Below are 72,089 nucleotides of genomic sequence, written 5' to 3'. Positions count from 1 at the left end.
TGAGAATTACCAAAACATAACATAGAGACAGGACATGAGCAAATGCTGTTGGAAAAATGGCATTGATCAACTTTGATGCAAGGTTTCCAAAAAACTTTAATTTGAAAAAAAAAATCTGTGAAGCTCAATAAAGGAAAGCAAAATGAAACAAGGCATTCCTACAAATTAAATGTCCAACAAGATCAGCTAGATAAATGAAGCTACATCATTTTATAGACTACCATGTAACCACTCAGAATAATGTCATAGAATATGCAGTGACCAGAAAGATGTTCACAGTCTATTCTTAAGAGGGGGAGAAAGCAGAGTATAAAGAGATACACACAAGCATCTGGTTTGTGTGTGTGGTTATGTATGTTTCTAGCTATATCTATTAATAAATTATTTTTACCTCCATATTTAGAGAGATCCTTCCCTAAAAGCTAACTGGCTATCCTTGGGTGTTAGGATGGGTTCACTGACGTGATCTTATTTAATTCTCACCACAACTCTATGAATTAGGTTCTGTTTTCTCCTCTTTTGCTGCTAAAGAAACCAAAGCTTAGAAGGGTTTAGAAACTTCCCCAATATCACGCAACACATAAGAGGCGGGGCTGAGCTCAGATCGTTTGACCATAAACCTACATTACGGTTCTGTTAAGGAAAATGCAGTAAGTTATCTGTGATGTTAAACTTATTCAGTATAGATAATAAGTACTATACCATTTGGGATCAGCCCCTTCTTGCCTTTTTGAACCTAAAATAACCACTCTTTAATGAAAAGACAGAGATTGCAACTGTTTCATTTTTTAATATCTTTAGTTAGGACAATTAAAAGTTGATAACCTAGAATGTCCCTGATGGCTCAGGAGATATGGGTTCGATCCCTGGGTCAGGAGGATCCCCTGGAGAAGGAAACGGCAACAGTCTCCAGTATTCTTGTCTGAAAAATCCCATGGACAGAGGAGCCTGGCAGGCTACAGTCCATGGGGTCACAAAGAGTTGAACATGATTAAGCACAAGCACACACAACCTGGGACTTTCCTGGTAGTTAACAAATCTGCTGCCAATGCAGGTGACATTGGTCTGGGAAATTTCCATATGCCACAGGGCAACTAAAAGCCCATGGGCTCTGGAGTCCGTGCTCTGCAACAAGAGAAGCCACGACAATGAGAAACCTGTACACTGCAACTAGAGAGTAGTTCCCACTCGCTCTCAGCAACTAGAGAAAGCCAGTGTGCAGCAATGAAGAACCAGCACAGCCAAAATTAAGTTGATTAAATTAAAAAGTTGATGTATGCTGTGCTAAGTTGCTTCAGTGGTGTCTGACTCTGTGACTCTATGGACTGTAGCCCATCAGGTTCCCCTGTCCATGGGGTTCTTCAGGCAAGAACACTGGAGTGGGTTGCCATGCCCTCCTCCAGGGGATCTTCCTGACCAGGGATTGAACCCACATCTCTTAAGTCTCCTGCATTGGCAGGTAGGCTGTTTACCGCTAGCACAACCTGGGAAGCCCCCAAAAGTTGATAACCTGATGTCAATTTTTCTCATTTTATTTTTAATTGTACTGGTACTGAAATTCAAGTTAGGGAGCCATGGGTGAATGCAGGGACAGCATCCATGAACCTCATGAAAATAAATGTAAAATGATGTCCGTGTGACTACATGCTTTTTTGCAGGGAGAGTCTCCATAGCTTCCTGGCTGATTCTCAGATGCACCCAGGTTGAAGAGATTAAGAGCCTCTCTGATTTTTTTTTTTGACCTTTCATAATCCAACACACACTTCTATCAGGGAATGGCACCCCATCCCCTCTCCCTTTTCTGAGACCATCCTGTATGAGTTATCTTCTCCCTTTCTCACCTTTATACCTTCCATCTCCCTCTCTCTTCTGGTGCCTTCTCATTATCCTACAACTATTTTCCAGTCTCCCTAATTCTTGAAAGAAATATCCCCTGAGATCCTACCTCTCCCCTAAACTATCATCATCTTGTCATACAGCCCAAAGACACTGAGGATCTACCCTAATTCAACCCCTGGAAACATAAAGATGAGTAAGACAGACAAGGTCTCTGTCCTCCCTTAAAGAACTTCACCTTTAGAAAAAGATATGAAAGAATTACCTTATCAGTTAAGAACATTTTGAACAATAATTGGAAACCCCACTAGGTGTGGCTTAAACTCCCCTCATATAACAGGAAATCCGAAGATAAGCATGGTTGGCATCAGTTGTCATCCAAGGCACAAGCTTTTTCTATTTCTCTGCTCTGGCATCCTTAGCACGTTGACTTTGCCACCATGCCTGTCATTCATAGTCACAAGACGGCCGCGGCAACTCCAGGATTCCACTTTCAAGGCAGAAAGAAGGAAACAATAGAACAACTGTGTCTATCTCTCCTGTGAGCAAAGCAAACACCTTCCCCCCAAACATACCAGACTTCCTTCTGTTTCATTGTGAGGAGGGAAACAGGAAAATAGGCCTCTGACATTCCTACATCTGCCTGGAAGCAGCAAGTTAAAGAGGCGGCTGAGCGTGGCTATGAATTAGCCTAGAAATGGAGTCATCCAAAACACATAATTGAACAAATAAATACAACAACTTAAAAAATAACAAGGGTTTGACTCTCCATTCCTTCAGTGTGGACTGTGTGTGTTGCCTTCCTTCCATTCCTGTCAAAATGAAGGGAAATGAGTAATTTTATAGAGAACTTGACAAACACTACATCAGCCAGGTGACCAAGGTCAACATCAACAGTCATAAATCAAACCAGACCTACCCTGGTGGCGCAATAGCTAAGATCCACCTGCCAATGGAGGAGACATGGGTTCAATTCCTGGTCCGGGATCCGTTGGAGCAAGTAAGCCCGTGCACCACAACTACTGAAGCCTGCGCGCCTAGAGCCCATGCTCTGCAACAAGAGACGCCACAGCAATAAGAAGTTCATGCCCTGCAACCACTCACTGCAACTGAAAGCCAGAGCAAAGCAACGAAGACCCAGGGCAGCCATAAAAAATTTTTTAAATGTTTTTTTAAGTGTTTGGGCATAAATCAAACTAGATCGTAAGTCATAATGTGACAAAGATGGCACTTACCTCTGTGGTCTTTCTCCCCCAAAATCCAGAACCCCAGAATAATCATGAGAAAGACTTCAGAGAGATCTCAATGGAGGAACATTCTACATAGTACCTGACATGTACTCCTCAAAACTGCCAAGGTCATCAAAAACATTATCGCAGCCAAGAAGAGAAAACTAAATGTACTGTGGTGTCCTGGATGCAATCCTGGAACAGAAAAAGGACATTAGGTTAAGATGTGTCGATACTGGTCCATTTATCATGACAAATGTTCTACACTACTGTAAGCTGTTAATAATACAGGAACTGGGGCCAGGAGTAGAGTGCATGGGAACTCTTCGTACTATCTTTGGAATTTTTCTGTAAATCTAAAGCTATCCTAAAAAATTAAGTCTTCTTTTAAAGCAATGAAGGCTATGAAGTAACTAAAATAGGGTAATGAGAAAGAGAAGGGTGGGGAGGGAAAGTTTAGAAGGATGGTCAGAGAAAGTCTCTGAGGAAGTGACATTTATTTCCAGACCCAAATGCTTCAAATAAGCCATGTGAAGAGCTGGGGGAAGAGCATTTCAGGCAAAAGGAATGACAAATTGAAAGCCTGAAGAAATTTAAGGAAGAAAGAAGACCTAAAGTAAGTGAAAGCGCGCATGATGAGGTTGGGTTTCCAGACAAGACTGAATGAAGTTCATAACCTCCTCAGGTCAAGTTTTGGATTCAACAGCATACAAATGTGAAATAATAATAACTGTATTGGTCTCCTATTGCAGCTACAACAAATTACCATAGAAGTCAAATCAGTGGTTTAAAACAACCCAGATATATTCTCTTGCAGTTCTATTGGTAAGAAATCAGACAGAACTTCACTGGGCTAAAGTCAGGGTAGACACAGGGCTATGTTCCCTCTGGAGGCTCCAGGGGCGAACGTGTCACCAATCCTTTTAGAGGTCGCCTGCATCCCCTGGCTTGTGGCCCCTTTCTTCATGTTCAATGCCAGCAATTCCAGCATGCCAACCTCTGTTTCCATTATCACATCTGACCCTGCCTCTCCTCTTTGACTTATATGAATCCTTGTGATAACATTAAGCCAAACCAGATAACCCAGGAAAATCTTCCCATTGCAAGATCTTTAATGGCTCAGATAGTAAAGAAATCACCTGCAGTGCAGGAGACCTGGTTTGTTCCTTGGATCAGGAATCCCCTGGAGAAAGGCATGGCTATCCACCCCAATATTCTTGCCTGGAGAATTCCATGAACAGAGGAATATGGTGGGCTACAGTCAATGGAGTTTCAAAGAGTCAGACACGACTGAGCAACTAACACTTTCACTTTTTTTCCACTAATCACGCCTACAAAGTTCCTTTTGTCAGGCAGTGCTCACATGTTCCAAGAAATCGGACAGAACATATTTGGCGGGCCATTGCTCAACAATAATAATAATTATTATTATTTAACATAATAATAATAATGACAATTGTTATTATAGTAATTAATAATAATGACAACGATAACAACAACACAACTCAACCCATAACATTGCTTTTACAGAGATTTTAGCTTAGGAAGGAGCTCTATGGTAAACATATCATCACACAATTAAATGTGAAAATACCATTTGTGGTAAGTGCTCTAAGGGTAACAAGAAGAATAACAAATTCAAATAAGAGAAGCTAAGCTAAAGTTGAAAGAGGTGGTTAGGAAACATTTCTGAGGAAGGGATAGATACACTGAGGGATGAAAATCCTCTAGGCTGGAGCATTCCCAGGCAGGGGAATGACAGATAGGGAGCCCCAAGCTGAGGAGAAACCTGATTAGAGACACATACAAGAGGCTTTCCAGATGGCGATAGTGGTAAAGAACTTGCCTGCCAGTGGAGACATAGGAGACATGGGTGTGATCCCTGGGTCGGGAAGATCCCCTGGAGGGGGACGTGACAACCCACTCCAGTATCCTTGCCTGGAGAATCCCATGGACAGAGGAGCCTGGTGGGCTACAGTTCTTAGAGTCGCAAAGAGTCAGATACAACTGAAGTGATTTAGCATGCACGCACATAAAAGACCCTCCACAAAGGCTGGCTGGAGAAAACCTGGGAATAGTCTCTCTGCGTCACTTCAGTAATCTGAATGGTGTCAAGTAGGAAATTCAGTGACTCCTCCGCGTCTGAAAGGAGGAAGGCCTGTCTTATCATCAGGTTCTCCTACTCTGTGAGCGAACGTTTTGTGTCCTCTTCTCCAGGACCCCCTTGAGTGAGTCAGATTTCATCTGTGCTCTTCTCCTTTCAGGATCTAGCTGAGGCTGCCGGGCGCCGGGTCTGACTGAGCAGATGTGATAGAGTCCATCTATCTATTTCCAGTTTGAAACATTTGAGAAAAACATGTCGTATTGATGAGATTTCTGGATTAGTGGAAATTGATGGGAGTGTAGGATTTCAGTCAGTGCCGTTGGAATCACTGGAAGTTTTCAGCACGACACTGTTTTGTGAGAAAACCTCTGAAAGTATGCTTTTATACTTTCCACACCCCTCCTCCACTGGTCTCCAAAACTCAGCTATCCTAAAGGGAGTTAAGACTTCCTGCAGCAGGAGACAAAGCACTGAGTGTTAGCCGCCCCGCCAGGTTCGGATTACCTCCGACAGCGACTGGGCCACAGCCTGTGGCCTGTATTTTCAGGGCTGCGTGGAGAGAAGGGGACGGCCGGTGACCCTGGAAAGGCTGTGCTGGGCCTGGGTGTGGTGGGAAGTCACCCTCCCTCTTCGGGGACAAAGCGTCCCACCCTAAGCCGGATGGTGGCATATCACAGCCCGGCCTCCCAATTTCACCCACCAGCCCCCCGTTTCCCATATCATCCGAGGTCACAGAGACCCAAGCCAACAGACGTGACTGCACAGCCCTGCAGGAAGTGAAAACTGTGAGAATAAGGTTGGGCCACCCCCCTACACAGCCCGGAGAAGCTGTCTGTGCACCCAGCCGGCCAGGGCTGCTTCCGGGCCGGCGTCCAGGTCTGCTCAGGAGACCCAGGTGGTGGTGTTGGAGTTGCCCCCCACCCAGCACCACCCTGCATCACACTTTCCAGGAAGGGGTGGGTGGGGACGGGTGGTAGGTGGGAACGCTGCGGCAATGAATGTTGGTGTTTTTTGAGCCAGGGCCAAAGCATTGTGTGTTTCAGGGGGTCTGGCCAACTGCCTCCACGAGGGAGACTTCCATGGCAAGACCGCCGCCCCAGCCTGGAGCAGATTTGTTTGAACTTTGCAGGGGTGGATGCGCTCAGGGGTGAGTTCCATCAAGAGAGCCAAACCTTTTTTTTCTCCTTCAATCTTCAAGCACATGAAGCACCAGGGCTGAATGGTGGTCTTGATGATATGGAAGGGTGCTATTACCAATCTTGTCAACTATTTGCAGGGGTTAGAAGTCGACAGCGATCTTTTTCTGTTTTACTGTCCTGGGGTCCAAATCTGAGCTGAGGCAAGCGGACTTTCAGAATAGCTGTCCAGCTTTCAGCAGGGGACCATCACCAAGCTGTGTTGAGTTCCTATCTACAAGAACTTCACACTGTGGCTAGACTTCCTCTTCCCATCACCTAGCCCTCATGGCTTAAGCTTAACACAGGAGAACAGAAGCAGGAGGAGAATGACAAAATCCAGCGGGCCCACCTTGAAGCAACTCCCCAGGAAGTTTTCCACCAGAAATGGGTGAGGCCAAGACAAAGCACTTCTTAATGGAGCCAGGTTGCTGCTTCAAAGTGGGTTGAGCTCCACCCTTTTCATGTTCCATCTGATCACAAACAACTTGTCTCCATTTGGAAGGTTTGATGCTGCTGGTGCAAATTATAAGGGCTACTATGGCCACCGGCAGGGTATTAACAAACAAAACTAGCCACTGGTCATTTGTTACAAATTTGAGTCTCATAGTACTTGAAGTCGCACAATCATTTTGGGAGCCTGAATGTTCAGAGGGGAGAAGACTAAAGTGGGGGAACACATGTCCTAGAGGAGACCATAGATTCTCCAAACTTGCAGCCTGGGTCATCTGTAATTCTAGAAATCGGATTTAGCAGATTTAGCACATAAAAATGCAGAACATCCCATTAAATTTGAAATTCAAATAAATAATGAACACTTCTTTTTTTAGTATAATTATAGACCAAATACAGCACTGGAGATACTTAGGCTTAAAAAGTATTTTTTCTTGATCTGAAATTCAAATTTGATGGGCACCTTGTATTAATATTTTCTCTGGCAACTTGAACCCAGGTACAGGATGCCTCCAGAAGCTTCTACTGAAGGCAGAAGTGGAAGGCAATCCTTCTGTGAAGTCTGCCTTCTTTATTTAATAGTTTAGCCTTTGAACTCTTCTAGGGGTTGGTTCTCAGACTCAAGAAATGTTTGTTTAAGGGATGAGTGATTTAGTATAGGAAACTCAAATGACCAATTATCACCAACTCAGTCAAAGGAACTCTTCACAAAAAAGAAATGTTGTTGTCCTATAATAATGAAATTACAGATGTTAAGAACAAACTTGTGGACACTGGGAGGAAGGGAAGGATGGGATGAATTGATAGAGTAGCATCAACATATACACTACAATGTGTAAGACAGCGAGCTAGTGGGAAGCTGCGGCAGAGCTCAGGGAACTCAGCTTGGTGCTCTGTAATGACCTGGAGGGTAGGGGTGGGGAGAGAGGGGTTCAAGAGGGAGGGGATATATGTATACATATAGTTGATTCATGGATGAGACAGCTGGACTATACAGAAGGCTGAGCACCTAGGAATTGATGCTTTTCAAATGTGGTGCTGGAGAAGACTCTGGAGAGTCCCTTGGACTGCAAGGAGATCCAACCAGTCCATCCTAAAGGAAATCAATCCTGAATATTCATTGGAAGGACTGACATTGAAGCTGAAGTTCCAATACTTTGGCCACCTGATGCAAAGAGCCGACTCATTAGAAAAGACCCTGATGCTGGGAAAGATTGAAGGCAGGAGGAAAAGGGGAAGACAGGATGAGATGGTTGGATGGCATCACTGGCTCAATGGACATGAGTTTGAGCAAGCTCCAGGAGATGGTGAAGGACAGGGAAGCCTGGCATGCTGCAATCCATAGGGTCAGATACAACTGAGCCACTGAACAAAAGTTGATTCATGTTGTACAGCCGAAACTAACACAACATTGTAAAGCAATTATCCTCCAATTAAAAAGTGAATTAAAAAAGGAAATAGGAAAAAAATTTAAACCTTCAAGTAACCTTATCTTGAGGGCAAACTGGTGCCTTAGTGATGCCCAGCCCAGCCCTTTCTACACCACAGGGAATGCATATGCAGGGCAGCCAACCGTGTTTTCTGTTTTCCTTATCCTATTAGCCTCTGCCTTGGAGCCTGAGAAAGGCAAGCCTCCCTTGCTCTCTCCGAAGTAGCTCCCCATTCTTTTATTTACAGTATTTCCCCTAAACCCATTTGCCTGAGAATCTGGGCCAATATTTGGTGGCAAAAGCAATTTAATTTGTTATTTAGGGCTAGCAAGGAAATGGCAACCCACTCCAGTGTTCTTGCCTGGAGAATCCCAGGGACGGGGGAGCCTGGTGGGTGGCCATCTATGGGGTCGCACAGAGTCAGACACGACTGAAGTGACTTAGCAGCAGCAGCAGCAGCATAAAACTAGCCCTTTTAAAGTGACATTTAGTTTACTCATGATACTCAGCAACCACCACATCGATCCAGTTCCAAAGCTATTTCATCACCCCAAAGAGAGCCCCAAACCGGTGAAACCACCCCAGCAACTTACTTTTGATCTCTTCAAAATGGTACAATTCCCTCGAGAGGCCAGGGTGAAGGAAGGAGGAAAAAGGCAGCAGGGACTCTCTGTGGAGTCCACACATGGGACCTGTTTACAAGTACGAGCCTCACAGCACCTTTCATTGGCTTATGAAATGGAAGGCTTCACAATTAAAAGGCTCCTGAGGGACAGGTATTAGGCCAAATGTGGCTCCAGGTGAAGGAAGAGGGTGCCTGCTAGGCCAGGGTTCACCAGAGAGGGGTCAGGAGCTGCCAGGCTGTGAATCAATGGGGAAGGGAGTCACTGGGCATGGAAGGATGTCTTGTGAAAGGTGCAAACCTGCTTCTTGGGAAGAAGAGGGAGCAAAGGGTTCCTAGGAAGGGGCCCAATTGGTCTTGAGCTTCCGGGTTCAGTGGGAGCAAGTGAATCACTCAGGGGAGGTGCTGGGCCTCCCCTCGGCCAATAAGTGCTTTGAGGTTTCCTGATTTACTGAGAGAGTTAGTTCCTTCTCAGAGGAACCCTTGACTCTCTCCTCTTGAGAGGGACTGATCCTCCTTATTGTTTAGAAAATCTGACGCAACTGCATTTTTTTTGGAGACAACTGCTCTTTCCTGCAGTGACTTGCAGCAGTTTTATTACCCAGCTGGGTCTTACTTCCTGTATTCTTTCGCTGTCAACAGGGGTCCCTCGCTCACTGCAAAACCAGAAGCTTCCCAGCTTTGAGCAGAGGTGGGAGGATTGGCCCCTTTGTTCAAGATACAGGGGTTAGGTAGTGAGCTCATGCCCTTTTTTGTAGAGGATGCAAGACAAGGAACAGCCAAGAAGAGGATCATCCTGAGACTGCTGGAACTGCCAGGGTGGCAAAGAGTGTAACAGTCACTCATTCAACACACACGCAGTGAGCGTGTGTTTGCCTGAGGTGCTGCACTAGAATGCAAGGGGTAACCGCCGAACTTTGGGTATGGTATCCTGCGTACCAGGCATGGTTCAGGTTGCTTCACTTTTACTAACTCATTGAAGTACCACCATCCTGCGACTGTTTCTGTTAAAACTGGCTTGCTGCAACATGGTTCCTCCTGGGGCCAGGCCTCGTCCACCACCCCAAATGAAGCTGAGTCCCCCTAAAACTGAGTTCTCAACTTCCCTGGTGGTTCAGTGATTAAGACTCCACACTTCCACCGCAGAGGACGTGGGTTTCATCCCTGGTAAGGAAATCAAGATCCTGCTGCCATGTGGAGCAGCCAAAAAACAAAACAAAACCAAGTTCTCTTGATGAGTTTACGATAAATCTCTCTATCCCAAACTGTATTTCCTTTCTTGTTCCGCCCCTGTTCCCCTCAAGATTGAGACGTATCAAAGAAAAGCGGGAGGTTTGAAACCCAACAGGGCCCTGCAGGCACTTCCTGGGTACAAAAGCTCCCCCGGTCTCCCCATTTCTTGTTGATAGAAAAGAAAGGGCTTTAGTCTTCTAGGCCTTCCCAAAGAGCAGGCTCAAGCAGCTAATGATTAGGACAATAGTCACAGGACTCCTAGTTCCCCTTGATGGGATACAGAAAGGCAATCTGATGCGTATCTTTGAGTCGTTCTGCAGAAACTAAGACCTTCACCCGGGTGGAGGAGGGTGACTACATGCTGACCACAAGCATGTGGACCCCAGACTGGTAGGAACCAGAAGGATGACGACCTAGATGCCCAAAAACAACACTCTATGACCTCATCACTCACCAGTCAAAAGAAGGCCCATGAGCTGACCGCTCATCCTGACAGTCTTTAAAAACGCTCGCCTGTATACACTAACATATGTAAAATGGATAGCCAGTGGGAATTTGCTGTATCACTCCGGATCTCAAACCAGGGCCCTGTGACAACCTAGAGGTGTGGGATGGGGTGGGAGGTGGGAGAAAGGCTCAAGGCGCAGGGGACATATGTATACCTATGGCTGATCCATGTTGATGTATGGCAGAAACCAACACAATACTGTAATTATCCTTCAATTAAATAAATTAAAAATAAACCCTTGCTGAAAATCATCAAGAAGTTTGGGTCTTTGAAGCATGAGCTTGGAGCCCTTCAAACACTCATTGTCAGAGTTTAGTTTTCTGTGTCTCCCGGTACATGAATCCCTGCTTGGTAATAAAACCATCAATGAGAATTCAAACCCCTTCCTTCACTCTCCTGCATAAACAGTAATCACAGAATGCAAAGAAGTTGTGGTCACGACAGCAGAGAAGTGGAGGAACACAAATACACTCACCCCTCTGTGCACAGAGCTCGTCCCATAGAAACCTCCACTCTCCAAACACCTCTTACTCCCAGGGTCCACAGAGTTGGAGCATCTGTCCACTCCCTCCAGCCTATGCTCTGGACATTTTGCTGAGACATCAGAGAAGACACAGCATTTAAATGGATATCCTGAACAAGTACATCTACTTTGGACATCAGGCAGATGAAAAGGTGAAAAACCCTAGTGCAAATCACAAGGTTGTGTTTCCAAGAATAGAACTGGCCCAGCCTGGAAGGTAACCCTTCACCCTGTGTTCGAGGGGGATGAAGGATCCCACAATGTAATTATACTCCTTTCTAATAAGGTAATTTGTTAACAGTTTGATTTTATGCTCATGAGATTTCTTTCATACTAACAAACCCGTTAATTAGAAAAGTCTTCATTGCATCCCGTGGTGAGAATCAGCAAACAGGCATTGTGCTTTAATTTTCCACATTGTGCTTAAATAGAATTGTGTTCTCTTTTACTTACAATCCATCTGAAATTCTGTCTCACTTTTAAATGCATTCTTGAATACCCAGTCCTCTCACCTTGTTTTGGGGTGTGTTTATGTCTGTGTGTAACAGAAGTCTTTCAAGGAAGGGTTAAGGAGTCGTGCTAATTAGCTTCTGCCCTCCCACCCCACCCCTCCCCCGGGGAGCAGGGGTGGCTCTTAGAATCATAGAGTTAGAAGGAGTGAGATAATGAGGGAGTCGATGTTGTAATATTGCTTCCCTGAAAAGCTTCAGGAAGGTGAGGGGACTAATTGGGCTGGTCTGGCAAAGAATTCAAGAGGAGTCTAAGAGGAGGAGTGGGAAGCTGGGAGGAAGTGAATGGAACTTCACCTCCGCACTTGCCCTTCAGAGATTGGTGCACAGATGGTAGAAAGCAGAAGTCCTAGCGAGAGAGCAGAGGCCTTTCTCTAAACTGTCTGCCCAGAGGGAAACAAAGGGATTTGCCATCACCTCCAGGGAAGAGTCCTAGCTCTCCTTTTAAGATCATTGGTGATGGACAGAGAGGCCTGGCGTGCTGCGATTCATGGGGTCGCAAAGAGTCTGGCACGACTGAGCGACTGAACTGAACTGAACCGAACTGAACTGAACTGAAGGAGTTGGTTAGTTGCTCAGTCATGTCCAACTCTTTTGCGACTCACGGACTGTAGCCCACTAGGTTCCTCTGTCCATGGAATTCTCCAGGCAAGAATAATGGAGTGGGATGCCATTCCCTTCTTCAGGGGATCTTCCTGACTCAGGGATCGAACCCAGGTCTCCTGCATTGCAAGCAGATTCTTTATCATCTGAGCCACCAGGGAAGCTTGCCCACCTTGAAAACCTGTTAGTATGAGCTTAGTGGCTTCAGGGAGTGTCCAGGCAGTACAACCAAAGGGCTGTGGGTGTGGCTTTAGGGGCAGCAAAGTAGGAGGAAATAATTGGTGTTAGATACCGGGTAGGCATCCCCTGATCTGGGGTGATCCAAATGCTGGTTATGCCACTTTCTAGATATGCAACCCTGGGCAAGATACTTTCAACCCTCTGAGTTTCATTTTTCTTATCTCTTAAGTGAAACTATTACTACTATCTACCTATCTACTTCTTGGGTTTATTTTGAGGAATGAGGTATATTCCTTAGCCAAGCACCAAACACACAATTGTCTCTAAATAAGTATTAGCTGTGTTACAACAAAAGAACCGTGGACTGGGAGTCAGAAGTTTTTCATTCAACGAACATTCGTTGAGCATATACTATGTGCCAAGCTCAGTTCTAGATATCGGGCATTCTGGAGAGCTAGATAATTAAGACATATACTCTGTCCTTAAAGGGGCAAGTTCAATATTTAGTGGAGTGGTGCTGGGGTGTGGGTGGTGAGTGGGAAGATGAATATAACCTAGGTACAGGTTCCGGTTTAGGTCTACAGTTTTCTTTTCAGCTTTTGGATCAATGCCTGGCACCATGCTTGAATGCAGGCTTAGTCGCTCAGTCATGTCCAACCCTTTGCAACCCTTTGGACTGTAGCCCACCGGGCTCCTCTGTCCATGGGACTTCTCTGGCAAGGATACTGGAGTGGGTTGCTATTTCCTTCTCCAGAGTGTCTTCCTGACCCAGGGACTGAACCCATGTCTCCGGCAGCTCCTGCTTTGCAAGCGGATTCTTTACCCTCTGAGCCGAAGGAAGCCCACACCTTATTGGGTATGACTTAAGGGGAAGCCCATACAGGGAAAGCCTGGCGTCATACTAGATGCACAACAAAATATTTGTTGAATGAATGTCTCTATACAGTGAGAATAAAAATTGTGATTCACAAAAATGTTTTGAACTACAAATTCAAATTAAATGTCAGTGAAGTCAGGGACATTGATAATCATTAGTCATTAACAAAACAGTTGATTTATATACAAATTAACACTCTCAAGGTTTCTTCAAGTGCTTGAAAGCCATTTGACTTCTTAAATAGATTGAAATCTTATTTACATTATTTTCCTAGTAAACTCTTCCCCCCGTGGACTGGAAAAGTAAACTCTGAACAAATTCATATCCAAATCATGGCAAATATAGGTAGGATCCAAATGAATTGGATTCCATTATGTAATTGTTCTGCAATTTCTTTCAAGTTATGTGAAATTTATTGAATTCATCTACAAAAATAGTCAGATTTGTTAGAACTTGTTTTGGCTGAAGAAGTGGAAACAGGGTAATAACAAGTGACAATATAACAAATTCTAGAAATTATTGGTGACAAAATTGAGTCTGTTCTTCCAATTTGCTTGTAATTATTTTATTCTGACTTTTACAATTTGTATTTTTTTAGAGCCTCAAGCTGTTTCCACTTAAGTTACCTCTAAATCTTCCAGTGTAGCTGTATTTAATATAAGTCAGGGGGCAATTGAAAGTTTGAGAGAAAACAGAGACCCAAATTAATGTCATACTATAGAGGAGAGCTGCAGGGACTGTTATCACATGCCTCATTTCTCTAAAACATTTAATTTAAATCTGGGAAAATATAAAAAAGCAAAGTGTTTGTTGAATGCCGGAGGCCAGAAGTGGAAAAAGCGAAGGTAAGCTACACAGAGAACTGAAGTTGGCAGGAAATTGCAAGATGAGATTTGGCTTGAAAATATAAGTTTATTTACCGAGAAGGAAACTATGAAAAGATCAAAGTACCCATTCCCCTTGCACATTCTCCCAGTTGATTCTGGGTATGATTTGTGAGATTAGGGTAACCACTACTATATTAAAACTAGAGGAACTTTACATTTTCCCCTTGTTGCTTTGCCTGAAATATGGGTCACTGCCCCCAGATGCACAGTGGTACTCAGTTTATAGCTTCTGCCAATTAGATGAGCTTTTGCATGGGTGGATAACTGCATTTCCTTTGTACCCTAGGCTTCACTGATATGTTTTTTCCATTAAGAAGATCTGTTGAAGTAAGGAGCATAAATCATGATCACTAAGAGCATTTTTACATATTCAAAACAAAGTAAAAGCTAGTACAAGAGTTAAGTTACACAAATAAGCAGGTCTAATGGAGTTTCTTCCTCATTAAGTCAACTGTTAACATCATCTGGTTTGGCCTCAGAGGATAAGTGAGGAATTCATTATAAGTCTCTGGGACAAAAGTCTTTTACGAAGAATTCTTCACTGATGGAGTTTATTATACATAATGGAAAATTTGGGGAGATCTGCCACCCAGAGCCCCATCTTTGTGGCCACAGCTTCTGTTGGGCAACTTCTTTGTGACCGTAGCTCTCACTGGTCCTCTGTGACACCTTGTCCTTCAGGCCTCATGATGGGATCAGCTCCCCTCTACTGTTAATCACTTAAAGCCTCCTCACTCTTTTTCGTGCCCTTAAACCTGTCCATACCTGCATAAGACATAATCTATTAAACTCTTGATACTTAAGCCCTATATGCATGCCTCTTGTTTCCAGCAGGGACTCTGACAACCACATTCCTTGTACTATTTCCTATTGATATTCTAAAAAATTCCCACTTACGTGTTCAGGTCAGTTGCTCAGTCGTATCCGACTCTTTGTGACCCCATGAACTGCAACACATGAGGCCTCCCTGTCCATCAACAACTCCCAGAGTCCACACAAACCCATGTCCATTGAGTCGGTGATGCCATCCAACCATCTCATCCTCTGTCATCCCCTTCTCCTCCTGCCCTCAATCTTTTCCAACATCAGGGTCTTTTCAAATGAGTCAGCTCTTCACATCAGGTGGCAAAAGTATTGGAGTTTCAGCTTCAACATCAGTCCTTCCAATGAACACCCAGGACTGATCTCCTTTAGGATGGACTGGTTGGATCTCCTCACAGTCCAAGGGACTCTCAAGAGTCTTCTCCAACACCACAGTTCAAAAGCATCAGTTCTTTGGCGGTCAGCTTTCTTTATAGTCCAACTCTCACATCCATACATGACTACTGGAAAAACCATAGCCTTGACTAGATGGACCTTTGTTGACAAAGTTATGTCTCTGCTTGTTCCTAGATCCAGTTTCAGTGTGTGTATACTGGAGGGAAGGTGGTTTCCCCACACCAACAAGCAAGTCTCCAGACAGCCGCTGAATGTCCTACCATTCAGCTCAATTCTGACACTACCTAAGCAGAAATAGGATCAGGTCCCACAGGTTAAGGCCTCAGTCCCACAAGACTGACCACCCAGCTTCAGATGCCAGTGACAAGCCCAGGTTATCCCCTGGGGTTCTGACCAACTGGCTACAAATCAGTGGTTCCCCATGACCCCATCCTTAGATTTGATTAATTTGCTAGGGCAGCTCACAGAACTCAGAGAAACAGTTTTCTTACTACTTCAAAGGTTTTTTGGTTTGTTTGGTTTTTGGCCACACCATACAGCATATAGGGTGTTAGTTCCCCAACCAGGTATCAAACCCATAGCTCCTTGGGTGGAAGCACAGATTCCTGACCACTGGAGAGCCAGGAAAGTCCCTACATCACAGGTTTATTATAAAAAGATATAACCCAGAAACAACCAGCAGGAAGAGATGCATAGATCCAGGCATGAGGAAAGGGGGCGGAGCTTCCATGCCCTCTACATGCCCCACCCCCCAGTCTCCCAAATGCCCACTAACCCAGAAACTCGCTAAATCTGGTCCTTTTGGATTTTATAGTCTTGATTGATTAGGCCACTGGTGACTGATTCACCCTCCAGCTCCTCCCTGCTCCCTGTAAGTAGGGATGGCACTGAAAGTTCCCATCCTCTGATCACAAGGTTGGTTCCACCGGCTCATCCGCAGGTACTTTCCAAAAGTCACTCATTCACATAACAAAAGACACCTTTATTGCCGCACTTCGGAAATGCATAGGATTTGAGGAGCTCTGAGCCAGGAACTGTGGAGGAAGACCAAATGTATATAAGAAATATATTTTGGTGATATGAGTGACCAAATAAACATTTTCCCTGTAAATTGCAATTATCACAACTGCAAAGTTGATAGTATTTATTATCTTACAGCTTTGGAGGTCAGAAGTCCAAAATGAGTTTGACTGAGTTAAAATCAAGGTGTCAGCAGGGCTTCATTCTTCTGGAGCATCTAAGAGAAGAATCCATTTCCTTGCCTTTTCCAGCTTCCAGAGACTGCCCACATTCCTTGTCTCATGCCCATTCCTCCCTTTTCTAAGCCAGCAGTGTAGCATACTCATATTTCTCTTCCTCTCGCTCTTGACTTCTGCTTCTGCTGTACATTGCCTTCTCTGACTCTATCTTGCTTCCCTCTTTCCCTTAAAACATTAGATCAGACATGAGTGGGTTCCTGCCCTGTCCTGGATAGGGTCATCTCCCCCCTCACCCATCCAGACACTGGTGATCAGAACACATCCAGAGACTCTCCCTCCTGTAGCCAAGGACCACCCACTAGGTGTCCAGCCACATCAAGACTGAGCAAGATAAAACCACCAGCACAGGTTGGTACAAAGGCACCAAGGCCTAAAAGGTAACTCAAAGTAACCTGGGGTTGGTTCATTGTGCCATAATTATAATACATTAGCATTGTGGTTTTGTACCCCCCCCCCCCATGGGTTTTGCTTGGGTGTTTATGGTGAGTGCCTGTGCACCAGGAGAAAAGCTATATAATCTAAAACTGTCAATCAGTTTGTCAGTCAAATGACTCAAGACACAGGGAGTGGCCACCACTCTACAAAACCCAGCCCTACCCCGCTGCGAGGCTGCTTCTGGTTTCCAGACAGCTCACGCTCATCCTTTCTCAGGAGTGTGCTTTAGCTCTGCTTAATGAAACTCTTGCTACTTAAAGATGCTCTGTGTCTCTCAATTGAATTCTTTCTCTTTGAAAAGACAAGAACCAAGGACTTGCTATTCTGCTGTTGACAGTAAGGCTTCCAGAGATTAGGTTGAGCCTGTCCAAATAAGCCAGGATAATCACCTCATCTCAAGATCCTTAATCTGCAAGTTAGCATATTCACAGTTCCAGGGATTAAGACATGGACATCACTGGAGCAGAAAGAATATTAATCTATGTACCACATCTTCCTTTAAGGCAAAGGGTCCCTCTGTTTTTCTTTCCTATACTGTATTCCCCTGTACTCTATTTTAGTGATACCTATCTCCCTCACAGCATTCCATTAAATTTTATTTGTCCTGTGTCTTACTTTATCTCAACTCTGGGAGACTAGAAAGTATGAGGAATTAACTAGTACCAAATGGCCCAAGGGGCTTCCCTGATGGCTCGGACAGTAAAGAATCTGCCTGCAATGCAGGAGACTTGGGTTCAATCCATGGGTCAGGAAGATTACCTAGAGAAGGAAGGGGATGGCTACCCACTCCAGTATTCTTGCCTAGAGAATCCCACAGAGAGAAGAGCCTGGTGGGCTACAGTTCACAGGAGCAAAATGAGTCGGATAGGACTTAATAGCTTTCTGTGTTGCTTGCACCTTGTGTTTACATTTTAACCCGATTGTTAATGCCTCAAAGAAGAGAATGATGATAATAGGGCTTTCAGATACTCAGTGAGGAGACTATACAGATGGTATTTTAGAGTCCACTTGACTGTCCTTCAAAGCTCAGCACAGGATGTTGTCTTCCTGGAGATTATGAACTTCTGCAGGAGTAAGACATTATTATCGAATTACTGGCTAGGAGTCTGGGCTCTGGATTCAAACCCTGCCTGAGTTTAAATCCTTTTCTTACCATTTATTATCTGTGTGATCTTGGGCATGTCATTTAAACTCTTCATGTTAGTTACAACACAGGCTATGCTGCTGAGACATCCCAAAATACATTGGTTCAAGCAAGATAGGTTGGTTCTTATTCACATAATAATGTGAAGGCAGATTTAGGGCAGGCATGCGCCTTTGTCCCATAGACTTATCCAGGGACCTAGTTTCCTTTTCTGTTCTTCACAGTCTTATTCTTACAGTCAAAGCTGGCTTACTACTGCCCCACCCTTGTCTAAGCCTGGGGATGGAGAAAGGAGGACACAGACAGCAAGAAGCTCCCTTTCAAGAGTGGGAACCCTGAACTGCAGATGTCATTTCTATTCACATCTAAGTGGCCAGAATTGAGTCAAATGAGACTATTCTTGGGGAGCCCTGGGCCCAGCCAAAATTCCTGGGTTCTATTATTTCAAGAAAGAGAAGCTGGAAATCAGAAGTCTCTGCCATGTTCTCTGCAGCTTAGTTTTCTCATCTACAAAATAAGAGCATGGTTTTAATGTGTAATCTAATACATGGAGAGGGTCTAGAACTGTCTGCAGCACATGGCATGTGTTCAGTAAATGCTAGTTTATATCATAATACTATATGCCTCCCTCCCAGCCCATGTTTGGTCCTAATGTCTGCTCCAAGGTAAGAGAAGGCCTTGAATGATCCAAGGATGTTGGAGGCTCATTCCATGGGGTAACAGTCTCTTGGATGTGGAAGGACTGGCTGGTTTAAAGGAACCAGGGTAGGGTGCATCATCTGGCACTCACAGAGAGCCCAGTTCCCCCAAGGTACCGAACAAACATGTGCTGTGATGAATTTCATCATCTCTCTATGAACACAGAGCAGGTTCAGCCTGAAGAGGAGAGCAAGGAAGGAAGGAAGCCAAAGAAAGAGAATGACGCTGAGAAGGAAAGGAAGATAATGGAGGAAAATGAGGAAAGCCAACCCTTAGTGTGAATTAGAAAAAGACTCCCCTGTCTATGTTACACCATTTGTCTCAGTTCAGTTCAGTTCATTTCAGTCGTTCAGTCGTGTCCGACTCTTTGCGACCCCATGGACTGCAGCATACCAGGCCTCCCTGTCCATCACCAACTCCGGGAGTCCTCCCAAACCCATGTCCATTGAGTTGGTGACACCATCCAACCATCTCATCCTCTGTCGTCCCTTCTCCCACCTTCAATCTTTCCCAGCATCAGGGTCTTTTCAAATGAGTCAGCTCTTCACATCAGGTGGCAAAAGTATCGGAGTTTCAGCTTCAACATCAGTCCTTCCAATGAATACCCAGGACTGATCCCCTTTAGGATGGACTGGTTGGATCTCCTCACAGTCCAAGGGACTCTCAAGAGTCTTCTCCAACACCACAGTTCAAAAGCATCAATTCTTTGGCGGTCATCTTTCTTTATAGGTCAACTCTCACATCCATACATGACTACTGGAAAAACCATAGCCTTGACTAGACGGACCTTTGTTGGCAAAGTAATGTCTCTGCTTTTTAATATGCTGTCTAGGTTGGTCATAACTTTCCTTCCATTAATCTCAGCATAGTCATAATATATGAATATATGTTAGATATGATATGAATGGTGCCCCCCCTAGAGGTATTCAGTTTACAACCTGTACAAACAATCCTAGAAAACCCATGCAAAGCTTGAGGGAGGGCGGGGGTGAGGATAGGAAATAAGAAAGGAAAGTCACATTGGTAACAAATACAAGAATAGAGGAAATGGCAATGCACTCCAATATTCTTACCTGGAGAATCCCATGGACAGATGAGCTGGTGGGCTACAGTCCATGGGGTTGCAAAGAGTTGGACATGAATGAGCACATATGCACAAGAATAGAGGTTAGAAATAAATGTAATGTTATGGAAGAAAGTGAAGAACTAAAGAGCCTCTTGATAAAAGTAAAAGAGAAGAGGGAAAAAGTTGACTTAAAGCTCAACATTCAGAAAACTAAGATTATGGCATCCGGTCCCATCACTTCATAGCAAATAGATAGGGAAACAGTGCAAACAGTGTCAGACTTTATTTTTGGGGGCTCCAAAAATCACTGCAGATGGTGACTGCAGTCATGAAATTAAAAGACGCTTACTCCTTGGAAGGAAAGTCATGACCAACCTAGACAGCATATTAAAAAGCAGAGACATTACTTTGCCAACAAAGGTCCATCTAGTCAAGGCTATGGTTTTTCCAGTAGTCATGTATGGATGTGAGAGTTGGACTATAAAGAAAGCTGAGCGCTGAAGAATTGATGCTTTTGAACTGTGGTGTTGGAGAAGACTCTTGAGAGTCCCTTGGACTGCAAGGAGATCCAACCAGTCCATCCTAAAGGAGATCAGTCCTGGGTATTCATTGGAAGGACTGATGTTGAAGCTGAAACTCCGATACTTTTGCCACCTGATGTGAAGAGCTGACTCATTTGAAAAGACCCTGATGCTAGGAAAGATTAGGGGCAGGAGGAGAAGGGGACGACAGAGGATGAGATGGTTGGATGGCATCACCAACTTGAGGGACATGGGTTTGGATAAACTCTGGGAGTTGGTGATGGACAGGGAGGCCTGGTGTGCTGCGGTCCGTGGGGTCGCAAAGAGTTGGACATGACTGAGCAACTTGAACTGAACTGATGGACTGAATTGTGTCCCTGTCCCCCACAAATTTGTATGTTGACTGCATTTGAAGATATGGCCCTTAGGGATTATGATTTAATTATGATTATGGTTAAATCAGGTCAAAAGGGTGGAACCCAAATCTAATATAACTAGTGACTTTATGGGGTCGCGAAGAGTCGGACATGACTGAGCGACTTCATTTTCACTTTTCACTTTCATGCATTGGAGAAGTAAATGGCAACCCACTCCAGTGTTCTTGCCTGGAGAATCCCAGGGACGGAGGAGCCTGGTGGGCTGCCGTCTATGCGGTCTCACAGAGTCGGACACGACTGAAGTGACTTAGCAGCAGAGACTTTATAAGAAGAGGAAGAGATCCCAAAGATCTTTCTCTGTGTGCATGCACAGAGAAGAAGCACTCTGCAAACCAAGAGAGAGGCCCCACTGGAAACCAACCCTGTAGACACCCTGGCCTTGAACTTCTAACCTCTAGAAGTATGAGAAAATAGATGTCTGTCACTAAGCCACCCAGTTTTTTGTTACGGTAGCTTGAGCAGAGTAATACAGTAGGAAAATGAGAAAAGGGTCATCACAGTAGAGAGAGGGCAGAGATCATAGAAAAAGCAGGGGCAGGACAGAGAAGAGGCTCAGTTCTTCATACTGTGCCTCTGGGACTTCAGGAGGGAGGTTCAGTGAAATCTCCTAGAAAGCAGTCCCTGGGTGTTGGTTCAGTCTCTATTAGTAAGGCGCTACTGCCACCCGATGGCCACATACTTAATCCAGTCATTCACTCATTCAGCTAATTTCTGTTGAGCCCCTGTTCTGTGACAAGAGAATATGAGTAAACACTGATTAACACCTACTATGTGCTAAGCTCTGTCTCATTGCTTTACAAAGAAAAATTATTTAAGCTTCACCACAACCCTTTGGGTACTATTATCTCTTTCCCGGAGGAGGAAACTGAAATACTGAGAAATTCAGTAACTTGCCCAAGAGCCTTTAGCTTATAAGTGAGACCATCATCTTGAGCCTGGGAGTCTGGCTTCAGACCCCTTTATAGACATGTTCTTGGCCCTTAAAGTTTTTTCTTATTAAGAGATAAACAATCTAGAAAGGGCAGAGGAACCAGATATCAAATTGCTAGCTTTCACTGGGTCATAGAGAAAGCAAGGGAATTTCAGAAAAAACATCTACTTCTGCTTCATTGACTACATGAAATCCTTTGACTGTGTGAATCACAACAAACTGGAAAATTCTTAAAGAGATGGGAACACCAGACCACCTTACCTGCCTCCTGAGAAATCTGTATGCGGGTCAATACGTAACAAAACCGGACATGGAAAAATGAACTGGTTCAAAATTGGGAAAGGAGTACGTCAAGGCTGTATATTGTCACTCGGCTTATTTAACTTCTATGCAGAGTACATCATGTGAAACGCTGGGCTGGATAAAGCACAAGCTGGAATCAAGATTGCCAGGAGAAATATCAAAAGCCTCAGATATGTAGATGATACCATTCTAATGGCAGAAAATGAAGAGGAATTAAAGAGCCACTTGAAGGTGAAAAGCAGAATGAAAAAGCTGGCTTAAAACTCAACATTTGTAAAACTAAGATCATGGCATCCGGTCTCATTACTTCATGGCAAATGGAAGGGGAAAAAGTGGAAACAGTGAGAGATTCTATTTTCTTGGCTCCAAAATCACTGTGGACAGTGACTGCAGCCATGAAATTAAAAGATGCTTGCTCCTTGGAAGGAAAGCTATGATGAACCTAGACAGCATACTAAAAAGCTGAGCAATCACTTTGCCAACAAAGATCCATATAGTCAAAGCTATGATTTTTCCAGTAGTCATGTATGGATGTGAGAGTTGGACCGTGAAGAAGTCTGAGTGTTGAAGAATTGATGCTTTTGAATTGTGGTGCTGGAGAACACTCTTGAGTCCCTTGGAGAGCAAGGAGATCAAACCAGTCCATCCTAAAGGAAATCAGTCCTTCATTGGAAGGACTGATGCTGAAGCTGAAACTCCAATACTTTGGCCACTTCATGAGAAGAGCCGACTCATTAGAAAAGACCCTGATGCTGGGAAAGATTGAAGGTGAAAGGATACAGGGCGGCAGAGGATGAGATGGTTGGATGGCATCACCAACTCAAGGGACGTGAAATTGAGCAAACTCTGGGAGACAGTGAAGGACAGGGAAGCCTGGCATGCTGCATTCTATGGGGTCACAAAACGTCAGACACAACTTAGTGACTGAACAACACAACAACAGCAACAACATGAAATTCTTACAATAAAAAATGTCAGCATATTGTTTTATTCCTTATAGATTCTATTGTTGCTTCACTGTCAAGAATCTTCCTCGTCATGTTCAACTGACTCATTGTGTATCCGCTGGGTTAGGGCACTGGTCCAGACGGGAAGAGTTTTAAAAAATAGAATGTCCACATTCCACAGGAGCTATTTTAGCAAGAGAGAGAGGGATGGGTCAAGAGATAAGTAGAAGGCAGAGCAGGAGAGGGGAGGGAGAGAGAGAAAGAAACTGGAGAGCTGAATTATCTAACAGGGCAGCCACTAGTCACTGCTTACTTTCTAGCTAATTAAATTAGATTGAATTAAAAATTCAGTTTCTCAGTTATACTCAACACATCTCAGGTGCTCAATAGCCACATGTGGCTGCTGTTACTACATGTGGCTCCCATCACGGACTGCATAAGTATAGAACATTGCCATCATCACAGAAAATTTCACTGGAGAGTTATGCTGCAGATCCCTCATCCTGGAAAGTGGGGTCTTCCCCAGGGATGACCTGAGCATGGGTCACACAGTGACCTCACAGCTGGGAGCCTGTAGATCAGTGACAAAGTCGGAGAACAGAAGAGCAATAATCTCAAAGCAAAATAGACAGTGCCCCTCCTCCTCCTGACCCTACCAGGCTTGGGCTGAAAATGAAGATGTCACATCTCAATAGAACTCCTTTTTAAGGTGATGGGATAGAAGAAAGAGGGGTCTTGCTCCTCCCTTCCACTGGGTCCTAGAGCTGGTTGGTGGGTCTGTTGTTCATCCCTTCCACAAGTCTTCTTCTTGGCTGATGGATCCAGAAGGTAAGTGAAACCTCGCCTCCCAATCCCCACTTCGCTCAGGGGCCTTTGCTTGCAGTTGGTACTCCTTTAAGTTGTCCAGAAGCTGCCTGTCATTGCAAACTGAGCTGTTTAGGCCTCTAAGCTCTGGCCGTGCCCTTATGAAGACCTGACGGTGCTTGTTTCGGAACAGCTCTTTTTGTGTGTGACCATCATGCTTATTTGCCCATATGTGAGCCTCTGATTCTCCAGTGTGAATTTCCCCACTTGTGATAAACTGGTGGAGATAGATGATTCAGACAGGCTGGTAAAATCCAATTTTAATTTAGTCTAGAGAGAACCTTAAAAACAACACAGACACAAACACACAGAATTCGGTAGCACCTAAGCCAACTATTGCTCTGCCCGACTCTGCATCACTGCCTCACTAATTCCTTGTTTGGCATCTATCCCTTCTCTTTCAATCCCACTCCAACCTGAGTCCCTTGATCATATCTTGCACCAAGTTCATTATCTTCCCTAAAGATGTCCCTGCTCTAGAACTATAGTCAGCATTTCATAACAGCCAATAATGAAAAACAATCTGAAGAATATATACATATGTGAAACAACTACACATTAAAAAAAAAACAAAAGATGTCCCTGCTCTAGGCTCAGTCCCCTTCAAAACATTTTTCAACTAAATTCATTCAACAAATACTGAGCGTCTACTGCCCTCAAAGAATCATGGTCAAGTAGGGAGACATATTCATATAATGAAATAGATATAGGTATGTAGATATATAGTGGAATATATCTGATGGTTAGTGTTCCTTTGGTTGCAAATGATAGAAAACTCCAACTGGCATAATATGAAAAGGGACTTCATTGGCACATGAAGTCCATGAGTATATGTTGGATTTCAGTGGGTGTGATCCAGGAGGTCAAACAATGTCACCAGCAGACCTCTTCTCTTGCATTCCTTTCTTACTTTCTTTTTTTTGGTGTCATTCTCAAACATAGCATGATGACAAGAAGGCTGCCGGCAGCTTTGGGCTTATGACGGGGATGTCTAATGTAGCAAATATTTGGTTTAAAAAAGAAATACAACAACAACAACAAAATAAAGCTTTATCTTTCATGTGATCACTTATACAGATGACATTATATAGCATATATAATCCCATTCCTTCTCATAAATGAATTGGCCTCTATCCAGTCACACCGTTGTCAAATGTGTTATCCCACGGTTACGCATTTTATAGGAAATGTAGTTTCTCATTCCGGCTTTTGTTTCCTGAGATCTAATCTTGCAGACTCGTTTTAGCAAAATGTTGCTCAGTGGAGCCCACCCAGCCTCATGAGACCACAATCTGACCCAAACAACCACAAAGAAAAGGAGCTTAACACAATGTACACACAACCCACTCTGCCTGGGTATGGTTTGTAAATTTCAGGCTCTGAATTTGGGTCAATGGTTGTTATTTGTAGCCTCTGTGTTACGTCTTCTTAACTAATTAATAAATATGTATACATTAGGGACTTTAGCCAGATGTTCTGATTATATTTTTTCTCTGGAAACTCTCCAAGCTCCACCCTGAAGTAACAAAGACCTTCCAAATGGTCTAAGCAAAAGGAAATATACCTTATCTGCAAGGCTTGGTGCAGTGGGAGAAAGAAAGGAAGTCAGAAAAAGGCTTGTGGTGTAGCCAGGGTACAGGGCAATGCTCAAAAAGGATGTGCTCTGGGGTTACACTGCCTGGGTTTGAGCCCCAGCTCTGCCTGTTCCAAACTGAGTGACTTGAGAAAATTACCTCTCAGAGCCTCGTTTACTCCCCTGTAAAACAGGGGCGATAATAATGCTGACCTCATGGTAGTAGCCAGTCCCCAGCAACCCCCACCTCCTGCTTTTCCGGCTTTGTGCGGTTCCCTCTATCGTAATCAGGGTTTTCTATGTGACCAATCGAACATTGCTAAGTGCTGGTATGTCACTTCAAGGCTCAACGATGCTAGCTTAAAGCTAGGAAGATAGCTGCCCAGTAGCTGCTAATTTCTCTTCCCCTAAGAGACAGGAAACCTCAATGAGTCCCTGCCTTGGTCATCAGACCAGAGTGGAGTGGACCATCCCAGGGCACACAGGCATCTTGTGTAAAATGCAGTGGACTCATTCTTTGGAAATGCATCTAGGGGTTCAAGAAGTGTGAGTTATTTTTCCGAAATTGCCTTTGGTATCTGATTTTGCTCTTAACTACCAACCTCACTGGGAGTCCTTTCCCTTTCAATCTTCCTTCCAAACTTGACACATTCATCCAGGAAGGGGTTTCCAGAGTGGGCTGGACACATGCACATAGCAATCATGTGGGTTTGGGCATCAAGCAGTAAATCTCGAATATTATTTATGTATTTGCTCTGTTTCACAGGCATGACTTCTGAGATATGGTCATAAGCAATTATATCTTGTTCTTCTACTCTTCCTATAACTTCTTTCAGTGGGTAGTATCGCCCCTGTTAAAACCTCCTGCAGCCTCATGACTTTTCTAGACACTCAAGCTACTCAGAGTTCTAGAATCACATTTCACAAATTGCAACCTCAATGCAGAAGGTAGAATGTAGCATAAATGAGCACCAGGAAAATGACAGAACTAAAGATTCTCCTACTCCAGAATAAAGTGGGCACGTTGATCTGATGAACAAAACAGTGATGATTAGTCAGATAAGAAGGTAGCCCCCCACCATGCCAAATCAACATTATTAAGATGGCTATTTTATTTATATTCATGGTCGTTAACAATGAATCTTGACCTCGATGTATTTTGTGCCTTTGTTATTGTTTTAGTCACTAAGTCATGTCTGACTCTTTTGAAACCCCACGGACAGTAGCCCACCAGGCTCCTGTGTCCATGGGGATTCTCCAAGCAAGAATCCTGGAATGGGTAGCCTTTTCCTTCTCCAGGGGATCTTCCCAACCCAGGGATCAAACACACTCTCCTGCACTGGCAAGCCGATTCTTTACTACTAAGCCACCTGGGAAGCCCCATTTTGTGCCTTAGATATTCATTAATTAAATTAACACATGTAGAGAAGTTATAAGTATTTACTGAAGGTGTGTCCCAAATTTTTATTGTTATTAGTAATTAAAAAATTTAGAGATCCCTGCTTTATGGTTCAATGCAAGCCTCACTGCTTCCAGGAAGATGCCCACCGATCTTTCTACTGAATTCTACAGCATTTGCAGACTGGTCCATCTGAGTGCCCTTTAATTAGTCAGTCTCCCACACTGATCTTTGGCGGTTTCACTTTATGATCTCCATTTTCCCAATAGGTGTATTAACTTCCCAGGCACAAGCAGGCGTCCATGAGGCTTGATGCCCATGAAAGCTGGCTGATGATGCTGCCATGTTGTGGTTATGCCTGCTGCTAGTGCCCAGGTTTAGGAGTTCAGTGGCCTCTCCAAGTGAAGACCAAGATGTTGGGGGGATGTGTGTGCATGCTCAGGCTGAGCAGCTGATTGAGTCAGTCGTGTTTAACTCTCTGCAGCCCTGTGGACTGTAGCCCACCAGGCTCCTCTGTCCATGGGATTCTCCAAGCCAAAATCCTGAAGTGGGTTGCCATTTCCTATTCCAAGGGATCTTCCCAACCCAGGGGTCTAAACTGAGTCTCCTAAGTCTCCTGCATCGGCAGGCAGGCAGGCAGGCAGATTCTTTACCACAAGGGCCTCTTGGGAAGCCCTAGGGGGAGGGAGTGAGGAGAAGGAAAATGGAAAAACACAGCAAAAGAATCTGGATGATCTGCCCTGTCTGATTCCTTAAAGATCAGAAAAGGACGGTTTTAAGACTTCCATACATCAAATCTATCACAAAATATCACTTAATTTCTAATTTTGTATTATTCTAGTTTAATATTCTGCTCAGAAATAAACAGGAAGCATTTGAGGACTGCGAGATTGAAAAATTCTGGGAACCCAAACTGTCTTAGAGGAAGCAATCGCCTCTGCTTCTGTGACTGGGGCTTTTGTTTCTGCCATTCTCCTTGTTCCTCGTCACCCCTCCATCCCCACCCCTATACCCTCGCTTCTTTACTCAGTCCACACCTGCTGAGGACCCAGTATGCTGTTTTGTACTGAGCTGGTGCTTCAAGACAGTTAAAGTAGGCTTGGAAGAAGCTTGCCACCTTTATTACTTTGGGAACAGAGCGAGAGAGGTTGAAAAAAACAAATGCAAACTAACTGAAGGATAAGAAATATATACAGTTGATTCCCCTTATTTGTAGCAATTACGTTTCATAAAGTCACCTCAAGTACTCAATTAGTGAATCCTGGTCCCTGGCTCCCGGGAGAAATACAGCAGGGTCCCGAGAGCCTTGGACCATAACATTTTCATCAGTCAGTCAATAGGTAAGTTTGCTTTATGTGTGTTTTTGTCTAAAGGTACCTGTACTCCTACAAATACCATACAGCTTCATTAACCCTGAGCTAACAGCTGACAGCATGTGAACTGTGCTGAGTGAAGACCTGAGTGAAGCTAAGCTATGTACATTGCCTGTGTGGCACATCACAGCTTTCTCATGTTTAGGGACACTAGACACCATTCCAGCATGGGCTTGGAGGGCTTCGTTTTAAACAGTGAAATCACCAACAAAATGCATGAAAATGTGAAAATCGTGTCATTAAATAGCCTACGAAACTGACACGTGTTCACAGTATAGTAACAGAAGCAAGAAGGCTAAGCTCAACCTCAGATGCACAATTTGAAATTTCCACAGCTCTGGGCATACACAGATGACCACAAGTGTTGATTTGTGGGTAAAAAATAAATTCTAGTGAGTAGACAAATTCAGAAATATGAAATCTGCCATTAATGAGGGCTGACTGTGTGTGTGTGTGTGTGTGTGTAAAACTTGCATTGAGAAAATGTAAGGACCCAAAGAGAAAGGAAAATACCTTGGGAAAATATTCGTGGAGGAAGGGGGTGGTAAAGAGAGGTGAGAAAAGGGGATTTTCTAGGAACCTAATGAGGACAGCTAACCATGGTGAAGTGTGTCTAGGAGCCAAGAGGAAGCGGCTTGGAAGGGTGGTGGGAACCAGATGGAGGAGGAAGTCCACGCCTCAGCTTGAGAAATAATCAAGGCACCTCTGCTGGAGAAGGTGAAAAGCAAGTCAACTATGGGAGCTTACTTGAGTTGCTCAACTCCAAATACTAAGTAAGAGAGGCCTTTCAAAAGAGATGACAAAATGAGTTACTTCCTCAAACAGATTTGTAGATGAGAAAAATGTTTAGAAAGAAAGCCTGTGAGAGGATGGGGGAAAGTCTTTGGTCAACACATATATCACCAGCAGGTAGTGATAGCCTGCTCTGTTGGCAAAGCAAGAGAAAATGGGCTCAAAGTCAACCAATAAGAGGCAGAAATACTTTTGAAAGTACGCTTTAGAAAATGCTTTTGAAAACACAACCCTGTAGACACTTGTCAAATCCCACTCATCTTTAGAACAAAAGGTGGAAGTACCTGTTCTGATGAAATACCACTGGCTACTTTGTCGGAAAAGTATAACTAGACCTGGAATCTCTTAGTCAGGAAAAATTCCAGTAGAGCTGAACTTTGCAATCAGTCACACCTAGAAAAGAAACAGAACTGACTGAGGGGACAGTGAAGTATGATTTGATCCAGTACTTGTGATAGCAACCATGGTTCTTGGCCTTCTCCAATCAATAGAAATTGGCTAGAGGCCAGACAAGAAATTCAGGCAAGGATTTCGGGCTGGAGGGGTGACTTAGCTGGTTTGCCAACCCCTTAGGTAGTATTGTGTGCAGGGGGGACATTCGCAGTACCCATATTTTGTACCCTACTCTTCAGAAATGTCTTTGTCTCTTTTGCTCCAGAATTTGCCTCAACTGTGTGCACGGAGTTAATTTTAATTTCCTATAGTTTCTTTGTATTTTGTAGCTGAAGGAGAGGCATGTACAGGTGCAAGCTTTGCAGCTTTGCAGCAAAGGGTCCCAGGTTCCAGCCTGTCTCACTTGCAAAGAAATCTTTTTCTTATAACTGGAAAACACCTTCCCCCATGCCTGATCTATGAGTTGAGATCCTGGGTTGCCCCAATGACTGATTTTTGGCTTGGTACAAGGGTCCCAAAGGAAATTTCTGGAAAAATGCTGTCCAAACTTAAAAGCAGCACATCAAAACTTAGCTATAATGTGTTCACCAGAGACATGTTCTGGAATTGTCCCAAGCAGTATAAGTCCCAGAACTGAAAATCACTCTAATGTGCATCCATAGTAGAATGGATAAGTAAATCATGGTCTGTCCACACATGTCATACCACACAACAATGAGAACGCACAACAGTGTGGAGGGTCCACAAATGTGAGCTGCAGAAGTCAGGCTCAAGAGGACCTCTCCTGCATGTTTCCATTTGGCTCAGTGGTAAGGAATACGAGTGCCAATAGAGGAGATGCAGCTTTGATCCCTGGGTTGGGAAGAGTCTCTGGAGAGGGAAATGGCAACCCACTCCAGTATTCTTGCCTGGGAAATCCCATGGACAGAGGATCCTGGCAGTCCCCAGGGTCACAAAAGAGTCAGACACGACTTATCAACTAAACAATAAAAGGAAATATAAAGAGCTCAACAGGAGAAGGAATGAGTTATTGCAATTCAGGCAGCAGTTATCCCTGGGGAGTGAGATTTATAGAGACTGGAAGGGAATTTGACAAGGCATCTGGTGGCGGGGGAGGGGTGAGTGGTCAGGCTCTGTGTCTAATCTAGCTGCTGTTTGCACTGGGTGTGTTCAGTTCAAGTTCAGAGGGTAATGTACTTATTTTCTTAATTGAAGTCTAATTGCTTTACAACATTGTGTTAGTTTCTGGTGTACAACAACAAGAACCAACTATATGTATGCACATATCCCCTCTCTCTTGAGCCTCCCTCCCACCCACCCCATGCCACCTCTCTGGGTCATCACAGAGCATTGAGTTGAGCTCCTTGTGTTACACAGCAGCTCCCTACTAGCTGTTTATTTTACACCTGAACGTATAGTGTATGTACGTCAATGCTACTCAGAGAATAATATACTTACGAGAGGTGTGCTTTTAAGAATGGAGAGTTTGCTTTAAGAAAAGTGTTTTTGAAGTGTTTACCATTAGCAAGCGGGTGGTAAGGGCATTCCCTGTTGCAAGCAAACACTCTGCCTTTTGATATCACAGGACAAGGAAGGGCTCAGAAGGCAGTGAGCCCTTTTTGCTCCAGAGTCAACACAGATCAACACACTGAATGCAAGGATGCCTGGAGCCTCATATGAAATCTCATTCATTCATTCATTTACACAGGTATTTATTCACACTACACACATGCTCAGAGAGAGAAAATATACCATCTGGGACTTAAGTAAACAGACAGTTATACACAAGGTGGGAGGTGCTGTGCTGGGGGTGACAATAGGGTGTAAAAGGAGTATTGACTGGAGGGTCCAGGGCTGTCAGCTCCGAGAGGAGGGGTCTTGCCAAGTTTGATTAACTCTGGAAATGAGCTTCCTTGACTTCCAAAGTATCCTTTGAGCCTGTTATATGTACATGAATCACCTGGGGAATCTTGTGAGATGCAGTCTTATCCTGTAGGTGGGAGTCCGGGGTGTTGTAGAGCGGTGGGGTGGTGGCTGAGGTCTGTTGGTGCCGGAACCACTGTGTGAGTTAGGAGGGTGACCAGCAGTGACTCTCCAGCTCCAGACCAGGCACAGCTTGACAATCTACCTTTTTCAGGCTGGTCCCTCTGAGTGCACAAGCAGAGAAACAAAAGACGGATCTAGGTGGGAGACCAGCTCCCTGGCGAGGTTCTCCAGACCCTGCCTGCCAGTCAGCCATGTGAGGGCCCTCCTCTGCCCCCCAGGATTCTTCCTCTTTTCCCTCCAGTCTGGGTCTGGGCAGGAGTCTAGGGGAATCTCTTTCCCTTAAGGAACCAGTCAATCCTAAAGGAAACCAACCGTGAATATTGATTGGAAGGACTGAAGAAGAAGCACCAATACTTCGGCCACTTGATGCAAAGAGCTGACTCAGCAGAAAAGACTTGATGCTGGGAAAGATTGAGGGAGGAGGAGAAGCAGGCAACAGAGGATGAGATGGTTGGATGGCATCACCAACTCAATGGACATGAGTTTGAGCAAATTCTGGGAGATAGTGAAGGACAGGGAAGCCTGTCATGCTGCAGTCTATGGGGTCACAAAGAGTCTGGACACAACTGAGCGACTGAACAATAACAATGGAACAGGTGGTTGTGATGCTCTTCACATCCTGCCAGTGAGTGAGAAAATTGAGGAAATGATTTCAGCCACCTTTAGCTCCCGAAAGAAGGGCCCTGCCATGGAGCAATGGAGGTGGGTGGGCTGGAGGTGGAGGGGGTGGGGGTGGGGGTGGGGTAGAGGCCTCCAGCTCCAGGGAGAGCAGAGGTCTCCAGCAAGGTGTATTCAGCACTGCTGAAGCAGAGCAGGGGGAGCTGAGACTGCAGGGCTCCCGTGCTAGGGAGCTTCATAGAAACAAAAGTCACCGAAGGCTCTTTCTGGTTCCATTTGCATATTTCAGTTCTGGTGATAATATAGATATTAAAATATCTACAAATAACCTTTTTTTAATAAATAGGTAGTATGTTCACATATATCAAAATTCAAAGGCTTAACTGGTTACTTGGGCTTCCCTGGTGGCTCGATGGTAAAGAATCCGGCTGGATTGTAGGAGACCTGGGTTCAATCCCTGGGTTGGGAAGATTCCCTGGAGAAGAGAACGGCTACCCACTCCAGTATTCTGCCCTGGAGAATTCCATGGACAGAGGAGCTTGGCAGGCTAGTCCATGGGGTCGCAAAGAGTCAGACACAACTGAGCGACTTTCACTTTAACAGGTTACTTGTTTGAAATACCTACCTCTCACCTGTTTTTTAGCCATCTCACTTCCCTTCCTCGTAGCAAACCATGGTATGAGTTTTTTGAGATCCTTCCAGAATACAAGCAAATTTTACCTATATTCTCCTTCCCCTTTTATGTAAAAAGAGGCAGTCATCCATAATCTTATTCTGTCAGACTCCCTGACCACGCCCAACCCCTTCTTTTCAGCTATGAACTTTGATTTCAACTGTCTGTGGCTCCCCAGGAACTCCTGTCCCCTGCCTCTGCCTCTTCATGGTCTCTCACACCTCTTGTGTCTGTTCCTTGCTCAGTCTTCACTAAACCACACCTAGGTCACATCTACCAAAAAGTAGAGAACATCTAGAGCAAACATTGATGGGAACTTGAAGGCTTTTAAACAGGATAGTGAGATGATTAGAAAAAATGTTGCAGCCGAAAACACAAGATAGAAGGAAGAATGCCTATCTTGATCACTTTTTTCAAACTTATGTAATAGCTCAAAATAAGTGGTAACAAATGGATGGACAAGGGTAAGTGTCTGGGGCAAAACTGAAAAATTCATCCAACTGAAACAAGGTGTCTTGGTAAAGACTGAATTCCCAGGAGACAACAGAAAACCCAAAATAACTGTCTTGAAGCAGAATTTTATTTCTCTTTCAGGGAAAAGAATCTAGTCCACAGGGGCCTTCCATGATCACCAGACAACTGGCTACTTACAACCCACACTTTCAACTCCTTCTATGCTGCAGCTCCACCACCTTCAAGAATGGTTCCAACCTCATGATACAATCTGACAGAGTGCCAGACAAGTCTGCATTCCACATAACAGAATTTAAAGAGTGCTTTTTAAAAAGTCTTTGTTAAGGACACTTTCTTAAAGTCATAATTGACAATTCTGCCGGAACTTAGTTACATGGCCATGACTTCAAAGAAGGCTAGAAAATGCAGTCTTCTGAGAGGCCATGTGTCCAGCTAAACATCGAGGGTTTTACCACTTAAAGATGAAAAGAAATATATATATATTGGGGAATATATATATTAATATATATTTATTATATTAATATATTTATATTAATATATAACATTAATATATATTAATGTTCTCTATGTGTCAGATGTATAATCTTGAGAGGAAAGAAGCAAGGCAAACTGTTAAGGAGTGTGTGCAGCACTGAATTAACTTTGAGAATTCTCTACTCCCAGAATTTTTCTTTCCAATACTTTGGCCACCTGATGCAAAGAGCTGACTCATTGGAAAAGACCCTGATGCTGGGGCCTTAAGACTGAGGGCAAGAGAAGAGGGTGGCAGAGGATGAGATGATTAGATAGCATCACTGACTCAGTGGACATGAGTTTGAGCAAACTCAGGGAGAGAGTGAAGGACAAGGAAGCCTGGCATGTTGTAGTTCATGTGGTCCCAATTTAGCCACTAAATAACAACAACCAGGTAGAGTTATAGAGCAGTAGAGATGAAATACCTACTGTTCATAATGCTCTGTAAATATGTGTGCATTTCTTTTCATAGAACTTTACGTAAATCATCTTTTTCATCCTTAGTAAAATCTCCTTTTGTTGGGAGTTTGGGATTAGCAGAGGCAAACTATTATATGTAAGATGGATAAACAACAAAGTCCTACTGTTTAGCACAGGGAACTATATCCAAAGTCCTGTGACAAATCATAATGGAAAAGAATATGAAAATATATATATATACACATATATACATATATATATGTGTGTGTATACATATAACTGAGTCACTTTGCTGTACAGAAGAAATTAACACAACATTGTTAATCAACTGTCAGTTCAGTTCAGTCGCTCAGTCGTGTCCGACTCTGCAGCATACCAGGCCTCCCTGTCCATCACCAACTCCCAGAGTTTACTCAAACTCATGTCCATTGAGTCAGTGATGCTATTCAATCATCTCATTCTCTGTCATCCCCTTCTCCTCCTGTCCTCAATCTCTCCCAGCATCAGGGTCTTTTCAAATGAGTCAGCTCTCTGCATCAGGTGGCCAAAATATTGGAGTTTCAGCTTCCGTATCAGTCCTTCCAATGAACACCCAGGACTGATCTCCTTTAGGATGGACTGGTTGGATCTCCTTGCAGTCTAAGGGACTCTTAAGAGTCTTCTCGAATACTACAGTTCAAAAGCATCAATTCTTTGGTGCTCAGCTTTCTTTATAGTCCAACTCTCACATCCATACATGACTACTGGAAAAACCATAGCCTTGACTAGATGGACCTTTGTTGGCAAAGTAATGTCTCTGCTTTTTAATATACTGTCTAGGTTGGTCATGACTTTCCTTCCAAGGAGTAAGCGTCTTTAAATTTCATGGCTGCAATCACCATCTGCAGTGATTTTGGAGCCCCCCAAAATAAAGTCTAACACTGTTTCCACTGTTTCCCCATCTATTTGCCATGAAGTGATGGGACCAGATGACTTCAACAAAATTAAAAAATATAAAATTAGGACTTCCCTGGTGGTTCAGGGGTTAAGACTCTGCCTTGCAATGCAAGCGATATTGATACAATCCTTGATCTGGGAAGACCCCACATGCTGCAGAGCAACTAAGCCCAGGTGCCACAACTGTTGAGCCTGTGCTCTAGAGCCTGAAAGCCACACTACTGAAGTCTTCTTGCTTAGAGCCTGTGCTCTGCAACAAGAGAAGCCACCACAGTGAGAAGCCGGGACACTGCAACGAACAGCAGCCCTTGCTTACTGCGACTGGAGAAAGCTTGCATGCAGCAACAAACATCTCCCACAGTCAAAAAATAAAATAAACCTTAAAAAAAATATATATATATATATATAATGTAAATCTCCTGTTGCATATACACCCTCATAGTATCCTCATTTTAGAAAAGCAATGGAAAGCTTCATTTAAAAAACTCAATCCACTGTTAGATATGAATGACACTCCTATTTGTGAATTGCTATTATTGTACACTTTATATTTAGGTGTCCATGGGTATCATAGAAAACAATTATATTTGTCTTTTGATTAATCTATTAATCTGTTTGAGGGGTTCATATGTGGTTGTCTGTGGATATCTCTTCTTGAACACAGAGGCATAAACTCTGTGCGTTCCTGGTGATTAATAATGGAAGATGATGATATTGACATTTTCTTAGTAAAACAAACTATCCTTTCTCCACTGGGAAGATAATTTGATTGTATATTCTTTTGCTAAATCAATTCTAGTGCATTGTATTTGTTACTCTAGATTTGGTGACACCAGGAACACTTTTTAGGCCTCAAAATGCGTTCGCAAATGCCAATCATGTCATGGATTCTTAGGCTCTATGGAGTTAGGATTTATGCATGTGTAATGTATTGGATTTCATAGTTTGAGAGGTCATTTTGTTCTCCTTTGGCTTGCAGGGGCCAACACAAGGATACCCTACTGAATAGCCTCTCTATCTGTGGCTGGAGCCAAATTTAATTGCTAGATCACTTTGATACAGATCGGAGAGATGTAGTGCTCTCCAACTGCTCAATGCAGCTTCTCTAGAAATCCTTTCACCTTTAAACATGTTAAAGTTTCCCTCTCTCTAAAGACAAAACAACATTTTCTCAGCACAATACTCCTATACTCCTTCCTATTCCTCATTTTTCTTCCCTTCTCACATTGGCCACAGGTCTTGAGAGAGCAGCCTCTGTTCTATTTCCCCTCTACTCTTTTTATTGCTCAGTTGCTGCTCTCTGTCATCCACCTTCAACTAAACCACAAAAGTCAACAAAACCACCATCTTCCCACCTCCATCCCATTGCCAAATTCAAGGAAGACTTTTTACTTCCTATTGTAATGGCCCTCTAGGCTGTATTTGACATTGCTGGTTGGCTCTTTTTAGTTTATTTCATGAGTTCCTTTTACTCTAACACCACCATCCCCCACCTTTCAAAAAATGCAACTTTATTGAAGTATAATTGACAAATAAAATGTTAAGATATTGAAAGTGTGCATGTGGTGATTTGGTATACATATACACCGTGAAAGGATTCCTCCCATCCTCTAGCTTTTTTTCTTAAATTCTGGCATGCTCCAAGCTTCCCAGCTGTTTTCACTGCTGTTTTTGCACATGATCCCTGGGCTGAGTTTACTCACTGTCATAGTTTCACTCATCACATGATGATACTCTCATATCTACCTGAACCTTCCCCAGAATGTTTCAAGGATGCCTCCACTCTTGACTCCCATGCACTCTCAAACTCCATTTGTCCCAAGTTAAACTTAGATCTTTCCCACTTAAGTCTGTCCTCTTCACATAGTCTCTACTTCTGGTTAACGACTACCCAACCGCTGAAACCTAGAATCTGACAAATCATCTTAGGCTCCTTCTTAACGTGACACCACTTATCTCGTAAGTATTCCTTCCATTCTTTCCTCTCCATCTCTACTTATTAGATACCCATGTCAGGCCCCCAGCATCTTCTTCCTGGACTATTTATTTTAGCAGCAGAAGTGAAGTGAAAGTCACTCAGTGGTGTTCCACTTTTTGTGATCCCATGGACTGTAGCCCCCCAGGTTCCTTTGTCCATTGAATTCTCCAGGCAAGAATACTAGAGTGGGTTGCCATGCCCTTCTCCAGGGGATCTTCCCAACTCAGGGACTGAACCCAGGTCTCCCACATTGCAGGCGGATTCTTTACCATCTGAGTCACCAGGGAAGCCTGGCCGTTTCCAGATCTCCTGACTCTGGTTTTGATGCCTCATCCCCATTTTCTGGGGCTTCCCTGGTGGCTCTGACTGTAAGGACTCTACCTGAAATGCAGGAAGTCCAGGTTCAATCCCTGGGTAGGGAAGCTCCCCTGGCGAAAGGCATGGCAACCCACTCCAGCATTCTTACCTGGACAATCCCATGGACAGAGGAGTCTGAGGGGCTACAGTCCATGGGGTCGTAAAGAGTCAGATAGGAGACTAACACACACAGAGTCATTCTCTGAATGCTACCAGTGTTCCTTTAATAACATGAGTCTGACCATGTCATTCCCTTGCTTAAAATTCTTCTGTGAGTACTCCATTCATGCATTCAAGATTAAAGGTCCAGCTGTTCAAAGTCCTTCGAGACACATTCTTCTCCATTTTCCCAGTTTCACCTCTGAGGTTTCATTTTTTAGGCAAGTCATCCTTCAACCCCTCCTCACATTCAGTATGCCCCAGCTCTGTATCCCCTATGGAACCACTGCACACTTTTATCACAGAATTCTCTCACTACAGTATACTGAGGTAATCGTTCTAAGTTTCTAAGATGAGAATGTGGTTTATTTTCATTTTGATCTCTAGGGCCTGGAAATGTACATACGAGGTTGCTGACATGGAAAGTAGACACAAAACGGTTTTTAAATATAAACCTTGATGTTGACTCTCTTTCACAGTAGCCTTTGAAATGTTTGCATGAACCCTGCAAGGAAAAAAGGGAAAACTTCAGTGCCTCCCCGTCGGGGAATCGAACCCCGGTCTCCCGCGTGACAGGCGGGGATACTCACCACTATACTAACGAGGAATCGCACAAGAAGCCAGCCTCTGACAGTTCTCTTATCTCTTTTTACCCCGCCCCTCTCATGCTCCACAATCATCAGTAGGCCTGACATTTCTTCTACTGCTATTACAGCTTCCATCGAAGTTATATGGAACTAAAATAAAAGCCTTCACTTATTTCCATCTGCTTACCCTTCCTCTAACTTCCATTCCCCTCCTTTTCTCCCCTCCTCCCACTTTGGGAGAAATATCGATCCACTTCTACACCCCTCCACACACACACACACACACACACACACACACACACACACACACACACACACACACACACACAGTCCCAGAGAGCAAAGCGCACGCCTTGTCGCACTGCACCACGGGACTTGTAGTTCCACCAATGCCACACCCTACTCTTTGCTGACTTCAAAGAACTACCTTTCCCAGCGGACGCCGCGAATTCCTCCTCCTCTCTTTACCTCACTCTCCCTTTCTCTCGCGCTCAGCGGACTAGTCTGGTTGCTGAGAGCTGGGGTGCAGATCGCGTGCATCGGGACTCCTCACAGCCATGCCCGAGGTAGTGGATACGTGCTCCTTGGCCTCCCCGGCGTCCGTCTGCCAGACCAAACACCTGCACCTGCGTTGCAGCATCGACTTTACTCGCCGGGTACTGACCGGGACCGCCGCGCTCACCGTCCAGTCCCAGGAGGACAATCTGCGCAGCCTGGTACGGTGGGACATGCTCCCGGGTGCCCGCCTCTCCCTGGCTACACGTCTCCCGTCTCTCACCCCGCTTCGGCCCCTTCCTGGTGCCTGCCCCCCGCCTGCTTCACGCATCCATAGATGCTCCTCCGCAGCCCACAACCCTTGTTGTACACCTCCTCTTCAGCCTCCACTTATTTCTCAGTGCCCCGTCTTCAGCCCCCTACGCATCCGATATCAATCCCTCCCAACCCAACTGGAGTCTCTGCATTCCTTCGTTACCCACTATGTATACCTGCCTTCTCCTCCACTCCTTTCCCCCAAAGCCTCCTTCGCAGTTCCTGGACACATCCTGGTGCCCATTCCACGCCCCGCTCCTCACCCAGCCCTCACGTTTCATCTTAGCAGGAATTCTCCTTTCCCCGCTAATCCTAGCTCCCAGCGCTAAAGCCGCCCCCTGTAGTCTCCCCATTTCCTCGGCCTGGAGCGCAGAACTCCCTCCTCAGGCCCCAGAATTCTTCCAGTCCCCAGCCCACTTTCCTCAGTCCACACCCTCAGCTAAGTCTCAGGCCCTCTGTCCTGCAGATTCTCAGTCCCACCTCTCCCTCCCAGGCCCCTTTATTTCAACCTGCAGATCTACAGGATATGACCGATTACCATCTCCCTGCCAGTTCTAAAACCCCCTAGAATTCCGAGCCCTGCTGTAATACTTTCAGTCTCTGCTTTATAACTCCAGGTGCGGCTGTCTCCGATTCATGGTTCCTCCTACCTTTGCTTCTTATCACCCTTCTCTGAGAATAACTTAAGGAGGGGTGGGACATTGAAGCTTTGATTAATAGTTGGTTCCCAGCAGCAAGTAATATTGCACTTTCTTAGAAAATAAGGACTTCTCCAAGCTCTCTAGCCACCAGAATGATGAAAAACTTGTTTGGCTTTGTGAAGTGTTATTATTTTATCTGTACAACATAGCCTATTTTCAGTGTTCTTACTCAAGCTGTCTGATAATATTTGAATTTCAAAGATAAGGATTTTTACAAATAAGAGGAACAAGAAAACTAACCACATATATTGCATAGTGTGGTGATAGCTACTGCTGCTGCTGCTGCTGCTAAGTTGCTTCAGTCATGTCCGACTCTGTGCGACCCCATAGACGGCAGCCCACCAGGCTCAGCCGTCCTTGGGATTCTCCAGGCAAGAACACTGGAGTGGGTTGCCATTTCCTTGTCCAATGCATGAAAGTGAAAAGTGAAAGGGAAGTCGCTCAGCCGTGTCCGACTCCCCGAGACCCCATGGACTGCAGCCCACCAGGCTCCTCCATCCATGGGATTTTCCAGGGAAGAGCACTGGAGTGGGTTGCCATTGCCTTCTCCAGGTGATAGCCACTACAGCCCAGCAATAAGCAACAGAGAAGGTATATTGTAAGCTTGATAGGGGGAAATCTGTGGGATCCACTAACTGGGTGTATTAGTAAGTTTAGATAAGATTTGGTGGCTTTTATGACTTTTGCCTGCTTGAGTAATAAGACCTGTATTTTGAGTTCATTGATATGAATCAATAAAGCTCCTAACCTTCTTACTTTGTTATTTAACATTTTCCTAGACTAATTCTGGTTTGAAAAACCAGTGGACTCCTCTATGTATTGTAGTCCCCAGAAGTACTATAAGGAAATAAATAAATCAAAGTACTATAAGCAAGATCACAACTATTTCCTTATAGGCTGCACTTTGTCTGCTTGAAATGCCAGGCTATCATTTATTATTGCAGACAGCTTTGCCCAGGCAGGATTGGCTGAACTGAAGTCCTCTTTCAAAGCAATCTCTGCTTTTAGTAAAAGAAAGTGAATTTTGATAGTTTGTCACTGCTTAATATGACCTTGCACTCCTATTTATAAAAATTAAACCTTTACCTCTGTTGCCTGGGTAAGCTAGAGTTAGGACGCTTAAATTTTATGTCTGTTCAAAGTTCCAGTCTAAAAGCCTGCCTGTTCTTTTGCATTCTGCAAATTTCAAGAGAAGATTTTTAAATTGCTAATTCCAACTAGCCAACTATCCAGTTTCCTTTGTTTTTCCTTATTTCTATTTTTGATCAATTGCTTAATAACACTTATCAAAGAAATTTGAAGGGGAATTTCTTAAGTAATTTGGTAATGCTAGCTGAGGTTAGGACTTGAGATACACAGCTTACACATTGCATTTCCTATTTTCTCTTGGTCCAGGACTTGTTTCATGCATTAATTGGCACCTGCTGTTTCTCTGGCACTGTGTTAAACCCTGGGAATGCAAGCCTAAGTAACATTCTTTTTCTTTTGAAGAGCCCTCAGTCTAATGGATAAAACAAAACCTTGTAATGTGGCACAGTAAGTGCTGCTGGAGAAAGCTGGGCCAGCTGCTGTAACAAACACAGAGGATACTGAAAAGGTTTCACAGAAAAATAGTTAAAACAGTCTTCTGATTCAGAACAGACTTGAAAAGTTTAGGCAATACAGAAAATAGAATATGTTCCACTGGGAAATGACCCAAGTGATTCACCCTTATGGATATAGTGAAGTGAAAGTCACTTAGTTGTGTTCGACTCTTTGTGACCCTGTGGACTGTATAGTCCATGGAATTCTCCAGGCCAGAATACTGGAGTGGGTAGCCTTTCCCTTCTCCAGGGGATCTTCCCAACCCAGGGCTTGAACCCAGGTCTCCCATATTGCAGGCAGATTCTTTACCAACTGAGCCACCAGGGAAACCCTTATGGTTATAAAAGTAGTATAAACATAAGTAGTTTATATACATAAGATACTCCCGTCAAGTTTTTACAACAAATCAGATATTCAGAAACAAGTACTGGAATATGAGCAAAGGAGTACCTTTATTATTCTTAAGCTATAAAATCCAGTATTTCTGAATATGCAAGAGTGGGAAGATAATTTAATTTAGAGTAAGGGCAACCATTGAGGGATTCCCTAGAAATAGGGAGTACTCCAAAAGATATAATAATTGCCCATTGGAAGGAAAACTGATGATACTCATAACAAATTTGGCTGCTCTTAAAAAACAAAGAAAAAGAAAGGGAAAAGATAATAAAACCAGGATGGAAATTTCTTCCCAGCCAAAAACTCTTGATTCTAGATAAGAGTAAAATTGTTGAAATTTCCTCAACTTATCACCCAGTTAACTGATCCAAAAGAGAGGGGACTGGAAAGTGACTGTTTCTTGGCAGTCTAACTCCCCATGCTATTCTAGGCCAGATTTCAAGGGAAAGATGTCAGAGGTAGGAAGGTTAGATAGTGAGCAGTTCTGAACGTCCACAGGGCCTGACCTAGGGTGGTGGTAGAAGGAAAAAAAAAAAAAGTATGAGGACAGTGTGAAAGAAAAATTTGTTAATTGGCTATGTGGGATTGGGAAGTGGGACCAACTGTGGATTATTTGAATGTTTCAAACCTTAGGTAAGTTGAGGAGTTCCATCAATGGAATAGAGACAACAGGAGAGAAAGCAAACTTAGGGTACAGAAGGGTGGCTTTGTTTTTAAAATCTTTAGGAGCCTATTGAATATGAGATGCTATTTCCCATGGAAATGTTAACCAGGCAGTTAGAGATACCTGCTGAAGTCCTGGGGAGGGGAGGCAGCTGCGAAAGAGATGGGTAGTCACCTGTACAGAGGTTCCAGGTGAAGATGTGAGAATGAGCAAGAACTAGGGACTGAAGAATACGGTAAGTAAACTGAAAGCCCAAGGCTAGTTCTTGCATGGGGACATATCTAGATTTTGTAGTTAGAAAGGAGGGGGAGGAAAAAAGTATCAGACAAAGAGGAGAATCATTGATGTGTGAATTCAAAGCAGCCAAGGAAAGGGCTTCAAACAGATGGTACAGTCCACTGGGGCCATTAGCAGCAGAGTCCAGGCTACTGAACAGAAAAGACCTATTGATCAGGAGGACTGCTCTTCCTGTGGCACAAAAACTAGAAGTCAGACTGAAGAGGGGAAAGGGAGGATAGATTGATGAGAAAGTAGAAATAGCAGCCACAGATAACCCTTGGAGTTTAAGGAAGGAAGGAGAAAAGTAGGATAGTTATCAGAGCGGGCAGAGGATTGAGTGAAGTTTTAAAATTAATACGGGAAGCTGGAAGCTTTAAGTTGTTTGGAAACAGGCTTGTGGCATAGGAAGATTGAAAATTCTAGAACAAGAGATTAGTTGAGAGATTATGAAAGGGTATGGGTTCTAGGGCTTAGATAGAGGAATATCGGGATGGAAAATCCTCAGACACTTGTTGCCACTCCCTCCCTGCCCAGAGCAGATAATCGGCCTGGCAAGTAGATATGCACTCCCAATCTCCCAGTAGCAGGGGTCCCCAACTTCCGGGGTCTAATGCCTGATAATCTGAGGTAGAGCTGATGTAATAATAATAAAGTACACAATAAATGTAATGTGCATGAATCATCCTGAAACCATCCCCCCCAACCCTCCTGGTCCATGGAAAAATTGTCTTCTGTGAAACCAGTCCCTGGTGCCAAGAAGGCTGGAGACCACTGCTCTGTAGGGCCATTTGGTCAGAGTTGCCGTAACCAGGTTGGACTTCTCTAGATACACAAAGCAGTGATGTACAGTCTGCTTATTTGCCTAATAAGCACCGAGATTTGTTTTAATTTTGGAATCTATGAAAGTAGTACAGAGCAGTAGGACGATGTGAATTGTAGGAAGAAATACAAGGTAATATATATTGAGGAGTCATGATGAAAGACAAGTTATAGATGAGATTTTTCATAGTAGAGAAGTTTTAGGAGACAGAAGCAAAGGCATTTTCATTTAGATCTGACTCTTACTTAAAGCCAGGGCTTCCCTGGTAGCTCAGACGATAGAGGGGAAGTTTAGAGAAGGTGGATTGGGACCTGTGCTAACTGTCAACTCCTTTAATTCCTGTCTTTCACTCTGTATCTTACTCTGTCTTAAAGCAACTAGTTCCAATCTGAAACTGTAGTAAGGCTGTAACTATCATTTAGTTTTTCCAGTGCATAAAACAATTTTCCTATCATCTAAAAATACTGATTTATTTCTAGATTCTGGATACAAAGGACCTCACAATAGAAAAAGTGGTCATCAATGGACAAGAAGTCAAATATACTCTTGGAGAAAGACAAAGTTACAAAGGATCCCCAATTGAAATCTCTCTTCCTATTGCTCTGTGCAAGTATGGATATTCTCATCTTTCTCTTTTATGGCTAAATAAGGGGAATATGTATTTTTATTTTAGTTTTTTTTCATTTCCTATATTTAGTTTGTGTGTATGTAGTAATCGGTACACTCCTCCTACCAATCTGCTGTTCAGATCGAAGCTTATAGTGAAAATTACATATTCCTAAGATACTAAAGAAATTCACTGTATAAAATACTCAAAAATAGGACTTGATAACTGTTACTTCTTCACTCATCATGTTAGTAATACCTAGAGTGATGGTGGGAATGCCTTAAGGAAGCATTTCAGGGTCACCTGGGAAGCTCTTACAAGCTATGTATTTTTCACCTCCTCGCTGGAGGCTGGCCAGTTTTATTAATGGAATAACAATGACAAACATGCAACCATTTCTATGTACTCGTCTTGGGATAAGTGCTGTAGATGTATTCTTTCTTATAATCCCTATAGTAACCCTTTGTGGCGTGATCTACATTATACAAAGGGTTACTATAAGGGTTTGGGCTTCCCAGGTGGCCCTAGTGGTAAAGAACCTGCCTGCTAATGCAGGAGATGTAAGAGATGTGGGTTCGATCCCTGGGATGAAAAGATCCCCTGGAGGAGGGCATGGCAACCCACTCCAGTATTCTTGCTTGGAGAATCACATGGACAGAGGAGCCTGGTGGGCTACAGTCCATGGGTCACAAAGGGACAGGCCTGAAGTAACTCAGCACGCATGCGCTGTAAGGATTAAAGACTACATCTACAGCGCTTATCCCAAGATTAGTATGTAGAAATGGTTAGGTGAAATGCTTATGTGTTTGTCATTGCTATTCGATTAATACAAGTTGACAAATGAGGAAAGGGAACCTCAGAGAGAGAAGGTAACTTGTTCAAGAAAGTTAGCCAGAGCTGTCATATTGGGACTATATCCTACTCCTTGGTATATTGGGGAGGGAATAAATGGTGGAAAACCATTGGCCTAGAACAAAGTCAATCTAATCCCACCTGGTAGCAGCCAGTGTTTTCATATCTTCTCTTCCCATTTAAGAAAAAGAAGGGAAACACACATAATTTGTGAGGTATATCATTAACCATATTCCACACGTGAAGCAACTATGGCATAGGAAGGTCAAATAATTTACTCAAGTTCATAGCTCAGCCAAGTTCACAGTCAGTGGTAGAGTCAGGACTCAAGCACAGCCACTGGTCTCCAGGGCTCTTGCTGTTTCTTCATTAACAATGCTGCTCAATCTATCTGGGTGAAGGACCCAGTTTTTGTTAGTTCCAGTCCACCACAGGCTAATACTTTTGTAAAATGCAGTAAAAACTAATTACTAGGAAGAAGAGATTAAATACAAACACATATGCTTTTATCATAGATTTAACAGACATGAACATTTACTCTCAAGTTCTTGACTTAACTCTTCCAGCAACAGTTTGCAAACTAGCACTGCCCTGTGCTATGCTCTGCCACCCCTGCAGTGGTCGTCAGCATTCCAAAGTTATTTCTTCTACCTTCCCACCACTGTAAAAGATTACCTGGTATCACAGAAAAAAAGCTGGGGTATTCACCTAGTATTAGTTCCTCTTACATCTTCATAAGCAGTTACCATGTAGAAAGAAAGACTCACAGGCTGACATTCAGGTACGAGCATGCAAGGCAAACATTCCTAGAAGTTGCTCTCAAGCAGTAATGAGACCTCATAAAATTCTGTTTATATTATTTGGTGTATATCATGTTGTTTATGTATTATGAATAAAATTTTTAGTTAGATTGAATTGTATACTACTAATGTATTTGTTCCTTTCATACAGAAATCAAGAAATTGTTATAGAGATTTCTTTCGAGACATCTCCAAAATCTTCTGCTCTTCAGTGGCTCACTCCTGAACAAACTTCTGGGAAAGAGCACCCCTATCTCTTTAGTCAGTGCCAGGTAAAAAGGACTTGGGATGGTTTGTTATTCCCAGCTCATGCAACTGACTGAAGCAAAGTGGACAGTGGTCTTACGGATACTGGGGTCTTACCTAAGATAGTATTTCATCTTATAAAGACTACATACATTTTCATTTATATCTCTCACCATTAATACATTCATATATTATTTTTAAAAAAACTTCCTTTCATTTGAAATATGTCTAGCTAGGCTGGACTATCTAGGTCATATTATTAATATATTCATATCCTCAACACCTACCATAGAACTTGGCATAGAGTGGGCACTCAATAAACAGTCTTAAAATGAAAGGAAAACACTGCTAAACAAAATATGTACTGGTTATGAAAACTGCTTAACAATAAAGGGAAGGATCAGATTTCCCATTCCTCTCGAGATGCCATTGTCCAGAGCTAACAACTGAGTTGGTCTGTAGCCTTTCCAGATTTTTCTTACACATTTACAAATGTACACATTATGTATATATATTAATACCATTAAGATGATATAATTTAGACTACATCTATTTTCTGTTTAAAAACTAAAAATAAAGAACATACTTAGAGATAGTCTGTCACAAGAATGAACGTGTCAAACTCCTGAAAGAAACAAAACTAATTCTTTTAGCAATCAAATAGTTTACAATGAAAAGAATTTACTTCATTAAACATTGACTATATTTCTAAGCATTGTGTAAGGTACTCTGCATATTTAATCCTTTAAATATTCCTCTGTGTAAGGCACTATGGTAGGCTCACATTTGAAAACAGGTCTGTCAGAAAGGAAGCAATGCTGGCAATGTTTACTTTTTATTGCCAACTGAAGTTTTATTTTTTGTCTAAGAAACCCTCGGTTCACTACTGTGAAAGAGATACCATGTTCTAGGCAAGAATGTACTAATTATACACTCCGTCTCTTATCTGATTTTCATCAGTAATTGTTACGAAATGTCTGTAAAGATGTGTGAGTCACAAGAATGTGAATTTTGAACATTCTATTCCATTTCTTGTTGGAAGCAGTTTTCGAAATGGAGGAAAGCAATTTCAGTTAAATTACTACAGTTGATAGGAAGCACATAGACATGATTTTGTTTGATGGGTTTGCTTATAGCTGTTCTCTATGCATATTTTCCTGGGTTTGGTCTTATCCAGTGAAATACACATAAACCTCACCCCTGGCATTGTGGAGTCACATAACCAGGGACCTTTAAGGAACCCTGAATACATGGTCTTAGAACCTTGTTTGGGCAGAGCAGACTATCTGGTTCTTCTGTTCTACTTAATCCAACTAGAGGTGAGGTCACTTGGACTCCTGTATCTTTGGAGAATCTATTAGATCTGAAGTGAAAAGAGCTGGTGTCTGGAGGATAGAAGGAAGTTTGCAGAGGTGTGAAGTATGTCTGGGATTTGTAACAACCTCCTAGAGAGAGGTGAGTGTCAGTGTCCCTTCCAGCTCAGTGAGGCTGGGTTCCCTTTGCTCACCAGCAATAGATGCAGACTTATCTGACAACAGGCCAGAGTATGAAATCGTAGGTACTCTGGTCATTCTTCTTGATAGAATTGATCATTTTGACAGATGGATGTGGAAGCAAAGAAACGCTCTACCTATTAGGTGAATGAATATGTCTAGATGGTATTAAGAGAGACTTTTCTTTCTCCCTCCTGTCTTCCTAGTGTTTACTTTCAAGGCTTGCCACAAGATCAAAATGTCAAGACCTTAACCACATTGTCCAAGCTATGTTTCTCAGGAAACTGGCATCCCATTAGACTGTCATAATTAACCAAAAGAAAGTGGGTTTTGTGTTGAAATAAGTATAAGAATTTGAACAGGTTTCTTTATTCTAGGTCTCTGCAGAGCCTTCAGAAAGCCAGTGTTCCTGGTGACTCTCCCAGACAGGCATGTAACATGCCATGGTCCTCAAATTTACTTCACTAAACAGCCCTTTTTCGACAGGGTTTCTAACAACTTCTCACTGGGCGCTACTATTACTCAGGAATCATTGTTTAACGTTGCTTCATGCTCCAGCTGAAATGTGAGGGTGGGGCATACATTACAAGGGGAAATTAGATTTTTTTATCCACAGATCTACTTTTGCTACTTGAAAAGAACTGAAGAAATGTGAGACATTTTTACTTTTAAAAAGAACGGATCTAAGAACAATGCTGCAATTGTAATGACTTCTTAATGACTTATGAGTCAGGGAAATAGCTGTTTCTTTTTTCCCTCTCTCTCCCAGGCTATCCACTGTAGAGCTATTCTTCCTTGCCAGGACACTCCTTCTGTGAAATTAACCTACAGCGCAGAGGTAACTATTACTGAAATTATTAGCTGAATTAATTGTTCGGTATGAGTATTTTGATAGGGACTACATTAAATCTATAGATTGCTTTGGGTAGTATGGATGTTTTAGCAATATTAATTCTTCCAATCCATGAACACAGATTATGTTTCCAAAATGAACCAAATAAGTCAATAATGATAAGCAGAGATAATAATGTTCTTTTAGCTAGCAATAGTTTACTTTTTAAATTCTGCCTGAAATATGTTAGAAAAATGGATCTCATTTTGAACCTCTGTTCCAAAGGCAGTTTCAAACATAAATGTGGAAAAGGGAAATGAGTATCGTTCTGATTTTTAAAAGAATTTAGAGGCTTTCCTGGTGGATCAGTGGTGAAGAACCAACCTGCCAGTACAAGGTTCGATCCCTGCTCCAGGAAGATCCCACATGCTGCAGAGCACCTAGGCCCGTGTGCCACAACTCTTGAGCCTGTCTCTAGAGCCGGGAGCTGCAACTAGACCAACGCTCTGCAGCAAGAGAAGCCACGGCAGTGAAAAGCCCGCACACTGCAATGAACAGTAACGCCCTCTTGCTGCAACTAGAAAAAAAAACCTACGCAGCAACCAAGACCAAGTGCAGCCAAAAATAAATTAAATAACATATACAAAAAAAGAATTCTAGGCCTAAAATCAAGAATTTGGGAGCAACTCTTTTCAACTTTGAAAAAATTTGTAGAGTTAAATGCTCTATAAATGTCCTTTGTGCATATCGCTTCAGTCGTGTCCTACTCTTTGCAACCCCATGGACCATAGCCCACCAGGCTCCTCTGTCTGTGGGATTTCCCAGGGAGGAATACTGGAATGGGTTGCCATTTCCTCCTCCAGGGGGTTTTCCCAACCCAAGGATCAAGCCCACATCCCTTCTGTCTCCTGCATTGCTGGTGAATTCTTTACCACTAGCACCACCTGGGAACTAGCCATGTAAATATCTATCTAGGTATCCTGATGGGCATATATTACAGACTTATTTGTATGCATTTCCAACTTATTCTTGTTGTAGGTACTGCTAACCCTTTTATGAAAAGGTGGACTATAATTAATAAATACTATCCCAGAGGCTAGACTTACTCAGACCAGGCAAATGGAACTGAGGACCATCTAGTATTTATGGAAACTTCTTGATTCCCATTGTCCTACCACCAAACCACCCTGAGCATAATGCTGCAGAAACTACAGTTGGAGGCCAAGAATCCCAGGATCTGGGATCTTCTCCACCACTGCATGACCTTGGGCAAGTCTTGTGACCTCACCACCTCAGCTTTCTCATCTGGATGACGTATCACTGCCTAAATGAAGGGAGGAAGTGGAACCACAGTAGTGTCTAGGCTTTTAGCTCCAGGATCTGCGGCTATAGCAGCGCTGATTCTGGAGCTCCTGATTCTGTGCTCGCTGCAGTAACAGCTTTGAGGGCTGGGCCAGGGTTCGATCCCTAGGTAGGGAAGATCCCCTGAAGAAGGGAATGGTAACCCACTTCAGCTTTCTTGCCTAGAGAATCCTATGGACAGAGAAGGCTGGTGGGCTGCAGTTCACAGGGTCACAAAGAGTCAGACACAACTGAGCGACTAACATTACTACGTGCAGACAGAACAAGAAAGTCCAGAATTGTTGGAATGGATGCTTGCTAAGTCACTAATACTCAGGGGATGGTCCTTTATTCTGGCATTCACTATAAGTAGCACTTTCAGAATCATGGAGCTGGGGTACACACATCAATGATCACAGGTTTGCTCCATAAGGATCTTATCCATACAAGGTTCCAGAGAAAATTATTTCACCTTTCTCAGCAATAAGCTTAAGTTCCTCACACTCAAGACCCTTAAAAAGTAGAATGTGGGACTTCCCTGGTGACACAATGGAGAAGAATCCACCTGGCAGTGCCGGGGACACGGGTTCGATCTCTGGTCAGGGAAGAGTCCACATGCCACACAGCAGCTAAGCCTGTGCCACGGTTACTGAGCCTGCATGCTGCAGCTGTGAAAGCCTGCCTGCCTGGAGCCTGTGCTGCACAACCAGGGACGCCACTGCAATGAGAATCCTGCACCCCGCAATTAGAGAGCAGCCCCACTTGACGTAACTAGAGAACGCCTGGCACAGCCGAAAATACATAAATTAAGATATTTTAAAAGTAGAATTTTGTAACTCTTAAGTTTATGTTTTAAATGTTAAAATTTTCAGAACTGTATTCTGTTCTAAAGTGAGTATAACATCCTTTTGAATCTCTCCTGAGGGTATAGAGGGGATCAGGCCTGGTGCCTGCCATTGCCAGGTGTGGTCAAAAAAATTATTAACATAATAAAAGTAAATGATTAAAATAAATAATGTACGTTCTTTATAAGTAACATAAATTTAGGTTATTTAGTCCTCGCAACAATTCTATGAAGTATGACCCTCGTTGGTTTAGGAAATGGAGGCTCAGGAGGATTATTTACCCAAGTCCATGCAGTTAGTAAATGGTGGAGCTGGGATTTTAATCTAGTTTCTACCAAATGCTTTCAATATGAATAGGTGAATGAATAGGTGGATATTTCACATTCATTTTTAAAGAAGCCAGTTTTACATATTGCTAATTCTGTTTATAAAACTGATAACGAATGGCTGTATTGGGTTCATAGTCTACTGGATCAAGAGTCAAGAAGGCGGAAGAGGTTATTTTACATAGAACATTTTATTTATAACTGGTAATGACTTTTCTTCTCGATTAGGTGTCTGTCCCCAAAGAACTGGTGGCACTTATGAGTGCCATTCGTGATGGAGAAGCACCTGACCCAGAAGACCCGAGCAGGAAAATTTACAGATTCAGCCAAAAAGTAAGATCTTAGGGTCTAGATTTTGTGTTTTAGTTGGTGGTGAACTCCAAATAGCTTCTTCCCATTTGGAAAGCAAAATGGCTTTTGAAATATTTCAGAATTGAGAATGCAGCTTCTGCCTTTTTTCTTTTGCTCTTTTAAAATATTTAGTTCTGCTTGCAACATTGTATTGAAGAAAGAAGCTGCTGGGAGGGTACGGTAGGGGTGTGCCTGATGCCATTTTTGCTCATCTCAGTCAGTAGCAGTTTTCTTGTTTCTAAGTTACTTTGACCTGCCCTGGTACCGAACTGTGGGTATGTATTGGCCTAGTGTTCACAGATGGAAAAGCTATCTTAGACCAAAAATCCATTACAGTCCTTTAAGTTACAATTCCTAGGTAGCTGGTAGTTTGACTTCTTTCTTTGACTTTTAATGAATTGTGTGTGTAGTTTCTGTGTGTGTGTACATTAATGCTTTTAAAAACCATCCTCCTTAGCAGAACTTGTAATTGAATCACAGTGGACAATTTTGTCCCCACACCAGCTTCTGGGATTCCAAAACCTTTAGCATCCTTTCATTGCTGGATTATTTTGTGTCTCTCAAATATGCCAGGAGTGATTTCAAAAAAGCAATTTAAAACAAAATATTTTAATTCAAGAAGAAAGGACCAAACAAAGAGGAAAGCATAGTTGCCTTCTTCGATGTTAATTTTTGTGAAATGCTTAAGATGTACCTTGTAATACTGTGCAGATATTTTTCACATTTCAGAAGCTTTCCTTCCTTTCCCAAAAGGGAAATAGATGTTTTGAAAGTTTTTGTGTTACAATTTTGAACTGCTAGACCCCTCAAAAATGGGAACCATTTGAGAAGTACCAAAAGAAAGTAATCTACACTAATGTTTGGAGATTTGAAAGGAAACTTTCTTTTGAATATGAATTGTCTTATTCTGTTAACATTCTAAATCACTAATTCGAGCATATGCTGTGTGTCTTGTTTGCCCCTTCAGGTTCCAATCCCCTGCTACCTGATTGCTTTGGTTGTTGGAGCTTTAGAAAGCAGGTGAGCTTTTGAACAAATTTTGAAGTATACACAACGATCAAACCTTAGGTGTCTTGACTCTCTGTCAGGATTTATTGTTAGATCACTTTTGTGTTTCTCAAGATAATAAGCTGACAGCTCTAGAAATACTCAAATCTAATCATGAAATACGAATCACAAATTAATTTTAAATTAAAAGATCTTTACCAGTCACCCCTTGGACTTTCCAAGTGTTAGAGAATGACCATACTCTTACTGTTAATCTGGTGTCTAAAACAAGTTTAAACAAGTCAATCCTCATAACCTCCATTTTTTCATCTTTCAAATTACGACATCCCCCTTCCTACCTCACTGGGTGATTATGTGCAATAAATGAGATAAACTATTTTAAAGCTCTTGGAAGCCTATGAATATTACAGAAATGTAAGATATTTTGTTAAAGTTTTATCAGCAGCTGCTGCTGCTGCTAAGTCGCTTCAGTTGTGTCCGACTCTGTGTGACCCCATAGACGGCAGCCCACCAGGCTCCCCCATCCCTGGGATTCCTCAGGCAAGAACACTGGAGTGGGTTGCCATTTCCTTCTCCAGTGCATGAAAGTGAAAAGTGAAAGTGAAGTCGCTCAGTCATGTCCGACTCTTCGCTACCCCATGGACTGCAGTCTACCAGGCTCCTCCGCCCATGGGATTTTCCAGGCAAGAGTACTGGAGTGGGTTGCCATTGCCTTCTCCGTACCAGCAGCTGGAGTGCCCTTTTGTTAATTTCTTGTTTGTTCTTCTTTCTAAACAACTGAAAACTAAGAATGGCTGTATAGTAATCACATTCTTCAAATTGCCAGAAATGTGGACGTGTTGGACATGTCAGGCAAACACAGCTTCTGGTGCAGCTCTCGAAGTTAACTATGAACATCCCTGGGTAGCTCACTTCTCAGGTTGAGCATCTGTGAGCATCAGGATGAATACTCACCAAGACATACTCACATCTCACTTCAGAGGCTGCTGAAGGTCTTAGGGTTTTATCTTCGTCACCTAAAACCTAGAAATAATCATATGTACTTCAAAGGATTTTTGTGAGGATTGATAGACCCAACATATGTAAAGCTCCTGACGTATAGGAGGCACTCGCTAAATAATAATCATCATTGTCATAGCAGTTACCAATTAGCAGGTCTCGTTAGGTACCAGCTCCAATGCATCAGGCTTCCCTTGTGGCTCAGCTGGTAAAGAATCTGCCTGCACTGCGGGAGAGCTGGGTTCAATCCCTGGGCTGGGAAGATCCCCTGGAGAAGGGAAAGGCTACCCGCTCCAGTGTTCTGACCTGGAGAATTCCATGGACTGTATTGTCCATGGGATCACAGAGTCAGACACGACTCAGCGACTTTCATTTTCACTTTCCAGTGCATCATCCTCTTGAATCCTCACAGCTCTGTGAAATGAATACAATTACTCTTTCTCATTTTACCAATAAAAAAACTCAGTGAGTTTAAATAACTGGCTCAGAGTAGCATAGCTAGAAAATATCAGAGCTGGGATCCATTCTAGGCCATCTGATGTTGGAGCCCCTGTAGCTTAGAACTGTCTAAGGAGCAGTTAGAGGAGGAGCTGTCTAGAGGAGCAGCCACTAACCACATGAGGCTTGATGTGCTGAAAGTGTAAACCACACACTGGATTTCTAAAGACTTAATATGAAAAAAAAAGAATGCAAAATATTTTACTGACAATCTTTTATGCTGATTATATGTCAAATGATAATATTTTTGATATATTGGGTTAAACAAAATATAGTATTAAAATCTATTTCACCCTCTTCATTTTGCTTTAAAAAAAAAATGTGGCTACTAGACAATTTAAAATTACACACGTGGCTCACATTTGCAGCTCTCATTAATTTATACTACATAGCCCTTGTTACCATTTCTACTCACAGTGGTCTACAGACCAATAGCTTTGGCATCTCCTGGGAGTTAGTCAGAAATGCAAGGACTTCCCTGGTGGTCCAGTGGCTAAGACTCCCATTTTCCCAATGCAGGGGGCCTGGGTTCAATCCCTGGTTGAGGAACTAGATCCCACATGTTGCAACTATGGCCTAGCACAGCCAAATAAATAAATATTTTTAAAAAGGAGAAAGAAATACAAGTCCTTGAATCCTATCCCAGACCCACTACATCAAGCTTTGTATTTGCACAAGCTCTCCAAATAACTGTAAGCACCTTGATGTTTGAGAGGCACTGCCCTAGAATCCACTGCCTTTCTGGGGAAGAATATCAAGGCAAAGTCTTATTGTTTGGGATTTGCATTGCATACAATTTTCAAGATGAAATTTAGATGAAAAAAATGTTTTTTGAGTTCTAGTCCTATATGTGATATATGGTTATATTTATTTCTTCCTTTTATTTAAATTGTGGTTTTAAAAGAGAAACTCAAAATTACAATATCTAGCTTTAATATATAGTTCAGTAGTCACTTGTGTCATTATGAAACAAATCTCCAAAACTTTTTCATCTTGAAAAATTGAACCTCTGTACTCTTTAAACAACGGCTCCATTTCCACCTCCTTCCAGTCCCTGGTAACCACTGTTCTGTTTTCTGTTTCACTGAGTTTGACTGGTTTAGACACCTCATAAAAGGAAGCATAGAGTATGTGTCCATCAGTAACTGCCTTATTGCACCATGTTACAGCATTTGACAGTATTTCCTTCTCTGTTTGTCTGTTCTATAAAAGCGATCAACCGTTAAGTGCATAACAGAGTTTACATCCACTGCTATTCTAGAATAATCTCTTATTGAGCTGTGACTAGGTTTCTGCAGTTGTAAGATTGAGGGAAGAAATTAGATCCCTAAGGGTCTTACTTGAGCCAGTGAGCTAACCTTTGGGGGCACGTAACGTCTAGGTTTTCACGTGGCTCAAGCTGCTCCCCTTTATAGACAAGCAGATTTACTGCTGCATGTACAACAGGAGGTTTGTACCTCAGAAAGACCACTTAGCCTCACCCCCTTCCCATAAGCACATGGTAAATCATACTCCTGTCAGGATTTGTGTGCAGACACTTTAAATCTTTCCTAGAACCAGGTGAGTAATTTGGCCTGAATTTCATTTTTATTGAGCCTTTTCATTTTGCAGGCAGATTGGCCCAAGGACATTGGTATGGTCTGAGAAAGAGCAGGTGGAAAAGTCTGCTTATGAATTTTCTGAGGTTGGTCATAAAGTTACCCTTTTTCAATAATAGTGATAGATAGTAGATTTAAGATTTTGAGTATGAAATGAATGGTTTTAAGTAATGTGGTAAAAGAGTCGAGTAGTGTATCTTATTTTATATGAGTTTGCAGTTGATGTGTTTTTGGGGTATCATTTTCATTTAAAATAGCATCATTAATTCATAGCCTTCATAGAAAGCAATGGGTACTTTTAAGAAATTTATTATGGCAATGATTAAGATGTACAAATATATATGCATTCATTTTCCAGACTGAATCTATGCTTAAAATTGCAGAAGATCTGGGAGGCCCATACATTTGGGGGCAGTATGACCTATTGGTCCTGCCGCCATCCTTTCCCTATGGCGGCATGGAAAACCCTTGCCTCACTTTTGTAACTCCTACTCTGCTGGTAAGTGTAAATTTTTCTTCATCTAAAGTTGAATTTGCCTCAAACATAAACCTAAATAAGAAGAAACTTCGGCTCCTAATAATTTTTTTTAAGTCTTTTCTCTTATTTATGTAATCTTTGTTTCTGATTTTATTGTTTCTTGTAGTTACTATCATCATATCAACTTCTAACTTGGCCATTTGGGAGAAAATAATATAGGTTCAAGGTGCTTTGGGATGCTGGGACCGGAGGGTTGTGGAATAACAGTCTATTGATGGATTGTGTATCCAGAGAAAGAAACGATACCATTTACACTTGGCATGTAGGTTCTGGTTAAAAGCAAAACAAAACTCCATTTACCATGACTAGGGAAGAATTAGCCCATAGTATATAGCTATATTTTATATGCCTTTATAAGCTACTTGAAATCCTTCCTAAAACCAAGTGAGTAATGGATTGGCAACTAAATAAATAAAACACACCATGGTAGACACAGGACACTACAAAATTTTCTTAAATATACTGTGGGTATTAAGGAGAGAGTGAAAGAAAATAAGGGTACATTAAAAAAATGGAAGAGGAGAAATGTTTCTGGGAAATTAGAGACAAGTATACTGGCCTCCTGGTATTGGGAAAATTCCCAAGATTAAGGAGAAAAAGAATAATGCTATTTTTTAGTCCTGCATTTTAAAAAAATTTCCTCAATGCATGTTGCTTTTGAACTATTTGGAGTCCAATAGCAGAAAATACAGTGAACCATAAATGCCAGCCTATGTCTTGACATAGGCTGTCATTTAGATATAGTCTGTAATTTGATTTCTGAAATACTAAGGTAATTTTCTTTATTTTTTTAGGCTGGTGACAAGTCACTCTCCAATGTAAGTTAAAATGTGTTATCTTGTTGCAAGACATTACTACATTGTTCATTTTTTTTTCTGAAACCATTTATTATTTAACTGAAGGATAATTTATTTACAGAATTTTGTTGTTTACTGTCAAACCTCAACATGTATCAGCCATATACTATGCTGTTAATTGCCTTAGATTTAAGAACATTTTATGGTTTGATCTCTTCATATATTTATGAAATATTTTTTAATGGAGTGATGTATCTATTTAGTATTTTTTAAATAATGTTGAATTTCCATTTTTTTAACTCTACAATACTTTATGTTTGGCTAAATTGTGTTTGTTTTTTTGCTGAACTGAATAATTCCTTGAATATCTCAGTTAATGTAAAAAAACTGAAACTGTGGAAAAAATGAAATAAATTGAACAACATGGAATTGAAAAAAGTAGAATGCTTACATAATTAATTATTTTAGATTAAGATAATCACTTCCACTGTTTCCTTTAGGTTATAGCACATGAAATATCTCATAGTTGGACAGGAAATCTAGTGACCAACAAAACTTGGGATCACTTTTGGTAAGATTTATTATTATTCCTTCTTTATTGGTTCTTATTTTTTATTTCTTTCCCTACCTTCCACCTCTCTGGATTGTGTATATCTTTGTTATCATCTCTTTACAGGGTTGTTTTAATTCTGTAATATTTGGCACAGTGTCAGATAGAATAGAGGTTTTCAGCTGATGCTATTTAGTCCGTGGTGTGGTCACATTTTAACACAGGGACACATGAAACCAGAGCCACGGCTTTACGTCCTGCACTGCCATCTTCTGGGCTAGGCTTCCTATTGCTCTGAACTGACTGCAAGGAAGCCACGCAGAGCAGTCTGCTTAGAGTGGAGTATTCACACTTTACAATTGCTTTGCTCTGTAGAAACACCAAAAAGAAAAGATCTTGTTGATCACATGCCTGTTTTCCCCAGCCATGCCAGTGTTTTTATTCTTCAATTTTTTTCAGGTTAAATGAAGGACATACCGTATACTTGGAACGCCACATTTGTGGACGACTGTTTGGTGAAAAGTTTAGACATTTTCATGCTCTGGGCGGATGGGGAGAACTCCAGAATTCGGTAAATGAGTCATACTTCTAAAAGCATCCATCCCAGGTTGTCTAAGTGAAACTCAAAGATTCAGTTTGTAAGGCAGCTTTACTTTACACTGTACGAAATGGCAATAAGAAAGTCATTTTTACCAGTGTGGGAAGGCAAGCAGATGCTGGTATTATGTTCTCTTGTTACATGTTAATCCTTTTCCTGTGTATGGTTGTGTTCATGACTAGTCAGAGCTTACTGGGGGTTTGCAATGAATATATTCAATGACTTTGAATTTTATTTGGTGTACTTATGTCATTTTTAAATGCTCTCTCCTGAGAGCTGAACTTGCTAACCAGGCACTGAAACATTGTTCTAGTCTAGGCAAGAAATATTACAGAATCTTACACTAGTAGCCATTCCATTAATTGATCTTCAGAAATGTGTGCTAACCACTCTCTAAATTCTCCTAAAATTTAGATTCCCCTAAAGTTATGACACTGAGTAAAGTAACCCTTCCTTGCTGGCTTGTCTGCAAGGTGGTAACCAGACTTCATACTTGAACTTTTCTCTGTGTCCCACAGATAAAGACTTTTGGGGAGACCCATCCTTTCACCAAACTCGTGGTTGACCTGACGAACGTAGACCCTGACGTGGCGTATTCTTCAGTTCCCTATGAGAAGGGCTTTGCTTTACTCTTTTACCTTGAACAGCTTCTTGGAGGACCAGGCAAGTAGTTGGCATTTTCTGATTTTTTTTCAAGAGTAATAAAGTTTTTAACTATTGTTTTTGTTCTATCTTATCCTTCCAGTTCATTCTTTATGTAGCTGCTGAAGAAATCTATATCATCTTCTGACATTACCTCTCTATTTGAAACCTTGACTAGCCCCTCCATTCTGAATTGTACTGCTTCACTTCAAAGGAATAAAAAACCTCTTCAATATTTTAAAAATTAGGAAAATAGCTTGTGCTCATTGAAAACACTTAATGTGGTATAGAAGGTTATAGGGCTGACAAGTGAGAGTCCCTCAGTTTAGTGTCTACGGCTCCAGATCTTTTTCTCAGTGTAAATGAACAGACAAGTACATATACTTATTTTAAATGCAGAAAATGGATCATTCTATATATTTGTTCTTTATTTTTTTACATTTGTTTTTTAATTCAACAGTGGTTCACATATATCCTTCCATAACAGAATTTACAAATCTATCTTTATGCTTTTTAATACCAGTTGTATGGAGTTTATGTAACCTTCCCCATTGATGAGCATTTAAGAGTACTCTCTTTTGGAAAAGAATATGAAAAAGAATATATGTATACACACACACATATGTACAATTGAATCACTTTCCTGTATAGCTAAAACTAATACAACATTGTGCCGGGATCCAGCCCCGGTGGATCCAAGGAATTCGAAGCGGGGATGGCATCGGCATCTGAGGAATTAATTGCTTAATTGAAGATATGGAGGAAGATTAGAAAGAAATAGTGTAGTAGGAAAACAAGTGGAGAAAAGAGGTTGAATAACTTGGTTTACGTGGAAAACCAATAAAACTCCAAGACAAGGAGTTTGCACCACCTACGTAGGCCACTGGCGCCCGCTTGAATAGCGGGCTCCCTCTCGCCTGGGTCTTAGAAGCCAGGGCAAGTAAGTAGACACAGCGAGCCTCCACGCTCCAGATGGGAATTCAGCCAGAAAAGAAGAGAACGAGAAAAGACCACACGGGGGAAACCAGTCTTTCCAGGAACCGGTCCGTTTATTTTCCAGGTCCACTTTTATACTTTTAGTTGTACATACAGATAAATGTGTTCTCAGCATATCTTTGCTCTTACAAGGGTGTTACATTTGTTTCACAATATCCTCCGGTCTGGAGACCGATTAACATTTTATGGCCCCACCTTTCTTTCTATTGATTAAGGTTAATAGATCAGAAAACTTGTTCCCCTTAAGATCCATTTAGTCTTAAGATAGTGATAAAGTTACATTTTTACATAGCAAGGACACAGTGATTTAAAACAAAGAAAGAGGAGTACAGTGATCTATAACAAAAGAGAAAGTTCATTAACTCAAAAGTCTAGTATTGCTAACATCAAAACGACTATACTTCTTTTTCTATATTCCAATTACATCGATTAACATACTTCCAGGTGCCTAAGGATATGGATGCCTGGCGGCAATCATTAACTCAGCAATGAAACCCTTCACCAACATGATTTTTATCCTTAGAAAAACCCTATGCTAACTAAGACTTTCAAAATATTCCAAGCTCTCTGGGTTGTTTATGGTTGAGAGGTGGTAACCAATCATGTAGGTAGTAGCAGGAGTGTGGATAATCCTGTCACACAAGCTAGTCTGCCAGCACAGAGGTTTTTGGACAGAAACACCCTTGTCACGCCCAGGAGATTTATATAGGAGTCGTAAGTTAACTCCTTTTCAGAGAGAGGTGGGGGGGGATAGCCCCCCGTATAATGTCAGAAGAGTAGGCGAAAAGCACAGTGCAGTAAGGCAGGCAGACTCTGGTTTTGGGGCAGATGCGAGGAGTCCCACCCATGGCAAAGGTCATGAGGTTAAGGGGCCTGACAGGCAAAGGCAAGTCGGGCCTTAAGGGAGCCTCACTGGATCTGCTCGTGCATCTGCCCCAAAACCAGAGTCTGCCTGCCTTACTGCATTGTGCTTTTCGCCTACTCTTCTGACATTATACGGGGGGCTATCCCCCCCCACCTCTCTCTGAAAAGGAGTTAACTTAGGACTCCTATATAAATCTCCTGGGCGTGACAAGGGTGTTTCCGTCCAAAAACCTCTGTGCTGGCAGACTAGCTTGTGTGACAGGATTATCCACACTCCTGCTACTACCTACATGATTGGTTACCACCTCTCAACCATAAACAACCCAGAGAGCTTGGAATATTTTGAAAGTCTTAGTTAGCATAGGGTTTTTCTAAGGATAAAAATCATGTTGGTGAAGGGTTTCATTGCTGAGTTAATGATTGCCGCCAGGCATCCATATCCTTAGGCACCTGGAAGTATGTTAATCGATGTAATTGGAATATAGAAAAAGAAGTATAGTCGTTTTGATGTTAGCAATACTAGACTTTTGAGTTAATGAACTTTCTCTTTTGTTATAGATCACTGTACTCCTCTTTGTTTTAAATCATTGTGTCCTTGCTATGTAAAAATGTAACTTTATCACTATCTTAAGACTAAATAGATCTTAAGGAGAAACAAGTTTTCTGATCTATTAAACCTTTATCAATAGAAAGAAAGGTGGGGCCATAAAATGTTAATCGGTCTCCAGACCGGTCTCCAGACCGGAAGATACTGTAAAACAAATGTAACACCCTTGTAAGAGCAAAGATATGCTGAGAACACATTTATCTGTATGTACAACTAAAAGTATAAAAGTGGACCTGGAAAATAAAGAAACGGACCGGTTCCTGGAAAGACTGGTTTCCCCCGTGTGGTCTTTTCTCGTTCTCTTCTTTTCTGGCTGAATTCCCATCTGGAGCGTGGAGGCTCGCTGTGTCTACTTACTTGCCCTGGCTTCTAAGACCCAGGCGAGAGGGAGCCCAAGGCGGGGCACCCTCCGCTATTCAAGCGGGCGCCAGTGGCCTACGTAGGTGGTGCAAACTCCTTGTCTTGGAGTTTTATTGGTTTTCCACGTAAACCAAGTTATTCAACCTCTTTTCTCCACTTGTTTTCCTACTACACTATTTCTTTCTAATTTCCCTCCATATCTTCAATTAAGCAATTAATTCCTCAGACGCTGATGCTGTCCCTGCTTCAAATTCCTTGGATCCACCAGGGCTGGACCCCGGCAGCAATGTAAATCAGTGATACCTCAATTAAAAAAAAAAACTTATTTGATTAGATAAATAAATAACTGTACTGTCTTTTGGACTTTGACTTAATAGACTTTGAAAGCCTGTCCTCATCTGGATCCATCCTGTCTGTCCAATTTTATTTTCCTCCTCTCTAGTCATACTCTGATCGTTGCTTTTAGAATTTATGTTGTGTATTCCTTTTCTGTGTCTTATGTCATCCTCTTATCTCTAATTAGGATTTCTCTTCTACCTTTCACCAAATTACATATGTTCTTCAAGGTACAACTTAAATTCTAGCTCTACTTTTGAACATTTTGACATTATTCTATCCTTGTAGCCCTCTCTGCTTTCCCTTTTCTCTGAATGTTCTCTGTGATTTGGTACAATGTGCCCCAAAAATATATTAACTAATTACTTATCTATTAATTGACTTTTTCTTTTTTTTCTTTTTTTTAAAAAACCTTAGAGGTTTTCCTAGGATTCTTAAAGGCTTATGTTGAGAAGTTTTCCTACAAGAGCATAACTACTGATAACTGGAAGGATTTCTTGTATTCCCACTTTAAAGATAAGGTTGGATTTTAAGACTTTTCTTATTTTGCATGTCTAATCTGTCTTTATTTAATAGCTATTTGTTACCTGATTTGAGTTACCTGATAGTGGTACTGGCCCAGAATTTAAGACTCAATCTTTCATTGAATGTTTTCCTATTTAAAATGTGGTCTCAACAGGATGAACTAATGTATAGAATTTTCCTATATCAGAGCAACCTGCAATAATATGTTCAGAGATTTGTGTGTTTACTTGATTTTCTTATTTATTTAAAAGAATACTGCTGATTAATATACATTTATTTCAGAGAGACTTAAAAATTTTCTTGCACATCAGTGTAGACCAAATTATACGTTTGAGGACCTAAAAATCTGTTTTAGATTTTTTTTTTCAATAGAAAAGATTGTTCTGTAGCAAACTGCGTGTGCCTTCTCTTCTCAGGTTGATATTCTCAATCAAGTGGATTGGAACACCTGGCTGTACTCTCCTGGACTGCCCCCTGTAAAGCCCAAGTAAGTGCTTACATTCTAATGCTTTCCTTCTCATTCTCTGAAATCCGAGAGCTCCTCAAAGTATCTGAGAGAATTTTATGCCTTCCTTAAGCTATTACTAGTTTGTAATAAGAGTTGAGTTCTTAGGTGTTAGAAGCTTAACCCTGGGGTCAAAAAAGTAATTTCCGTGATATTATAAGTATAAATTAGTTCAAGTCATTGTGGGTAATTACTGAGAGGGCTTCTCTGGTGTCTCAGTGGTAAAGAACCTGCCTGCCAATGTAGGAGATGCAGGTTTGATCCCTGCGTTGGGAAGATTCCCCTGGAGAAGGAAATGGCAACCCACTCCAGTATTCTTGCCTGGGAAATCCCTTGGACAGAGGAGCCCGTCAGGCTACAGTCTGTGGAGTCACAAAGAGTCGGACATGACACAGCAACTAAACAACAACAACAGTTATTTAGTGCCTCCTTTCTGCACAAAGATGGTGAGAGATACAGAAAAGAATAAGGTATTACCCTTTTCTTGAAAACCTTTGCAGTAAGAAAAATAATACAAAAGCCTTATGTTCATTATTACAACAGTGTCATAAATTACCACCCCCACTTCCAGAGGAGGTATATTAGGCTTAGCTAGAGTAAAGTGTCTTGCCAAAGGTTGCACAGCAGGTAATGAGAGTTGAGATTGAAACCTTGGTTGCCATCAAGCCATTATACTGCCTATTAAACAAAGCACCCTCCTTAAAGCAGGGGCCTGAATCCTGGTCTTCCAAGAGTCCTGTTCAGAGATGCTGACTATTCCGGGTTGCAGCCTGAACTTGCTGTTCCCTCTACCTGAGTACTCTTTACAGTTAATTTCAGTCTCAACTCAAGAACCACTTTCTCATGGGAGCACTCCTTGACCTCTCTAAGTCAAGTCTCCCATTTTGGGTTTCTCAGTGCTGTGGATCACTTCTTCACAGTTGTTGCCACGATTGTAATCTTAAATTTATTTGTGTAATTATTAAGTCTTTCTTCTTCACTCCACTGAAGCACCAGGAAAACAGGGCTCATACCTGGTTCACTCGTTACTTTTCCTAGGACCTTTCCCTAAGAAAGGGTTGCTTCGCCTTCCTGGGCTAATCCTTATTTAATTTTTTTTGTTACATTGAGAAGGAAGTTTCAGGCACCAAGAAACAGACCAGCTAAAGGTTGGTTTGTTTTGTTGTTTTTTTTTTACTGTCCTGCTATTTCTTATGAAATCACTGCTAAGTCATGTTCTAATTGAAGGTAATTTACATCCTGAGCAGTCAAGGACCTCTGGTCCCACTTTGGGCTCGAGGGCAGTCAAAAGGGCCTGCCCGCTGCTCACAGCCTGACTACGTCATGAAAATAAACTGGCAACTAATTCAAAAAAGATCACTGCTGGGAACTCTCTGGCTGCACAGTGGTTAGGACTTCACACTCTCATTGCTAAGGGCCCAGGTTCAATCCCTGGTCAGGAAATTAAAATCCCACAAGCCATGGGGCCACAAAACAAAATGCAAACAAAAAGAAAGTCACTGCTTTGACCCTTTTATTATCTTGCCCCATGGCACAAACTCTTGAAAGCAAATTCAGTGGTCACTTCTAATCAAAACTTGCCTCATTTAGGCCCTGCAAGACAGGTACCCCTCTGTGTTCTAATAGAAACATTTCACATCAAGCAAGCATGACTTACAGACAAAGAGAGATGTTTTACAAGAATTTCACACACATTACATGGTCTCTTCCATTGTTGCAAAATGCGTGATTTGTTTTCCAAGCTGAGGACGCATAAACCTTAACATAAGTTGCTTTGCTTAATGGTTGGGGTTTGTTAATTCTGCTTTCTTCTGAAAAGAGAGGAACAAAATCACAAGATTTCAGAGTCTCCCAAGGGTGTCACCATTATTTCCCCATCATCTAGAATAGTGCCTAGCACATAGCAGTTACTGGCAGATCTGGTGGATGATTAGAAGGTTGGAACCATGGGAGGTAACATCCACGACAGCAAGGACCTTGTGGTATTTGCCATGTTGTCCTGTGTACCCTCAACTGCTCCTGCCATCAGAAAACACTGCATATGCTCAGCCCAGCCCCTTCAGCACATACTACTGAAGCATGTGACAGTCTCTGCTACGATGTTTGCCATTCTCTCCAATGCACAATCCAGTGTTGGGGCTTCCCTGGTGGTCAAGAATCCGCCCTGCAGTGCAAGGGACAGCGGTTGGATCCCACACGCCTCGGGGCAAGTAAGCCAGTGCGCCACAGCTACTGAACCCAGGCTCTAGAGCTTGTGCTCCACGACAAGAGCAGCCGCTACACTGAGAAGCCTGCCTTACCACAATGAGAAGACCACACAGAGCGATGGAACGTAGCCCCTGCTTGCTACAGGGAGAGAAAGCCCCCGTGTAGCAACAAAGACCCAGCACAGACAAGAATAATAAATAAAAACAAAATAATCCAGTGCTTCATTAATTTGGTATCTACTTGGATTTCTATGTTCTTAGAGGATATCAGTCATATTTAAATCAGGTAGATTTCCTATTGCCATCACTCTGGGGTTATTTTCAAAAGAACTTTGAGATTTAAGTATGTTCTATAATTTCAGAATGGCATTGATACAAAAGCATGTGGTTTTGGATAAAATATAAACTCTAATATTTTTTCATTGTTGCAGTTATGATATGACCCTGACAAATGCTTGCATTTCCTTGAGTCAAAGATGGATCACTGTGAGTAGTAATGTATGGTTTTTGCCTCCTTTTTGAATTGTACAAATATGTCTCTGCTCAATGAAGTGGAGGAGTGGTGCTTTACTTATGAACTCATGTGCTTGGAAAGGCTATTCATTCAGTCTGGTTTGTCCAAAATAATATATACCAGCCCCCAGTGTGTAAAGTTAAATTTGAGGGGAAAACAAATGGATGTTGATGGTATTGGTTCTGATTTTCTTGATCTTAAAAGGGAAAGGGGAATATAGGCCTCTTAGGGGAGAGGAAATGATTTTTAGGAATGATGAATATAGGGGCCCTTTGAAGAAGAGATAGGGAGGCATAGTTTCCCCCAAAGTTTGGGAATGGAGTGTAAGAGAGGAGTAGAAAGCTCCAGGTATTAGGAGAACCAAGGGAAAGCCAGCAAAAGGAAAAGAAACCAAATCAGGAGTAAGGCAAACCAGGAAAACACCACAAGAAACCATGACAAAGATACTCTGGTTTTAAATGAAATATAAACATAAGAAAATATAAAATTCAACAGTTTCCCGTCAGAGCAGAGGCTGACTGTGCTCACATGTACCTCCTCTGTCCACACTTTGCCCTCCCCACCTCATTCTTCTCTCTACCCACCTGGCCCTGCCATGTAACCATGACCCTGAATTTTGGTTTTATCTTTTCCCTGCTCTTTATGTTTTTACCACTAATGAGTATATCCTCGATAGTTTAAATTTGCATGTTTTTGAGCAAAGAATGAGATCTGTAACTTCTAATATTGAGATCAGTTTCTAAAAAGGGAAGAAGTTCTGATATTAAGGGCATTTTGAAGGGGAGGAAGCTGTAAAATAATGCTTTTATACAAAGATGTATATGCATACATTAAATTTTCAGGAGGGATATACAAGGAACTATTAATATAGGTTTCTGAGGAGTGGGACTTAGAGACAGGGAGCAAAAGCAGAGGAATTTTTCATTTGGTCCTATTTGATTTTTTTTTTCAAACCTTTGCATATATTTCTTTTAAAAGAAACCCTAGTTTAAAATAATTCGAAACTATTTTAAAAGATTCTAAAAATACCCATTTTGATAAGCTTTATTAATATTCCTTAATCATTTCCTCAAAGATAAATCACAGTGAATCCTAAATTGAAAAGTACAGAAGCACTTTTTTTTCCTTAGACAATTTCCAAGATTTAAGCAGGGGCAAATAGAATATGTGGAGATGAAGGGAAAGATCTGTTTGTGGCCTTATGTGTTCCTTAGTGTGGTATTTTAAAGAATATGCAATATGATTTTTTATCCACATGTTTCAATTGGCCTGTAAATTACCTGCCATGTATTTTGCAGTGTTTCTTTACTTTGGAAATCTATATAATACAAATGGCAGAGGACGTCAAAAGTTTCCTCCACTCCTGACAGTCTAATTTTTCTTAAGTAATATAGATCTAGGAATCATATCAGCTCTTTAACTTACACTGATGCCATCTCAGAATGATTTAAAATAGCTAACGCTAATTTAATTTTTTTTTATAATCTTATGTATTTCTTTCTTAACTTTTATGTCAGATAAACCAATACATTTTGCGGAGTTGTACATGAATGTAAATAATCAGGCAACATTTATTTCAGGCCAAAGATGATGATTTAAATTCATTCAGCTCAGCAGACCTAAAAGACTTCTCTTCCCATCAAGTGAATGAATTTTTAGCACAGATGCTCCAGAGTGTAAGTACTAGTGTAAGTACTAAAATATTAGAAATTAAAATGGGCATAAAGGCACAGCATTGGAAAAGTATTAATGTGAAAACTAACAGAAAAAAATGATTTGTTAAAATTCATTTGTTAACTTAAAAACATTTGTTGATTGAATGCCTGCTATGTTTAATACAGCGCTGAATATAGAAGTATGTAAGAAAGAAATATCCCATGTCCTCAAAAAGTTTATAAGCTACTAGGAAAGGTCACACATGCAAAATTTAGCAGTAAAAGGAGGAATTTTAGGTGTCATTTGTAAAAAAAGGGAAGAAGGATTCCCTTCCAACTGGGGTAGTCAGGAAGGATTTGGGGGGACTGGGGATTGATCTGAGCAGAACAGTCAGCAGGGGGGTAGAAATTCAAGTCGGAAGGAGTAGAACATGACAGAGTGTGGCTGGTGTTGCAGGAGGAGGAAGCTGTGGGTTTGGGAAAGAGGTTAATGGAGAGAACACAAGAAAGACTGCTGGGACCTGACGTGACAAGTCTTGAATGCCAGGCTAGGAATGTTAGATGTGATTCTAGATAGGAGCAAAGGATTTCACATTTTTAACGATGAGTCATCTGATGCAATGGTGATTATGACGACTATTCCTCTGATGCTGGGGAGGCTGGATGGAATGAGGAATGCTGGCAGTGAAGTTAGTTGGGAGACTCAAAGGAGCCCGGGACAGGAGGGAGGGAGCTGGTGGGAAGGGAAAGAACAGGAGAAGGAGATCACAAGATGGAGCAGGGGGTTTGAGGATTCACTGGATTAGGGGTTAACAGGAAGAAGTCCAGGCAGATTTGAAGGTTTCAAAGCCAGGGGCTTGAATGAATATGCACAGCTGAGAGGAGATGCTGTAAGTTGAGTGGGACACAGTGAGGTCTTTCTTATTATAAGACAGGTCCTTAGACCCTAGAGTTAACACTTCTAAGGACCTTGAGAGGGATGGAGACTTTTGAACAGAATTTCCTGTGGAATTGATACAAGATGAATAGCACTTTACAGCAACAGGCGCTTTAGAGCATTTTTTAGTGCATGAAGCCATCATCACACACTTCTGTAGCCCCTCCTGCCCTGTCTCCTGGAACTGCGAAAAGAGAAATGATGGGATGACTGGGGAGCAGGCACGTCAAACACTGGGAGAGGAAGGGCACTGAGGACAAGACCTTAACCAGCTGGCCAGCCTGGCTTGACTTGGAGCTGAGTTGAATTGAAACAATTCGGGAAGGGTCTCGCAGTCAGTGAGAGCAGAGATGGTTAATGAGTGGGAGTGAGGTTCTGTAAGATAAAGTCATGGCTGGAGCAGAGAGTTACCAACTACCTCATGGTTCCCCAGCCTGCATCATGCAGGCACCACGGACTCTCCGCTTGACCAAACTGAGCTCTTCTTTCTCTCCTTCACCCAAACTTGTTCTCCCTTTAAGGCGGGTTAACCTGGGCACAGGGGCTTCCCAGATGGCACCGTGGTAAAGAATCCGCCTGCCAGTGCAGGAGATGAAAGAGATGTGGGTTCAATCCCTGGGTTGGGAAGATCCCCTGGAGGAAGAAAGGGCAACCCATTCCATTATTCTTGCCTGGAAAATTCCACAGACAGAGGAGCCCAGTGAGCTATAGTCGGTGAGGTTGCAAAGAGTCAGACATGAGTGAGCATACTCTCACACACACAACTTGGGCACAAGAGTTGATGAACCCCCTGAAACTGTACACATAAGTTTGTGTTTATATATGTACTTTCCCCTTAAGGAAAGGGTACATAATTGTCATCAGATTCTGAAAAGGGCCTGTAAGATAAAAATTTAAAAACTGCTATTTTGTAGGGATATAGATAATTTAAAAGGGATTTCAGAGGAAACATACAAAGATAACACTGGGGGAACTCAGTGAGGAAGAAAATTAACTGTGATTGAATCTGGAGAATAGAATAAACTTAAGATATGTAAAGTATAAGAAAGAACTTGAAAGATTCTGGAAAGGGTCTGAAAGTTACTATTTATATACATCCAAAAGTCTCAAGAGAGTACTTCTCATTTAATTCTCTGTGTATCTTGCAAATTAAATTAACCCTTGGCTCTGTAGTGCTTCACTGGTGGCTCAGATGGTACAGGACCTGCCTGCAGTGCAGGAGACCTGGGTGAGGGAGAGCCCCTGGAGAAGGCAGTGGCTAACCACTCCAGTATTCTTGCCTGGAGAATTCTGTGGAGCCTGATGGGCTACAGTCCATGGGGTCGCAAAGAGTTGGACACAACTGAGTGACTGACACTTTGCCTTCTAGCAGGACATCCGTCTTCAGAATAAGTTGGCACAAAATTTATCTTAGTGTGCATTTGTTTATTTTTATCTAACTTATTGCTGTATTATACACTTGAGGATTTTAATCTGGCTAAGAATTTCTCTCCCACTCCTTTCTTCCAAGGAATCCTGTTGAAATGATACATTATACTTCTTTATTTTGCTCTAGGCACCTCTTCCATTGGGGCACATAAAGCGAATGCAAGAGGTGTACAACTTCAATGCCATTAACAATTCTGAAATACGATTCAGGTACATCATTTTAACTTGTCTCTGTGGAAGAAAGTGGAAAACTAGTTTAACAGGTAGAGAAAGGGGAAGCAGCATATGAGACATACATGAGTCTCAAGAAATCCTTGTTAAATTTACTGCATCTAGATACAGAATTATAGTGGTCTTTAGGGAATAGTTGCAGTGTCTGTAATATGATCATATTAATTTTTGTTAGAATTTTCTGTAAGCTTTTCTTGCCTTTAGAAAGATTAGAATTAAGGATCCAGTGGTAAATCAGCACTCTTCCACAACTAACCAAATGGGCTCTGAAATGGGAACATCCAGAAATCTTTGATTCTGTCCATCTTTCTTAATTTAAATTTGGTAGTATAAGCCTGAATCAAAGTTTAATTCCTTCATAAATTACATATGTTAGACCCATGAGCACCTACATAATCCAAATTCTAAAACATGATATTTTTCAAGAACACACTCTTCTTCCTTCTCTTCTCCAATTATTGAATGATATATATAAGGATTTGAGATTCTCAGGACATAATATAAAGTGGTGTACAGTGCAGCTATAATGGGATTATTTATCATTACAAAAGTTTTCCGATATTCCTGTCATATCCTGTTTCCACTTCATTTCCCACCCCATACCCCCTAAAATCCTCCTTTTAGATGGTTACGACTCTGCATTCAATCGAAATGGGAGGAAGCAATTCCTTTGGCTCTAAAAATGGCAACTGAACAAGGAAGGATGAAGTTTACACGGCCCTTATTCAAGTAAGAACCAAGCCTTACTGTGCTTTGATTTTACATTAAGAATGGGAAAGAAAAATCTTAAACAGATATTTTTGTTGTTGCTATAATACTTTGTAAAGTGCAATCTAAAAATAATATTTTTAAATTTGTTAAAGATTATAGATATAATTTTGGAATAGGAGTTAACATTTCTAAATGTTTTAAATTTGAGATGATTTTGTTAGCTTTTTAAGAAGATTATCTGTTATGGGCCAGCCAAATAGGATTAGATGCTGCTGAAAAGGAAATAAATTGAAGGCAATCTTATATACACAGGAAGATCTTTAAAATCAAGTAGAATATCATTGGTGAGTAGGGAAGCACAAGAAAAAAGTGTCTGAAGTTAAATGCAAGAAAGATCAAGCAGGTAAATCCAAACCTGTTTAATTCAAATGTTGCAATTAAGTAGAAGAATAGGTTGCTTGACATTTAATAAAGGAATGCTTGGTAAAATTGAAAAAAGTTGTTATCTTGGCCACAAGATACAATTTTAAAATACCTCAGTGAAATTATTTTGACTATGAATTTGACAGGAATTCTGAAAAAAATATAACCTGACATATCTATTATTAATCTGTTTGCTTTGCAAGCATAAAAAAAATTTGCCAAAACAAGTCAACAAGTCATTATCTTTTTTTTTTATTAACGCAGGGACCTTGCTGCCTTTGACAAATCCCATGATCAAGCCATCCGTACCTACCAGGAGCACAAGGCGTCCATGCACCCTGTGACTGCCATGCTTGTGGGGAAAGATTTAAAAGTGGATTAAGGACCTGCCCATTGGTGATGTCAGATATTTCTCTTTTTAAAATCAAATTCATAAAAAAATACAACACTTCAACTCACATTGTAATTAATAATGTCTTATAGTTTTGGTTTTTTATTGTTTTGTCAGTTATTTTTTTTTGGTAAATAAAGCTGAGCAACCTCCCCCTGCTGCACCCCTGGTGGCGTATTCTTTGTACAGTGAATTTTAGCAAAGCTTAACCTTTTGATTTATAAATGTCAGGTGTTTCAATTATTTCATATTCATTTTCTCCCTATATGGTCACAAGATAGACATGTCAACATATTATTATTTACCTCTTATTTTAAGCTCTCTAATTTGAGTCTTCTGCACACCAAAAATTCAGCATAATTAAGATTTTTCTTTTTAAATAAACTTACACATGAATACTTGGTTAGATTTGCTCATCACCCAGCTGGTGGACATAGGATCAACTCCCTTACCAAAAATGTATAAACTGGTGGGAGCACTCTGCTCTCTATACCTGGATCCCCTGCTGGCCTGTTCTCCTGTCTGTTAGGGTCAGATGGTCAACCTGAATACCCTGCTTCTTCCCTCAGGTATTACCCGACCATCTTTTCAACCTGCCTCATCTCCTTCACTTCAGTTGCTCAGTCGTGTCCGACTCTTTGCGACCCCATGAATTGCAGCACGCCAGGCCTCCCTGTCCATCACCAACTCTCGGAGTTCACTCAGACTCACGCCCATCGAGTCAGTGATGCCATCCAGCCATCTCATCCTCTGTCGTCCCCTTCTCCTGCCCCCAATCCCTCCCAGCATCAGATTCTTTTCCTTAGTGATCAGCAAACATTCTCCACCAACAAACAGCATACAACACGGAGAAAGAAATAATTAAAAACAATGCAACAAGTTGATCCACGTGAGAGAGTAACAAAGTACCCCCATGAATGTAATCAAGTGCCCTAGGGTG

At 42.1% G+C, this 72,089-nt stretch overlaps 1 protein-coding gene and 1 non-coding gene across 4 annotated transcripts; one reads left to right on the top strand and one right to left on the bottom strand.

Moving 5' to 3' along the window:
• Positions 1-38,232: 38,232 nt before the first annotated feature.
• TRNAD-GUC (transfer RNA aspartic acid (anticodon GUC)) lies at positions 38,233-38,304 on the bottom strand. Its single transcript has one exon. It is a non-coding gene; the product is annotated as a tRNA-Asp (tRNA).
• Positions 38,305-38,784: 480 nt separating this feature from the next.
• LTA4H (leukotriene A4 hydrolase) lies at positions 38,785-71,303 on the top strand. Of its 3 annotated transcripts, none has more exons than XM_052639640.1 (19): positions 38,785-39,000; positions 44,018-44,148; positions 45,949-46,069; positions 48,306-48,374; positions 51,109-51,213; positions 52,199-52,251; positions 55,348-55,420; positions 55,693-55,833; positions 56,667-56,690; positions 57,170-57,240; positions 57,679-57,790; positions 58,336-58,480; positions 62,040-62,143; positions 62,564-62,634; positions 65,291-65,345; positions 66,954-67,049; positions 69,521-69,603; positions 70,249-70,353; positions 71,023-71,303. In XM_052639640.1, the coding sequence occupies exons 1-19, from the start codon at positions 38,842-38,844 to the stop codon at positions 71,138-71,140; spliced, it is 1,836 nt and encodes a 611-aa protein (XP_052495600.1). In that variant the 5' UTR covers positions 38,785-38,841; the 3' UTR covers positions 71,141-71,303. The 3 variants fall into 3 exon arrangements, with proteins under 3 accessions (XP_052495600.1, XP_052495599.1, XP_052495601.1); XM_052639639.1 differs by having other exon boundaries at positions 66,954-67,061; XM_052639641.1 differs by lacking the exon at positions 69,521-69,603.
• Positions 71,304-72,089: the final 786 nt, after the last annotated feature.

This window comes from Budorcas taxicolor, chromosome 5 (assembly GCF_023091745.1).
Source record: "Budorcas taxicolor isolate Tak-1 chromosome 5, Takin1.1, whole genome shotgun sequence".
NCBI lineage: Eukaryota > Metazoa > Chordata > Mammalia > Artiodactyla > Bovidae > Budorcas > Budorcas taxicolor.
This window is presented reverse-complemented; position numbering and strand designations above follow the sequence as displayed.

Coding starts and splice junctions, on each gene's coding strand:
- LTA4H (XM_052639639.1), top strand. CDS start 38,842: ATGCCCGAGGTAGTGGATACGTGCTCCTTGGCCTCCCCGGCGTCCGTC. Junction 62,144..62,563: donor ATTCCCACTTTAAAGATAAG/GTTGGATTTTAA, acceptor TTCTCTTCTCAG/GTTGATATTCTCAATCAAGT. Junction 69,604..70,248: donor AATTCTGAAATACGATTCAG/GTACATCATTTT, acceptor TCCTCCTTTTAG/ATGGTTACGACTCTGCATTC.